Source organism: Myotis daubentonii, chromosome 5 (genome assembly GCF_963259705.1).
Source record: "Myotis daubentonii chromosome 5, mMyoDau2.1, whole genome shotgun sequence".
Taxonomy (NCBI): Eukaryota; Metazoa; Chordata; class Mammalia; order Chiroptera; family Vespertilionidae; genus Myotis; species Myotis daubentonii.
In genome coordinates, this window is record NC_081844.1 from 6177581 (window position 1) to 6229356 (window position 51776).

The following is a 51776-nucleotide window of genomic DNA, read 5'->3' on the forward strand; positions in this document are numbered from 1 at the left end:
TATTTGTGATTAATAAATGGTTTATTGCCGTGGTTCTCACATGTTATCAGACAACAGGGAGAACAAACCCACAGAGTTTCTGCTTCAGGAGGTGTGAGCTGAGGGCTGAGAATTCACATTTCTCACCGGCTGTCAGGTGCCTGGGGCCGTGCTTAGAGAATTCCTGGTCTAGCTCCGAGCTGGTTGGAAGGCAGAATGTTGACCTAGTTTGACAGAATCGGAACCGGCATTTAACAGGACCCTCCGATGATCCGTGTGGATGTGAGAGTCTGGGCAGCAGGGCTTTGGGACAAAGGTTCTAAAAGGTGAATTAGGTGAACCCAAAACCAGGAACAGTGTGTGTGAAACTCTATAATTTTTCTCAAGCTTCTGATGAAAACATAACATTTAAGTACTTGAGGCCTCTGAGCTCTGACGATGGGTAACAGTGACTTAAATTTCATCAACCTCGGAATCCTTATTTGACAAAGATATTTTAAAAAATTGGCACTGCTCTGGCTGCATGGCTCCGTTGGGTTGAGCTTTGTCCCACACACCAAAACGCTGTGGCTTTGATTCTCGGCCGGGATGCCTACAGGAGGCAACTCCCAGGTTTCTCTCTCCCATCAACGTTTCTCTTTCTTTCTCTTCCTTTCTCTCTAAAATCAATAAAAACATGTGCTCAGGTGAGGGTTAAAAAATACTGGAGTAGATGAACATCTAGCTTCTGAATTCAGCAAGTCAACTTTGTGTTGGATGAAAACTGAAGACTCTGCGCGCCACTGGGTGGAAGACATGGTGAGTGAGACACTTCACTCCCCACCAGCAACGGCTCAGTCAGCAGCCAGCTAGTGGCCTGCCTTATCTCTGCAGCCAGCTTGTGCTCTGTGGCTCTGCTGGGCGGGGCAGGGGAGGAAGTGGGGACCAGATGGGCAGATGGGTCTGTCAGGCCCTGTCCTTCCCCTTGTGACCTTAACTTTGGAAAAACAGGAAGAACAATTGTTCTGTGGCCTACCTTGAACCACATCAAGACCCTTCCATTGCCATGCTCATCTCTTTCTTTGTAGTCTTGTCTATTGATGTGTCAGAGCTCTGAGGAAAGACATTACATATGATTGGGTTTTTATGGCTGGGGGAACACAGATTTTCTTTTTCTTTTTCTTCTAAAAGGCTTTCTTCTTGAGTGCTTGGAAGAGAATAACATATTGGGAGTCTTGACATCAGATTTCTTAGGAATAGGAAAGTCCCTGCCAGACGTGATCCTGCAATCCTGGAATGGCCTTGAAAGCCAAGTGACTCTAGCATGTTGGACTTATTCTCCCATGCTGCAGCCTGATGTTCTCTCTCTCTCTCTCAGTGAAAAAAGCATGCCTTTCTTTTCCCCTCCCCTTCAGAACGGTTCCTTCCTTCTCTAACATGCTCATCCCCTGGCAGCCGGTGGTTGGTGGGAGCTCAAGTGGTCAGATGTCACATCCTGCCCCATGTTGCACCCTTGTTGCTTTGGTCAAGACTAACCAAAGTGGAGTGAAACTCAGAAGCTGAGAAACCGAGTCACTTGGAGAGGATGGGAAATTGTCTCCCGAGAGAACTGAGGTGAGTCCTGACTCTGGGCGCTGCGCCCTTTGGGAGAAAGAGAACAGCGGGGAGGAGGCTGGGCCCTCACCCTTCGAAGGGTGGGGCATTTGTGCTTAAGAAGGCTGGGCGGAACACAGCATCCTCTGAGAAGACAGCGACCCCCGCCCGCCACTCCTTCTCTTGCCTTACCTTGGAGCCATGGTAGGTTGCCAGATTTAGAAAATAAAAATACAAGGTACCAAAGCAAATTTGAATATCCAATAAATAAATATATTTTTGGATAAGCATGCCCCATGCAATATTTGGAGCATTATTGCATGGGTCATACTTATACTAAAAAAAAAACCTCATTGTTTATCTGAAGTTCAAATTTAACTGTGTATCCTATAATCTATTTAGCAACCTAGACAATGGTCACTTGAACCTTCCTACACCTGTTTTCTCACCTGGGTATAGAGATTATCTTCCCATACATCAGCGTTAAGGAGTCGGCATTAGAATAAGCAGTCTGGTTGTTGGAATTATGGATGCACAATACTGACTCAAATGCTTTTGATTTAAGTAGTGCCTTTTAAAGACTATATTTTTTTTTAATTGATTTCAGAGAGAAAGGGATAGGGAGAGAGAGATAGTAACATCAATGATGAGAGAGAATCATTGATTGGCTGCCTCCTGCCTGCCCCCAGGGGAGATGGAGCCACAACCCAGGTATGAGCCCTGAATGGGAATGGAACTATGACCTCCTGGTTCAAAGGTTGATGCCCAACCACTGAGCCACATTGGCCAGGCTTAAGTAATGCCCTTTATTGGTGACTTTTACCTCTATCATTTTCAAATGCTTTTGAAGTTGTAGAAAAGATATGGATAACAGGCATTATTCTTTTTACATCTTTCTTAACCTTAAAGAACAGCACCCCACTCCCCATCCACGTTCCTAATCCTTCTAGAGAGTCTAATTATATTATGTTATTTAACAAGACTATTTTTTTAAATGGACATATAATCCTATATAATAAAAGCCTACTATGCAAATCAACAGAATGGCGGAATGACCACCAGAACAACCATTTACACGGCGTGCACTGACCACCATGGGGCATATGCTCAGCCCCGGAGCTGTCCCCAGCCTGCAGGCCCCAAGCCAGTGGGGGACCCACTGATCACCCTTCCAGTCGCCCTGCAGAGGGAGATGGTGCAGGGCAGTGGGGGGCAGGGCCAGCGAGCAGATGGTGCCAGGCTGGCCAAGGCAGGTGCCACTGGGGGCCCCACAATCGCCCTGCCAGTTGCCCCACAGATTGGCATTGATCTCCGGCCAGGCCTAGGGACCTTACCCGTGCAAGAATTTCATGCACCGGGCCTCTAGTTGATATAGAACACTATGCAAGTTTAAGGTATACAGTATGTTAATTTGATACATTTGTATATTGTAATATGATTATCACCATGGCATTAGCAAACACCTCTATCACATCACATAATTATAATTTTTTCATGGTGCAAACAAGCTCTAGTCTCTTAGAAACTTTGAAGTTTATGATACAGCACTGTTGTCTGTAATCACTACACTGTACATGCGATCTCCCAGACTTATCTTTTAGTTGCAGCTTTGTACCTTTAACATCTCCCCATTTCCCCCTTGCCCAACCTCTCTCAACCACCATCCTCTCTCTGTTTCTACAGTCCACCTTCTCTAAATTTCAAATGTAGCTGAGATCACACAGTACTTGTCTCTGTGTCTGACTTATCTCACTTTGCATAATTTCCTCAAGGTCCATTCATGTTGTTACAAGTGGCAGGATTCCCTTTCCCGTGGCTGAATCGTACTCCATTGTCAGGGGTGCGGAATGTCAGCCAGGGGGCTGTATAAGGCCCGAGGAAACTTTTGGCCTGGTCCTGCCAAGGCACTAGGGGTGAGTTAATTAAATGTTTGACCAAATACAGCAGGCTAATTTTTAAAAAATATCTTTTTTAAATTGATTTCAGAGAGGAAGGGAGAGGGAAAGGGAAAGACAGAAACATCAATGAGAGAGAATCATTGACCAGCTGCCTCCTGCATGTCCCCCACTGGGGATTGAGCCCCCAACCTGGGTATGTGCCCTTGACCGGAATTGAACTCGGGACCCTTTGGTCCACAGGCTGATGCGCAATCCATTGAGCCAAACTGGCTAGGGCTAGCAGGCTAATGTTTAAGTTGATAATTTTGTAAGGCCCTCGAATGATGTTATAAATATCCGAATGGCCATTGGCAGAAAAAAAGCTCCCCACCCCTGGGTTGTATAGATATGGATGAGGTAGAGATAGAGATGTGTCATCTTAATCTATTCATCTGCTGACTCTATTCATCTGCTGACAGATACTTAGGTTGTGACTAAAGTGTGATGAACACGTGAGTGCAGATATCTCTTTGCGATCCTGTTTTCTTTTCTTTTTCTTTCTTTCTTTTTTGATAAACAGTGGGACCTTGGTTCTCAAACTTAATTCATTCTCGAAGGCTGTTCGAGAAGGGATTTTTAAAAACCAAATCATTTTTTTTTCCCATTAGGAAAAATGTAAATTGAATTAATTTATTCCAGACCCCAAAATGATTCCCCGTTTTAACCTTTCTTATATACAGTGCATGTCTAATGTATGGTGTTACCTGTAAACAAACACTTCTTTTCTTAAATTATCAAACCACCCCTCCTAGCCTTAATGGGATCACTTCCAGCGCTCGGTCCAGGGCTGTCTTTCAGGTCAGCAAGCAGCATCTTCCCTTTTTCACATGTCACTGCCCCCCAAATGCTGTCACCAGCGAACTGCTTTTCCTTTATCCAAATCAACAACAGTTCTTCTACCTCTTCAATGGCCTGTGATCATTGCTTCTTTCGGACCCTGGAAACATTAGCACTCTTGATGGCCTCCATTGCACCAGCAACAAAAGCAAAAAATAAAATAAAATAAAAAACACAAAATATATTTTTATTGATTTCAGAGAGGAAGGAAGAGGGAGAGATAGAAACATCAATGATGAGAGAGACTCGTCGATTGGCTGCCTCCTGCATGCCCCACGCTGGGGATGGAGCCTGTAACCCGGGCATGTGCCCTGACTGGGGATCGAACCATAACCTCCTAGTTCATAGGATGTTGCTGAGCCACTGAGCCATGATGGCCTGATAGAATTTCCTTCCTCTTTAAGACTGAAAAATAATTGATTGTATATATATATATATATACCACATTTTCTATATTTATTGTCAGTGAACATATGCATGGTTTCCATACCATGGCTATTGTGCATAATGCTGCAGTGGGGACACAAGCATCTCTTTGAGATCCTGATAATGATCTCTTTGGATAACTATGAAGAAGTGGGGTTGCTGGATCATACCGTAGTTTTAATTTCTTAAGGGTGCTCCATGTGTGTTTCACAGTGCCGGCGCCATGTGCATGCCTATGAACAAGCTTCCCAGTTTCCCCGCCCTCCCCACACTGGTCATTATTTGCCTTTTTCGTGATTGCCATCCTACACGGCGTGAGGGGCCGCCTGGTGGCTTTGACTTGCGTTTCTGAGGATTAGTGATGTTGAGCACCTTCTCGTATGGCTTTTGGGCACTTACCTGTATGTCTTCTTGGAAGATGGAGGACAGATGACACAACTGTGCTCAAGGAGTTGAGTTCAAACATGTGCTCTGATAAAAATGTTTCCCTCTCTTTAGGGTTAATATTTATGGAAAACCTATATGAAACAGCACTTTGAGCCTCCAGAAAAAAATGAAACATAGAGGAGAAACTCCAGTGGATGCTAATTTTATTTTATTTATTTTTTAAAATATATTTTTTATTGATTTTTTACAGAGAGGAAGGGAGAGAGATAGAGAGTTCGAAACATCGATGAGAGAGAAACATCGATCAGCTGCCTCCTGCACATCTCCTACTGGGGATATGCCCACAATCCAGGTACATGCCCTTGGCTGGAATTGAACCTGGGACCTTTCAGTCCGCAGGCCGACTGGATGCTAATTTTAAACACTGAGAAGCCCCTTTAGGAGACACTGTAATTAATAGCATTTTAAAAATTGGAGCTTGTGTAGCCGAGAGAGAACCAAAAGGTGACCAGTGAAGCCTCCGTGTGCGGCCCGGTGATTTAATACATGCACACCCGTGGCAGACCCCGCGGGTCTAATTCCCGATGCCAGGCCTGTGTGGCTCCCCCTCCACCACCGCAGCGTCTTTTGCAGGTGGGGCAGAGTATGTGTTCTGGGGAGAAGCACAAACCATGAGCTATAGAAACAAGAGGAAGAAATGAAGGGGGTTCTGGTTGGAGTGGCGGAAAGAAAGGACACGTCTGAGGAACTGCTGTTTGGACTGTGGTGAACATGTTAGGCAGGCTTCCACGAGGAGGAAAAGATTTGCCAAATTGGAGGAACAACGTGAAAATATATGAGTTTGAAGTATATGGTGGTTCAGGGATGACAGTTCAGTTGCCGATAACTGGAGCATATTGTTCAAGGATAAGTCCAATAGGAGAAGCTGAACATACAGTTTGGTGTTTGATGATGGAGATCTTCAAAGGCACATAGGAAGTATGTGGACATTTATGAGTTAGAGAAAGATGTAATGTGGCTAATATTGTAGGGAGAATGTCTGTCCTCACTGAGTACGGCAGAATGACAGGGAATTACGGACAAAGTTAAGAAACTTAACATGTAACAGGTAAGAGATGGTGAAGAGCTGATGGTGAAATTCTCAGGAACAATCAAAATGGAAAAAATAAAAAAAGAGATTCCATACAACACACTGCCAATGATTCATTTTGGTGCTTGTCAGTTTTTAGATCAGAGATATGGCGAGAGAAGCCTAAAACAACCCCCTCCCCTCCATGAAGTTGTGTACTCCCCGCCTTTCTCGGGGACCTCTTCATCACTGGAGAATTGTGGACTATGCTCTGATCTTGGAAGATGAAGGAGATGCTGACACTGGGAGGGGAGTGACAGATCTCAGAGAAGGTGGTACGGGAATTTCCAACTTCCTCCTGCAGCTATCAAACAAATCTCCATAAAAATTATCAGATGGAGGAAACAAAAATGATAAGAAACAGACTCAACCCAACTCACGAGTCACTTCTCTTTTTAAAAAAAATATTACATATGCCCCCTCCCTCCCTGCCCCCCACCCAATAACCCCTTCTAGCTTGCCCCTACCTCCTCGCCCCAGGTCTTCACCCATGTCTGTGTCCATGGCTTATGCAAAACTGCATTCAAGTTCATTGGTGGATCTCTTCCCACCTACCCCCACCTTCCCTCTGAGATTCGACAATCTGCTCCAGGTCTATGTCTCCAAATCTATTTTGCTCATCGGTTTATTTTGTTCATTAAATTCTACATATGAGTGAGATCATGTGATACTTGTCTTTCTCCGACTGGCTTATTTTGCTTAGCATGATACTCTCCAGGTCCCTCCATGCTGTCTCAAAGGGTAAGAGATCCTTCTTTTTTATAGCTGCATAGTATTCCATGGTGTAAATGTACCACAGCTTTTTATCCACTCATCTACTGATGGGCACTTGGGTTGTTTCCAGATCTTAGCTATTGTAAATTGTGCTGCTACGAACATAAGGGTGCATACATTCTTCCTGATTGCTGTTTTGGGTTTCTTAGGATATATTCCTAGAAGTTGAATAACTGGGTCAAATGGAGATTCCATATTTGATTTTTTAAGGAAACTCCATACTGCTTTCCACAGTGGCTGCACCAGCCTGCATTCCCACTAGCAGTGCACCAGGGTTCCCTTTCCTCCACATCCTCGCCAGCACTTGTCATTTGTTGATTTGTTGATGGTAGCCATTCTGACAGGTGTGAGGTGATACCTCATTGCCGTTTAATGTACATCTCTCAGATGATCAGTGACTTTGAGCATTTTTTCATATGTCTCTTGGCCATCTGTATGTCCCCTTTGGAGAAGTGTCTATTTAGGCCCTTTGCCCATTTCTTTTTTTTTTTTTTTTAATTTTTTTAAATTAAATCTTTATTGTTCAGATTATTACATTTGTTCCCTTTTTTCCCCCCCATAACTCCCCTCCTCCCAGTTCCCGCCCCACCCTCCGCCCTCACTCCCCACCCACTGTCCTCATCCATAGGTGCACGATTTTTGTCCAGTCTCTTCCCACATCTCCCACACCCCTTTCCCCCCCAAGAATAGTCAGTCCATTCCCTTTCTATGTCCCTGATTCTATTATAATCAACAGTTCATTCTTTTCATCAGATTATTTATTCACTTGATTCTTAGATTCACTTGTTGATAGATGCATATTTGTTGTTCATAATTTGTATCTTTACCTTTTTCTTCCTCTTCCTCTTCTTAAAGGATACCTTTCAGCATTTCATATAATCCTGTTTTGGTGGTGATGAACTCCTTTAGCTTTTCCTTATCTGTGAAGCTCTTTATCTGACCTTCAATTCTGAATGATAGCTTTGCTGGATAAAGTAATCTTGGTTGTAGGTTCTTGGTATTCATCACTTTGAATATTTCTCTCTCATCTTCTGGCACCCCTATAATTCTGATGTTGGTACGCTTGAAGCTGTCCCAGAGGCTCCTTACACTATCCTCGCATTTTTGGATTCTTTTTTCATTTTGCTTTTCCGGTTGGATGTTTTTTGCTTCCTCGCATTTCAAATCATTGACTTGATTCTTGCGCTCCTCTGGTCTGCTGTCGGGCGTCTGTATAATATTCGTTATTTCAGTCCGTGTGTGCTTAATTTCTAGTTGGTTCCCCAATATAAGATCGAGGGTCTTATTAGTTTTCGTGTAGATCTCATTAAGTTTATCGGCAGCTTCTAAACAGTTCTTGAGAGACCTTAAAAGTGTGGTTCTGAACTCTATTTCTTCCATTGACAATTTTGTCCTGTTTCTTTGTCTCCGCATTTTGTTATGCTTCCTTGGTGCACCCCCTAGTGGTCTTTGTTCGCAGTCTTATAGATAAATCTTGATTGTTGTAGCTAATTCCAGGGAGGGTTTGACCTCCAGGCCAAGTGGCTATGAGAATCAGCTGTGTCAGCAGTGAGAGAACTTCTGTCCTCTAGGGAGGTGCTAATCTAGCCTTTGCCTGAGGCTATCTGGCAAATGCCTCTGTGCAGGGCGTGGGCAGGGCGGGTCGCACAGGATCAACAGGGTGGGCCGGAGAGAGCAGTTATGGCGGCTCTCAGTCCTGTCCCCAGGGGCTCTGCCTCTCTGAGTCCCAGCACCCGCTGCAAAGCTCGGAGAGAAAGCTGCACTCGCTCTGACCGAAGCCAGACAGTCCCGCTTCTCCCGTTTGAGTCTGGGTCCCTAAAGACTCGCCCGGGTCTGGTGCTCAGAGTCTGCGACTCCCTCCCGATTGAAAACGCCAACCGCGCCCTCCGCCGCCAGCCCTCTCCGCGCACTCCGCACCTCAGAATTTGACTTCGGCACTGCGCCTCCTCTGAGTGTCCGTATGCGTTTCTCTTTCCTCCTAGTTGTAGGACTTCCACTCAGCCAGTGTTCCTGTGGTTCCTGTGGGTCCCTTTGCCCATTTCTTAATTAGATTGTTTGTCTTCCTTTTGTTAAGTTATATGAGTTCCTTAAATATTTTGGATATTAACCCTTTATCAGATGTATCATTGCCAAATATGTTCTCCCATACAGTGGGCTCCCTTTTCATTTTGTTGATGGTTTCTTTTGCTGTGCAGAAGCTTTTTATTTTGATGTAGTCCTATTTGTTTATTTCTCCGTAGTTTCCTTTGCCCTAGGAGATGTAGCTGTAAACATATTGCTATGAGAGATGTCTGAGATTTTTCTGCCTATGGTTTCTTCCAGGATTCATATGGTTTCATGACTTACATTTAAGTCTTTTATCCATTTTGAGCTTATTCTTCTGTATGGTGTAAGTTGGAGGTCATGTTTCATTTTTTTGCATGTATCTGTCCAATTTTCCAGCAACATTTATTGAAGAGACTGTCTTGACTCCATTGTAAGCTCTTGCCTCCTTTATCAAATATTAATTGAGCATAATGGCTTGGGTTGATTTCTGGGGTCTCTGTTCTGTTCCTTGATCTGTATGCCCATTATTGTGCCAGTACCAGACTGTTTTGATTGCAGTGGCTTTGTAGTAAAACTTGAAATCTTGTATTGTGATCCTTCCAACTTTGTTCTTCTTTCTCAAGATTCCTGTGGCTATTTGGAGTCTTTTTTGGTTCCATATAAATTTTTGGAGTATTTGTTCTAGAGCTATGAAATATGCCATTGGTATTTTAATAGGGATTGCATTGAATCTATAGTTTGCCTTGGGTAGTATGGACATTTTAATGATGTTGATTCTACCAATCAATGAACACAATATATTCTTCCACTTGTTTATATCTTTCTCTCTCTGATTTCACCATCCTGTAGTTTTCTGAGTACAAGTCTTTTACCTCCTTGGTTAAGTTTATTTCTAAGTACTTTAATATTCTTATTACAATGGTAAATGGGATTGTTTGTTAGTTTCTTTTCTGAGAATTTATTATTGGTGTATAAAAATGCCATCGATTTCTGGGTGTAATTTTGTATCCTGTTACATTGCCAAACTCATTTATTAAGTCTAGTAGTTTTTTGGTGGAGTCTTTAGGGTTTTCTACGTATGATATCATGACATCTGCAAATAATGAGAATTTTAATTCTCCTTTCCAATTTGGATGCCTTTTACGTTTTCTTCTTGTCTGATTGCTGTGGCTAGGACTTCCAGTACTATGTTGAATAAGATTGGTGAAAGCAAAAATGGTTTTAGTTTTTGCCCATTGACTATGATGTTGGCTGTAGATTTGTCATATATGGCCTTTGTTATGTTGAGATATGATCCCTCTATTCCCACTTTACTGAGATATTTTATCAAAAATGGGTGTTGGATTTTGTTGAATGCCTTTTCAGTGTCTATTGATTTGTCTTTCAATTTGTTTATTTGTATCACATTTACTGATTTGAAAATCAATTGTACCAGTCTTATATTCCTGGAATAAACCCCACTTGGTCATGGTGTATGATAGTTCTAATATATTGCTGGATTTGGTTTGCTAATACTTTGTTGAGAATTTTAGCATCTATGTTCATCAGGGATATTGGCCTGTACTTCTCTTTCTTTGTAGTGTCTTTATCTGGTTTTGGAGTTAGGATCATACTGCCCTCATAAAAAGAGCTTAGAAGTGTTCCTTCCTCTTGGATTTTTTGGAATAGTTTGAGGAGTAAAGGTGTAATTTGTTCTTTGAAGGTTTGGTAAAACTCCCTGTTGAAGCCATCTGGACCAGGGCTTTTGTTTGCTGGGAGTTTTTTCATTACTGCTTCCATTGCCTCAGTTGTTATTGGCCTATTCAGGTTTTCTGATTCTTCCTCATTCAGTTTTGGGAGATTGTATTTTTCTAGGAATTTGTCCATTTCATCCACATTGTCCAGCTTGTTGGTATATAGTTGTTCATAGTATTTTCTTACAATCCTTTGTATTTCTGTGGTGTCAGTTGTTACATCTCTGTGTTTGTTTCTGATTTTATTTATTTGGGTCCTTTCTCTTTGTTTCTTGATGAGTCTGGCTAACGGTTCATCAATCTTGTTTATCTTTTCCAAGAACCAGCTCTTGATTTCATTGATTTTTTTTGTATTGTTTTTTTTTAAATTTCTATGTCATTTATTTCTACTCTAATCTTTATTATTTCCTTTCTTCTACTTAGTTTGGGCTTTTCTTGTTGTTCTCTTTCTAATTATTCAAGTTGTAGGGTTAAATAGTTTATTATTAAATTTTCTTGTTTTTTGAGGTAGTCCTGTAGTGGTATAAATTTTCCTCTCAGGACTGCTTTTCTGTGTCCCAGAGATTTTGGATTGTTGTTTGTTCATTTGTTTCCAGGCATTGTTTGATTTCTTTTTTGAGTGCATTGGTAACCCATTCATCTTATATAATAAAAGCCTAATATGCAAATTGACAAAATGGCGGAATGATCAGTGGAACAACCAGTGGAATAACTGGTTGCTATGACACACACTGGCCACCAGGGGGCAGATGCTAAATGGAGGAGCTGCCCCCAGCAGGCAGGCCCCAGGCCAACCAAGGCAGGTGCCAGTGGGGGCCCCCAATCACCCCACTGGTTACCCCACAGAGGGAGGCGACCAGAGGGGGCAGCAAGGTGATTGGGGGCAAGGCCGGCCAGTGAGCAGGCAGCACTGCCCCCATGATTGACCTGCCAGTCACCTCCACAGTAGGTGCCAGCAGAGGTCCCCTGATAACCCTGCCGGTTGCCCCACAGAAGGAGGTGACCAGCGGAAGTGGCGAGGGGCAGGGCTGGCAAGTGGGTGGCACCAGGCTGGCCAAGGTGGGTGCTAGTGGGGTCCCCCAATCGCCCCATCGGTCGCTTCATAGATTGGCCCTGATTGCTGGCCAGGCTAGGGACCCTACCCATGCACAATTTCTCACACCGGGCCTCTAGTTGTTTAATAACATGCTATTTAGCCTCCATGTGTTTGAATGCTTTTGAGTGTTTTTACTGTAATTGACTTCTAATTTCATTCCACTATGATCTGAGAAGATGCTTGATATTATTTCAATCTTCTTCAACTTGTAGAGACATGTTTTGTGTTCTATAATGTGGTCTATCTTTAAGAAGGATCCATGAGCACTTGAGAAGAATGCATATTCTGCAGCTTTGGGGTAAAATGTTCTATAAATGTCAATTAAATCCATTTGATCCAGTGTGTCATTTAGAGTCACTGTTTCCTTATTAATTTTTTGTCTAGGAGATCTATCCAATGAAGTCAGCAGGGTGTTAAAGTCCCCTACTATGATTGTATTGCTTTGATCTCTCCCTCAAAGTCCTCTAGAAGTTTATATATATATATTTAGGTGCTCCTATATTAGGTGCATATATGTTTACCAGGGTTATATCCTCTTGTTGGATTGATCCCTTTAGTATTTTGTAGTGACCTTTGTTGTCTCTTGTGATGGCCTTCATTTTGAAGTCTATTTTGTCAGATATGAGTATTGCTACCCCAGCTTTTTTTTTCATTTCCATTTGCATGGAAAAAAAATTTCTATTTCTTCATTTTCATCCTGTGCCTTTTGTTCTGAGGTGGGTCTCTTGTAGACACCATATAGTTGGGTCATTTTTTTGTATCCATTCAGTTACCCTATGTCTTTTGATTGGAGCATTTAGTCCATTTACATTTAAGGTTGTTATTGACAGGTACTTATTTATTGCCATTTTAATTCTGCATGACTATCTCTCTCTCTCTCTCTCTCTCTCTCTCTCTCTCTCTCTCTCTCTTTCCTCATTACAGCAGTCTCTTTAGCATTTCTTGCAGTGCTGATTTGGTGGTGGTAAACTCCTTTAGCCTTTTTTTTTTTCTCTGGGAAGCTCTTTATTTCACCATGTATTTTGAATGATAGCCTTGCTGGATATAGTAATCTTGGTTTCAAATCCTTGAATACTTCATGCCATTCCCTTCTGGCCTGTAGAGCTTCTGATGAGAAATCAGCTGACAGCCTTATGGGAGGTCCTTTGTAGGTAACAGTTTGCTTTTCTCTTGCAGCCTTTAAAATTCTCTCTTTGTCTTTAATTTTTGGCGTTTTAATTATGATGTGTCTGTGCATGGACTTGTTTGGGTTCTTCTTGCTTGGAGTTCTCTGTGCCTCCTGGACTTGTGTGACTTTTTCCTTCACCAGGTTAGGGGAGTTTTCTGCTATTATTTCTTCAAACACCTTCTCTATCCCTTGCTCACTTTCTTCTCCTTCAGTCAAACCTATTGTGCGAATATTGTTATGTTTCATGTTGTCCTACAGCTCCCTTAAGCTGTCCTCCTGTTTTTTAGTTGTTGTTTTCTTTTTGGTTCTCTGATTGAATGATTTTTTTCTACTCTGACTTCTAATTCACTGATCCTTCTCAGCTTCCCCTAATCTGCTGTGTATTCCTTGAAATGTGTTCTTTATTAGTGCTATATCATTCTTTATTTCCAACTGGTCTTTTTTCATAGTTACTATATCTTTTCTCATGCTGTTGAGCATCCTTGCCATCATTATTCTGAACTCTATATCAGATAAATTTCTTATCTCCATTTAATTTAGCTCTTCTTCTGGAGAATTCTCTTGTTCTTTCATTTGGGACTTGTTTTTTTGTCTTCCCATTTTGGTTGCCTGTTTGGGTTTGTGTCTACGTATTAGGTAGATCTGCTCCGACTCCCAATCTCTAGTGCAGGACTATGTCAGACACTGTTTCTGACTTGTGCTGAGCACCCTGTTTGGAGCTATCAGCAATTTACACCTTGTGGCTCCCTCTGCTGGGGCTGGGTGCCTTTGGAAAGGACCAACATGTGCACCAAGGTCTGGTTTTCCTAGCCCAGGGCTCCAAATTAGATCAGAGAAAGATTTAAAGTCTCCAGAGATCTGCCTCTGCCTGAAGTCTGATTATTATTCAGTCTTGATTAGCCTTAGGCTATCGATTACCGGGTGCATTGAGAGGTTTTCCAACAGGGTGAGGCAATTGCTTCTCCCCCCAGGAAAAAGCTGCCTAGATGATAAAGGTTTGCTGTAGAAAGATGTTCTCCTCAGTATGTAGGAATGACTCAGTACAGGAAACAGGGGTATCTGCCCCTAAGCTCTTAACCCCTGAGCCCCCAACTCTGATTTCTGCCCACACAGCTCCAGTCCACTCAGTCTTCCCTCTGCTGGAGCACAAACTGAGAGGCTGCGCACAGACTTTTGTGCATTGGCCCTTTAAGAGGGTGCCTGCATTTCCAGCCTCTCTCCCTGGCAGATAGCCACTCTGCTGCTTTTCACAGCCCAATGTTATGTGGGCACCTTTCTCACGTCTGTGCTCTGGGCTGGGGAGCCCAGCTTTGGGTTTAGACCCCACAGTCTCAGTGGCAACCCCCATAGCTGAGATATCCCTCTGGAACTTCAGCTGCTGTCTATGGAAGCCTGGCCAGCCCTCTCACACCTCCATCTTCCTACCAGTCTTTATTCAGTCTCCACTTTCCGTTCTTGGTCACCAGGCTTCTCTCCAGCTAGTCTTCAGTTGATCATTCAGGATGGTTTTCTGTATTTAGTTGTAATTCCAGTTTGGTCCTGGGAGCATGTCAGTGTGGCTTCTACTTACTCCACCACCATTTTGGAATCTCAACATTAAAATTTTTAATTAAAAAAATATATGTGTGATACACACACACACACACACACACACACACATCCTATATAATAAAAGGCTAATATGCAAATAGGCTGAATGGTGGAACAACCGAACAACCAGTAGCTATGATGTGTGCTGACCACCAGGGGGCACATGCAGAACATAGCATGTGTCGGCAGCGGGTGGCAGAGCACAGAACATGGTGAGCACCAGCCACGGCAGGATGGTGGAGCAGGTGAGCGAGGGCACCAGACCAAGGTGGGATACTGGTCACTGTCACTGGCGCGAGCATTTGGTGGTTACTGAAAATTCTTTGCTCTCACACGCCATGGTCCTGCCTGGCGCTAACACCTGCTGCCGGCACCAGCCCTGCTCGCACCTGCTGTTGGCACCAGAGCTACTGCTCATACCGCTGCCAGTCCCTGCTGCCGGCCCCGATCACTTGGCACTGCCAGTGGGTGTGAGCGGTGGCTGCTAGCCCCGATCACCCCTGAGGGCTTCTCCACCTCTCCCTCTTTCTGAGGGGCAATCAGGGCCAGTTGCTCACACCCGCTGATGGCGCTGGCCCCGCTTGCACCTGTTGCTGGTGCCGGCCCCAATTGCTCTGCGCTATCAGTGCTGCCAGCAGACAGGGGACCAGGGGCTGCAGAGGGAGGGGCCATGAGGGATCGTGGAGGATGGGCCGAGACCTGCCCCTGTGCCCACTGCAGCCTCGTGGCCCACAGTTCCTTTCAAGGTGCATGAATTCGGGCACCGGGCTCCTAAAATACATACATACATATATATATTTATTGCACTGTGACAGACCAAATAACTAGAAAAGAACTATAAGCAGTTACCCCACCAAAATATAAAAATCTATTTAAAGTGTACATTGTGATTTGATATATGTATACATTATAAAAGATCCCCTCCATTGAGTTAATTAACACATTCACCACCTCACATATTTAGCTTTTTTTGTTTGTTTTGGTGAGAGCATTTAAATTCTACTGTCAGCTAATTTACATTATACAATACAGTGTTATCAGCTATATTTCATGGTTTTTCAGAAAGAAAACAAAACAAGGTAAGTATGCCCAGCCGGTGAGGCTCAGTTGGTTGAGTATCCTCCCATGCACCAAGAGGTCGCCGGTTCCATTCTAGATCAGGGCACATGCCTGGATTGTGGGCTCTACCCCAAGTAGGGGACATGCAGGAGGCAGCCAATCGATGTTGCTCTCTCATTGATGTTTCCATCTCTCTCTCCCTCTCCCTCTCTCTCTCTTTAAAACCTCAATAAAAACATATTTTTAAAAAACAGGATAAGCAGGATTTCAATTTTATTTAACTTTTAAATTGTCAATCTAGCAATGGCCTTAGGTTAAGAGCAATGAAACATTTCTTTCAAGCACAATTTCAGCTTCGGAAAAGTGGAGTGTCTCACGTTATCTCTTTCTCTTGTAGGCAGGAAATTACTGCACTGGAGAAAGGAAACCGATGTCAAGATAAGAAAAGTAAGTCATTGCTTCACAATATTTGTTTTACTAGGGAAGCTGTAAATGAAACATCCAAATTAGCTGAGATTCTGATACTCTCAGGATTGGAGGAGACGTGGCCTGGAGTCTTCACAGAAATGTCTCAGCCCTTCATTTTTTGCCTCACAAAACTGATTTTATTATTATTTGTATTATAGTTGTATCTATATATAATTTCTTTAAAGCAACACTTTGTACACTTCTATAGGAAGCAATTAATAGCAATTAATCAAAATCCTATGGATTTTAATTTCCATATTGTTATTTCAAAATAGGGCTATTTGGAATATTAGTTGGTGTTAAGTATATCTTCTTTGCTCGTGCATTTACTCTGTTTGATTTAGTATCTATGTGTAGTCATCATGTGATTACTTTAACAGGGACAACTATAAGTAACGATGCTTAGTCCCTTGGGGCAGGCATAGCTGAAGGAAACCAACTTTTCTCATTACTGTTGCTTCGACTGTCTTCTCCTCTTACAGTCAAACTTCTTCAAAGAATTGTCTAGCCATGTGACTTTCCAATCTCTCAGCTCCACTGAGTGTACTTGATGGTCTGTGAAATAAATATATTAATTTTTATTTATTTATTTATTTTTTTCTTCCCCATTTCTTTTTTTTTTAAATTAAATCTTTATTGTTCAGATTATTACATTTGTTCCTTTTTTTTTCCCCCCATAACTCCCCTCCTCCCAGTTCCCGCCCCACCCTCCGCCCTCACTCCCCACCCACTGTCCTCATCCATAGGTGCACAATTTTTGTCCAGTCTCTTCCCACATCTCCCACACCCCTTTCCCCCCCAAGAATAGTCAGTCCATTCCCTTTCTATGTCCCTGATTCTATTATAATCAACAGTTCATTCTGTTCATCAGATTATTTATTCACTTGATTCTTAGATTCACTTCTTGATAAATGCATATTTGTTGTTCATAATGTGTATCTTTACCTTTTTCTTCCTCTTCCTCTTCTTAAAGGATACCTTTCAGCATTTCATATAATCCTGGTTTGGTGGTGATGAACTCCTTTAGCTTTTCCTTATCTGTGAAGCTCTTTATCTGACCTTCAATTCTGAATGATAGCTTTGCTGGATAAAGTAATCTTGGTTGTAGGTTCTTGGTATTCATCACTTTGAATATTTCTTGCCACTCCCTTCTGGCCTGCAAAGTTTCTGTTGAGAAATCAGCTGACAGTCGTATGGGTATTCCCTTGTAGGTAACTGAGTTTCTTTCTCTTGCTGTTTTTAAGATTCTCTCTTTATCTTTTGCTCTTGGCATTTTAATGATGATGTGTCTTGGTGTGGTCCTCTTTGGATTCCTTTTGTTTGGGGTTCTCCGAGCTTCTTGGACCTGTAAGTCCATTTCTTTCACCAGGTGGGGGAAGTTTTCTTTCATTATTTCTTCAAATAGGTTTTCAATATCTTGCTCTCTCTCATCTTCTGGCACCCCTATAATTCTGATGTTGGTACGCTTGAAGCTGTCCCAGAGGCTCCTTACACTATCCTCGCATTTTTGGATTCTTTTTTCATTTTGCTTTTCCGGTTGGATGTTTTTTGCTTCCTCACATTTCAAATCATTGACTTGATTCTTGCGCTCCTCTGGTCTGCTGTCGGGCGTCTGTATAATATTCGTTATTTCAGTCCGTGTGTGCTTAATTTCTAGTTGGTTCCCCAATATAAGATCGAGGGTCTTATTAGTTTTCGTGTAGATCTCATTAAGTTTATCGGCAGCTTCTAAACAGTTCTTGAGAGACCTTAAAAGTGTGGTTCTGAACTCTATTTCTTCCATTGACAATTTTGTCCTGTTTCTTTGTCTCCGCATTTTGTTATGCTTCCTTGGTGCACCCCCTAGTGGTCTTTGTTCGCAGTCTTATAGATAAATCTTGATTGTTGTAGCTAATTCCAGGGAGGGTTTGACCTCCAGGCCAAGTGGCTATGAGAATCAGCTGTGTCAGCAGTGAGAGAACTTCTGTCCTCTAGGGAGGTGCTAATCTAGCCTTTGCCTGAGGCTATCTGGCAAATGCCTCTGTGCAGGGCTTGGGCGGGGCGGGTTGCACAGGATCAACAGGGTGGGCCGGAGAGAGCAGTTATGGCGGCTCTCAGTCCTGTCCCAAGGGGCTCTGCCTCTCTGAGTCCCAGCACCCGCTGCAAAGCTCGGAGAGAAAGCTGCACTCGCTCTGACCGAAGCCAGACAGTCCCGCTTCTCCCGTTTGAGTCTGGGTCCCTAAAGACTCGCCCGGATCTGGTGCTCAGAGTCTGCAACTCCCTCCCGATTGAAAACAACAACCGCGCCCTCCGCCGCCAGCCCTCTCCGCACACTCCGCACCTCAGAATTTGACTTCAGCACTGCGCCTCCTCTGAGTGTCCGTATGCGTTTCTCTTTCCTCCTAGTTGTAGGACTTCCACTCAGCCAGCGTTCCTGTGGTTCTGGGTGATGTCCCTTCCGTTTTTTGGTTTCACTTTTGAAGTAGTTGTTCAAAGCAGCAAACTCCCAAATATATTAATTTTTAAATGGTCTATGAAAAAAATGTATATATATATCCCTCACCAGAGGATATTTTTCCATTGATTTCTAGAGAGAGTAAAAGAGAGAGGGAAAGAAGGGAGAAATATCGACATGAGAAAAGCACATCAATTGGTTGCCTCCTGCACATGCCCCAATCAGGGCCTGGGCAGGGAGGAAACTGCAACTGAAGTACGTGCCCTTGACCGGATTCAAACCTGGGACCCTTTGGTCCACAGGCCAAAGCTCTATCCACTGAGCCAAACTGGCTAAGGCAATGAAATAAATATTTTTCTAATATCATCATTATCATAAATAGAATAACATACTTTAAAAAAAATCATAGTGTATTGCACATAAAATTGTCATATGAGACAATTTTTATAATTAAATTTATTGAGGTAACTTGGTTAATAACATTATATGTTCCAAGTTTAGAATTCATCTGTATTTTGCATTGTGTGCTCACCACCCAAAATCTAGTTTCCCTTCATCACCATATATTTGACCTTCTATACCTGCTTCATCCTCCTTCTCCTTTGGCAACCACCATTATGTTTGTCTTTGTCTGTGAGTTGTTTGTTCATTTGTTGCTTTCTGTTTTATATCCTACATATGAGTGAAATCATAAGGCTCTTGTCCTTCCTGATGAAATAATTATTTGATTGTATATAGTTGTACTAACATTGGTCATGTTTTAAAAAAGCCAAATGCCTCCCCTCAAAGGTAACTACTACAGACATTAAAATGCAATGTACAGTCTTAATCTCAATCGCTTTATCTCCAGCACTTACAAATGCTGCTCAACAACTCCCTCCTGAAATTGCTCCTTCCTCCACTTTATCTCTTTCCTGAAATCACTCCTTCCTCCGTTTGACACCACACTCTGCTGTTTGCATCCTCACTCACAGCCATTTCTCCACCACCTAACATTACCCTTTCCTGGGCACATCTAAAATGCTGGTGCTCGCCCTGACTGGTTTGGCTCAGTGGATAGAGCGTCGGCCTGCGGACCGAAGGGTCCCAGGTTCGATTCCAGTCAAGGGCATGTACCTTGGTTGAGGGCACATCCCCGGTAGGGGGTGTGCAAGAGGCAGCTGATCAATGCTTCTCTCTCGTCGATGTTTCTCTTTCCCTCTCCCTTCCTCTCTGTAAAAAATCAGTAAAATATATTTTTTAAAAAATAAATAAAATAAAATAAAATGCTGGTGCTTCTCAGTGGTCCAGCCTTGGAACTTGTTTTACTCTCTTGAAGAGTTTGTGTATGATTGACCTTATGTCTCCTAATATTTGATGGAAGTTACAGAGTATTCACATTTTTTGTTTAATTTTGTCAGCTTTGTAACATGCATTGTTCTCATCAAATTTGTCCTTTTTCACTAAAATATCAAAGTCCTAAGCTTAAAGTGGGTCATATATACTTATATGTAGCCTATCTAATAAAAGAGTAATATGCAAATTAACCATCACACCCTCACTCCCTCACTCCGTCACAAAGGTGGCGGCGACCACGGAGCTGGAGTGAGCAGGAGGCTTAGGTTGCCCCCGGCGATGGAGGAAGTCAAGCTTCCCGCCTGCCCTGGACATCCCTGAGCTCCGCTCAAGGCTACAAAGTTTCAATTATAGAAGATAAATAAATTCCAAATACCTGCTTCCAGCCGCCATGGCCTCCACTCAAGGAAGGGCTAGGAACTTGGGTTGCCAGGGGCAACCCAGGCTTCTAGTAGGACCAAGGCTACAAAGTTTCAATTATAGAAGTTAAATAAATCCCAGATACCTGCTTAGAGCCCGTGGGCGTGGCCAGCCTGAAAACGGCCCTCAGCCCCTCACCCAGGCTTGCCAGGTAACCCCAGTGGGGCCGCCTCACCCTGAATAGGGTGTGACCAGCCTGAAAACAGCCCTCAGCCCCTCACCCAGGCTGGCCAAACCTCCACAGGGTGAGGGTCCCCATTGGGGGGCTTGACCAGCCTGCAATCAGCCATTAGCCCCTCACCCAGGCTGGCCAGGCACCCCATTGGGGACCCCCACCCTGAAGGGGGTGTGGCCAACCTGAAAAGAGCCCTCAGCCCCTCACCCAGGCTGGCCAGGCACCCTAGCAGGACCCCCACCCTGATTGGGTCACCCTTCAGGGCAAACCACCTGGCCCCCACCCATGCACCAGGCCTCTGTCCTATATAATAAAAGGGTAATATGCAAATTGACCCTAACAACAGAACAACTGGGAATGACTGGTCACTATGACACACACTGACCACTGGGGGCAGACGCTCAATGCAGGAGCATCAGTGCACTCCCACAGAGGGAGCTCTGCTCAGCCACAAGCCAGGCTGATGGCTGCCAGCACAGCAGTGGTGGCGGGAGCCTCTCCCGCCTCCTCAGCAGCGCTAAGGATGTCCGACTGCAGCTTAGGCCTGCTCCCCACTGGCAAGTGGACATCCCCCGAGGGCTCCCAGGCTGCCAGAGGGATGTCTGATTGCCAGCTTAGGCCCGATCCCCTAGGGAGTGGGCCTAAGCAAGTAGAACATCCCCCGAGGGATCCCAGACTGCGAGAGGGCACAGACCGGGCTGAGGGACCCCCCAAGTGCACAAATTTTTGTGTACCAGGCCTCTAGTTTTATTATAATTTTTAAAATTGTAATTACAGTTGACATATGGTACTATATTAGTTTCAGGTGTACAATGTAATGATTAGACATTTATATACCTTACAAATGATCACCCCATAAGTATAGTATCCACCTGACACCATATATAGTTATTATAATACTAGAGGCCCAGTACACAAAATTCGTGCACTCAGTGTGTGTGTGTGGGGGGGGGGGGGCGGGGGGGGGAGTCCCTCAGCCTGGCCTGCGCCCTCTTGCAGTCTGGGAGCCTTTGGGGGATATCCGACTGACAGCTTGAATATAGTTGCCCTTAGCCCTGCTGCAGAGGCGGGAGAGGCTCCTACCACCGTGTTGTGCTCGCCAGTCATGAGCCTGCTTCTGACTGAGCAGTGCTCCCCCTGTGGGAGTGCACTGACCACCAGGGGAAACCTCCTGCATTGAGCGTCTGCCCCCTGGTGGTCTGTGCACGTCGTGGCCAACATTTGTCCTGCCATTCGGTTGATTTGCATACTAGCCTTTTATTATATGGGATTATTGACTATATTCCCCATGCTGTACTTTGCATTCCTTTGACTGTTTTTGTAACGGGCAATTTGTACTTCTTAATCCCTTCACCAACCCCCAGCCCCCTAGAACCGCTTCCAACTGGCAAACATCAAATTGTTCTCTGTATTTATGAGATTCTTTGTTTTATTTCATATATTTTGTTTTTTAGATTCCCCAAATATAAGTGAAACCGTATGGTATTTTTCTTTATCTGTCTGACTTATTTCACTTAGCATAATACCCTATGAGTCCATCCATAGTGTCACAAATGGTAAGATTTTATTCTTTTTTATGGTTGAATAATATTCTACTGCATAAATGTACAACTTTTTTTATTTAAAAAATTTTATTATTGATTTCAGAGAGGAAGGGAGAGCGATAGAGAGATAGAAACATCAATGATGACAGAGAATTATTGATTGGCTGCCTCCAGCACACCCCCTACTGGGGGGATCGAGCCTGCAACCCAGGCATATGCCCTTGGTTAGAGTTGAACCCGGGACCCTTTAGTCCTCAGGCCAACACTCCATCCACTGAGCCAAACTGGCTAGGGCTACAACTTCTTTATCCAATTGTCTATCCGTGGACACTTAAGATGGTTTTTCTAAAATTTATTTTTTATTGTTGACATTGTTATAAATGCCCCCTATTCCCCCCTCCCCCACTCACTTCCTTGCTCCACCCAACCCCCCGCCCTATCTCAGGCTTCACCACACTATTATCTGTGTCCTTGGTGATCCCTATATGCATATACATTCTTTGGTTAATCCCTTCCCATCGCCCCGAGCCTCCCCTCTGAGATCAGTCATGCTTTGGCTATTGTGAATAGTGCTGCAATAAACATGGGGGTGCATGTATCTTTTTGAATTAATGTTTTGGATTTCTTTGGATAAATACCCAGAAGTGAGATTGCCAGTCAATGATTCTCTCTCATCATGGATGTTTCTATCTCTCTCACCCCTCTCTTCCTCTCTGAAATCAATAAAAATATATTTTAAAAAAAGACAGTAGAGGATCCCTCAGAGCCACTGCTGGGTGCGGCCCGCAGACCCCTCTTCCAGACGGGATCGCGGCAGCGAAGCCCCTCCCCCAGCAGAGCCTGGAGCCACGTCCTCAGCTGGGCGGCTGGCAAGAGGGCTCCTCCCCTGGGAAGGCGCAGACCGAGGCTCCCTGTGCCCGGTGCTAGGCCGGCTCTTCTTCCCGTCTCTGCTGCTCTGGGTGTGGGAGCCCCGTGTGGGGCTGAGGCCTCACACCCCAGAGGGAAGGAGCTTTGCAGCCAGGATATCCCTCCTGCCCCTCAGCGGCCACACAGGCGGGGGCGGGGGCGGGCGGGGTCCTCCCTTTCCACAAGGGCAGTCCTCCTGTGGGTCCCAGGTGGCTCCGGCAGTGCTCCCTAGATGCAGCGGTTCTGGTCAGCTGCACTTCGCTTGGTGTTTCCGGTGGATCGTGCAGTAGCTTCGCTGTAAATCTGCCCCCTGGCTGGGAGCAAGGGGACACGGCGTCCAGCTAGTCTGCAGCCATCTTGCCTCTCACTTTTTTTCTTAGTCCCTTTACCTTTTTCGCCCAACCCTCTCCCCGCTGATAACTGGCAGTTTGTTCTCTGCACCTACGAGTCTGTTCCTTTGTAAAAAATATATATATATTTTTTAAAAATCCTCACCCAAGGATATGCTTAGAGTGAGGAAGGGAGAAAGATAGAGAAACGTTGACCCATTGCCTTCCATATGCTCCCCAGTTGGGACTGTGAGAAGTCTCACCTGTCCGGGTCCCAGTAATGGACTTGGAGACAGGAAGGACGGCGAAAACCAGAGCTTTAATACATTCTCGAGAGCGGGTACCTGTGGGCAGGCAGGCACACACAGAGCAGCGGTCACAGGCTACTTAACCTTATGGTGCCAGCGTCCCTCCTCTGGCTCCTCACTGGCTGAGGACTGTGGAGTTAACAGTCTCTCCCCTAAGTCACCTGGGTCTTATTGTCTCCTATTGGGTTATTTTTAAAAATGGGCTGAGGCCTTTTCTAGTTGTCTCCACCTCCCTTTGTCTAGGCCAGGGGTGGGCAACCTTTGTGTGAGTGCATGCCAAAACCAGCAAAATCTCTGACTCAAAATTTTTCTGCGTGCCAACCCTAATTTTTTGAGAACATGTTATGCCTACTTGATATCTCTTAAGGTGAACGTATGTGAAGAACCTTGAAGAAATAATAAAACTCATTCGAGCGACAAAAACACAGTATATGATGATGAAAAATACATTTTTTAAGATATATTTTATTGATTTTTTACAGAGAGGAAGGGAGAGAGATAGAGAGTTAGAAACATCGATGAGAGAGAAACATCGATCAGCTGCCTCCTGCACATCTCCTACTGGGGATGTGCCCACAACCAAGGTACATGCCCTTGACCGGAATCGAACCTGGGACCTTTCAGTCCACAGGCCAATGCTCTATCCACTGAGCCAAACCGGTTTCGGCCATTTATTTTTTAACATATACATGTACACTGATAGTCCGACAGAAAACGTTATGACTCCCTTTGATATTATCAGTGGGACTTTTGCTGCTGCATCACTGGTGACAGAGATTTTACATCAGGTTTATATTTCGTGACCTTCAGAGATATGCACGAGCTACTGCTTTCATCCGTCAGGCTACTCCTATTACGAGACTTAACAGAATTCATCACTGAGAACAAAGATTCACAAGCGTATGTGGATGAAACCAAAACTGGTCGGATCTAGGAAGGCAGGGAGAGTTAAGGCAGAGGCATAGAAATTGCTCTCCTTCTCTCTTGTCAATCCATGTCTATGATCTTTAAGATAACTTGTTATGTAAAATTATTTATTTATATCTAAGATGCGCCTACACTGAATTTATCTGAAAAATAAAAAAGTCGATATTAAGAAAAAAATTGTAAATGGAAGATTATAAGAGAGGGTTTTGCATGCCAGCAAAAGTTATTGGTGTGCCATGTTTGGCACGCGTGCCAGGGGTTGCCCACCCCTGGTCTAGGCAGATCTTCCTGGAAAATGTGCTACTGGTCACATGCACAGTTCTTTGTTCTTGTACCCTCTCCCCCTTTACCCTGGGGAAATTCGGTAACCGACTGGCCAGTGCTGTTTGTTTTCTAAAAGTTGACTATGCTGAAGATGGATCACAGGCCTGTCTCCTACCCAGGTATGTGCAGGGAATCGAACTGGCAACCCTTTGGTCCAGCAGGACAACACTTAACCAACTGAGCCTCTCCAGCAGGGCTCTATGAGTTTGTTTCTATTTTGTTTGTTTATTTTTTTCCTGAGGTTCCACATATAAGTGAAACCATATAGTATTTGTCTTTCTCTGATTGGCTTATTTCACTTAGTGTAATACACTCCAGTTTTATCCATGCTATTGCAAAATGTAAGATTTCCTTCTTTTTTACAGTATTCCATTATGTGATTGTACCACCATTTTTAAAATATATATGTACATATACTAGAGGCCCGGTGCACAACATTCATGCACACCTGAGGGGCAGGGGAGTCCCTCAGCCCAGCATGTGCCCTTTCGCAGTCCAGGAGCCCTCGGGGGACATCCGACTGACAGCTTAGGGAGCGGACCTAAGCTGCAGTTGGACATCCTTAGTGCTGCTGCAGAGGCGGGAGAGGCTCCCACCACCGCTGCTCCCACTTCGCTGTGCTCACCAGCTGTCAGGTGGCTTCTGGCTGAGCAGCTCCCCCTGTGGGAGTTTCTGCTTTGAGCGTCTGCCCCCTGGTGGTCAGTGTGCATCATAGCAACCGGTCATTCCTCCGTTTGGTCGATTTGCATATTACCCTTTTATTATATAGGATAGGATTTTATTTATTTCAGAGAGGTAGGGAGAGGGAGAGATAGAAACATCTATGATGAGAGAAAATCATTGATCTGTTGCCTCCTGCATGTCCCCTACTGGGGACTGAGCCTACAACGGGGACAATGTGCCATTGACCAAAATTGAACCTGGGACCTTTCAGTCCACAGGCCAATGCTCTATTCACTGAGCCAAATCAGCTAGAGCTGTGTCACAGATCTTTTATCCACTTATCTACTGATGGGCACCTGGGCTGCTTCCAAATTTTGGCCATTGAAAATAACATTTTAATGAACATATGGGTGCATACATTCTTTTGCATCAGTGAGATCACTGGGTCATGACAATTCCATTTTTAATTTTATAAGAAAACTCTATACTGCTTTCCATAGTGATTGCACCAGTCTAAGAGCAGAAATAGAATCTTGGGGACCAGCAGCAATTATAAGAAATATTAATCATGCTCTATAACCATGACGGTTCTGTTCTGATTAGAAAAAGCACATTCTAACCTTGTTGGGAGTTGTGCACCCTGGGACATGGGAGCTACCATCCTCCTTCTGAGAACTGCCTGTCATTAGGAAAGAGTTACAACCTCATGGCTGAAACAGTCTAGTTCAGGAGGCACCTGCTCCTTACAATCCCAGCCCCTTTTGCCTGTCACCTGGTCCTGCAACCCTCCTCTCCCAGCCCACATGATGATAATTCCATGCCCACTTTCCCATGCCTGTAATTCCTACTTTCCCACATAATCTTTGTCCTTCTACCCAATATAAGCAGCTGGCTTATGGGGAGGGCAGGGCAGAATTTTGTGGATGACCTGCTGCTCTCCCATGCTGCCGGCACTATTGGAATAAACGTTCATATATGATCCAACCCTGACTCTGCTTAATTGGCTGAATAAGTGACAGGCAGTCTGGACCCCTTGGTTGTCCAGTTACAAGCCCGCATTTCCATCAGTCTGCATTCTCTCTTCTCCTGTGGTACCCAGATGATTTGGATGTTGTTATGCTTGATGTTGTCCCAAGGGTCCCTTACACCATCTGTGTGAGCCACGTCCTGCGTGGTTCAGGGTTCGGGATCTGGAGAAGGGCCGCTAGCAAATGACAGAGATGAGACAAGAAATAATAATTTGGAAATAATGGGGGCCAGGAGGAAAGTCCAACACAAGGGGAAGGACTTCACTGGTGCCCAGGCCTTGCCAACCTTTTATTCAATTTTGGATACACATACAGCCCTTAGTCAGGCAGGCAATTCCGGTAACAGACAGACTATCTTAAAGGTCAGTAAATATTAGTAAAGATTTACTCTGACACTATTTGGTCAGGAAGTTGCTTGAGCTACCATTGTCTCGACTAAACAATCAGTGCCTAGCTCTGGCCCTTGCCAGGGCTCAAGGTTCACCAGTGTTCCGGGCTCCTTGTTTACATTTCTCTGATAGTGAAGACGATGGGTAGCTTCCAACAACCATCCTCATTTCTTTAAATTGAATTTTTGCTACTCTAATTGGGTGTTTTCTGCTGCCTTGTCTTCCAAATCGCTGATTCAATCTTTGGCTTCATCCACCCTACTGTTTATTCCTTTGTGTGTATTCTTTATTTCAGATAGTTTATTCTTCATGTCTGACTGGTTCTTTTTGGGGTCCTTTTATGTCCTCTTCATGCTGTTGAAGTTCTTACTACGTTCCTTGAGCACTGGTTCTGTCTGTTCTGGGGCCTTTTGGTCAATGCCTGGCACTCCCTGTGACAGGCCCTGAGCAACCTGTTTAAAACCTACCAGGGGAACCATTGCAGCTGAGATATCTCTCTGGGATCTCAGCCACCACCCATGGGAGCAAGGCCAACCCTTTTCACGCCTCCACCCTTTCTACCACTCACGATGTGGTTTCCTCTGTAGATCCTTGGTTATAAGACTTCTGTTCAAGTAGTCTTTGGTTGGTTATTCAGGTTGATTGTTCTACAGTGGAACCTCGGTTCTTGAACTTAATTCATTCCAGAAAGCTGTTTAAGAAGCGATTTGTTCGAAAACCGAATCATTTTCCCCCCATTAGAAATAATGTAAATTGAATTAATCCATTCCAGGCCCCCAAATGACTCCCTATTTTAACCTTTCTTGTATACAGTGCATGTCTAATGTACTGTTTAATCTATAAACATTTTAAAAAACACATAAAATGGAAATGAAAATTTTACAAAAAGGAAATAAAATATACAGTAAAAAAATGGAAATTTATGTACGCACTAGGACTTACCCTTAATGTTGAGAGCTACTGATGGTTGAACATGGAGAAGCGGGATGGAGGGATGTTATTGTTTAGAAGAGGAGTCCCCTTCCATAAAAACATCAGGTAGCTCTTTGTAGGGAGTGGCTCTAGGGTCAAGCCTCAGGCTGACCTGTGGCAGGGCCACAAACAAGTCCCGGCCTGGAGGGCAGAGCTCTCCTAGCATAATGAAGCCTGACCTTGTAGCCCTCCCTAATTCCTTCCCAAGTAGCTAATGGGCTGTGGGAGGTGCAGCAAGTGTTGCAAGAACAGGAACATTTATATACATGTTAATCTACCCTTGTTTTAATCAGACTACAAAATAAAGCATCAGCTTGCAGCCTGGGTCTTTTGTGTCCTCATCCAGGCAGGGAGATCCACGGAGCCCCAGCTGTATTCTCTTGTCTGTCTTTTCTTCAGTCCTTCACCGCCCCGCCTCAGGCTCACCTTTGGCCGTGCTGGCGTGGCACAGCTCTTCTTCTGGGGTTCTTTCTCTCTTTTGCCTCTGCTCCACTAGAACTTGCTCCAGGCTCACTGGGCCTGTCTCACTAAAAACCTATCCAATGATTTTTGGTTTTGTCTGCATTTTAACACTTGCCTGAAGTGAAACACTGCATTGTCATTGAACGAGTTTATTGCATGGTTTGCTATTTCTTTGTCATGGTGATATTTATCAATAAATATTCACAGCACAATTTCCTGAGACATTGACAACGTGAGGTTTAGTGGTAAACTGACTCATACTCATCTTTGTCGCCTGAGAAGTTTTGTTCCCATTTTTCTATGACTAATTTGGTCAGGAACCAAATTGTTTGAGATGGGAGACATTAGAAAATTGAAGTTTGACTGTATATTTTAGTTGTAATTCCAGTTTGCAAACGGAAAAGAAAGAGAAAAGCTGGGGTAGCAATACTCATATCTGACAAAATAGATTTCAAAATAAAGGTCATCACAAGAGATAACAAAAGTCACTACATAATACTAAAGGGATCAATCAAACAAGAGGATATAACCCTAGTAAACATATATGCACCCAATATAGGAGCACCTAAACATATCTTTTTTAAAAACTTCTAGAGGACTTTAATGGAGAGATCGACAACAATAGTCATAGTAGGGAACTTTAACACTCCTCTGACTTCACTGGATAGATCTTCCAGACAAAAAATTAACAAGGAAACAGTGACTCTAAAGGACACACTGAATCAGATGGATTTAATTAACATTCATAGAACATTTTACCCCAAAGCTGCAGAATATGCATTCTTCTCAAGTGCACAGGGACCATTCTCAAAGATAGACCATATGTTAGTATACAAAACAAGTCTCAGATCACAAAGGAAATAATAAAGATTAGAGCAGAAATAAATGACATAAAGAATAAAAAGTAAATAAATAAATAAAAGATCAATGAAACCAAGAGCTGGTTCTTTGAAAAGATAAACAAGATTGATGAACTATTAGCCAGACTTATCAAGAAACAAAGAGAAAGGACCCAAGTAAAAAAAAAAAAGTCATAAACAAAAGCAGAGACGTAACAACTGACACCCCAGAAATACAAAGGATTGTAAGAAAATACAAGCTAGACAATGTGGATGAAATGAACAAATTTCTAGAAAAATACAATCTCCCAAAGATGAATCAGGAAGAATCAGAAAACCAAAACTCCCAGCAAACAAAAGCCCTGGTCCAGACGGCTTCACAGGGGAGTTTTTCCAAACATTCAAAGAAGAACTAACACCTGTCCTCCTCAAACTATTCCAGAAAATCCAAGAGGAAGGAACACTTCCAAACTCTTTTTATGAGGCCAGCATTATCCTAATTCCAAAACCAGATAAAGACACTACAAAGAAAGAGAATTACAGGCCAATATTCCTGATGAACATAGATGCTAAAATCCTCAATATTAGCAAATCGGATCCAGCAATATATTAGGAATATCATAAATCATGACCAAGTGGGATTTATCCCAGGGATGCAAGGCTGGTACAGTATTCTCAAATCAATAAATATGATACGTCACATAAACAAACTGAAAGACAAATATCACATGAGCATATCAATAGACACTGAAAAAGCATTCAACAAAATCAACACCCATTTTTGATAAAATCTCTCAGCAAAGTGGAAATAGAGGGGTCATATTTCAACATAATAAAGGCCATATATGACAAACCTACAGCTAACATCATACCCAATGGGCGAAAACTAAAACCATTTCCCCTAAGAACAGGAACAAGCCAGGATGCCTGCTTTCACCAGTCCTTTTTTGTTTTGTTTTTAAATTGATTTCAAAGAGGAAGGGAGAGGGAAAGGGAGAGATTGAAGTATCAATGATGAGAATCACTGACCAGCTGCCTCCTGCATGCCCCCTATTAGGGAGTGAGCCCAAAACCCAGGCATGTGCCCTTGATTGGACTCAAACCTGGGATCCTTTAGTCCACAGGCTGATGCTCTATCCACGTAGCCAAAACGACTAGGGCTGTTTTCACCACTCTTATTCAACATATTACTGGATGTCCTAGCCACAGTGATCAGACAAGAAGAAGAAATGAAAGGCATCCAAATTGGAAAAGAGCAAGTAAAACTCTCATTATTCTCAGATGATATGATATGGTACTAGAAAACCCTAGATTTAATAAATTAATTCGGCAAAGAGAAACTTAACAAACAGTCCAACTTACCATTGCAACAAAAATATTAATATATGTAGGAATAAACTTAACCAAGGTGTAAACGACTTGTACCCAGAAAACTACAGGATGTTGAAAAAAGAGATAGAAGAAGATATAAACAACTGGAAGAATATACCGTGCTCATGGATTGGTAGAATCAACATCATTAAAATGTCCATACTCCCCAAAGCAATCTACAGATTCAAAGCAACTTAACAAAAGGAAGTCAAGCAATCCAGTTAGAAAATGGGCAAAGGACCTAATAGCTACTTCTCCAAAGGGGACATACAGACGGCCAAGAGGCGTCCTGCTCTGACGCTGTATGAAGCTGGCCACTCGCTGTGCTGGCTCTTTGGAGGGACTCTTTTGTAAGCCAAGGTCAGACTGCTGTCTGCGCCTGGCTCTCCGTCACCTGTGTGGAGCTACAAGGGATCCACAGTTTGTGGCTTCCTCTGCTGGGCTCGGCTGTGCACGGGAAGGACCAAGCTGCACTCTAAGGCCAGCTTTTGCTAGCACAGGGCTTAGAGGCCTAGCAGCAAGTGTTCCAAGGCACGAGGGCCTACCTCAGTGCCTGCGCCTGCTGGCTGGCTTTTAGGCTTAGTCACTGAAAGGTCCTCTGGTCGAATCAGGAGGCTGGGGCTGTTGGGTCTCCCACGAGGGGTGGGTGTTTTCAGCTTCAGGGAAGATGGTGGGTGTGAGCCCTTGCCCCAGAGTCACACCTCTGCTTCTGTCTCAGATTTTCCCCAACCTTGCGGGCAGGGCCCCTAGGAGTCAGTGGGTGGGGCCTCTGGGGCCCAGAAGGTGGGAGGGTGTTCCTCTCGGATCTCCCATGAGAGGGAAGCACCAGTCAGGCTCACGGGAAATTGGAGGGAATGACCTAATCCCACAGCTGGCCACTGACACCCCTGAGTCTGCCCAGACTGCTGTGCCCCAGCCGGTGCCACTGACTCCTCAGCAGGGTGACTATTGCTGTGGGTGAGCAGCATTCCAGAGGGTGGGTTAACTGCTTTTCCCCAGGCTGGTACTGCACAGAGGACCTCTCTGCCGCAGAGAGATGGCTGCTGCGGTCCTGGAGGATGTCTCAGTACAGGGGTCCTGGTGGCTGTTCGCCCCCTGTCTCCCAGAGCCCCAGCCCCAGCCCCAGTTCTCCTCAGGTGACAGACGTGAGTCACCTGAGCCCAGGTTGAGTGGCTGCGAACAAAATTTTGTGAGTTGGCCCTTGGAGAGGGTGCCCTTGTCTCAAAGGGGCTGCGCCTCTCCTTGGCATTCAGAAACCCTGCCCCTTTTACAGCTGGATGCTCTATGGGCACCTGTTCCCAGCTCTGGCGCTCTGGGCTGGGGAGCCTGGCTTGGTGTTTAGCCTTCATGCCTCTCTGGGGAACCTCTTGCTGCTGAGATATCCCTCCATAACCTCAGCACGGCCTGTGGGAGCAGGGCCAGCCCTGGCACATCGCCACCCTTCCTACCATCCTCGAGGTGGCTTCTTCTGTCCGCCCTTGTTTAAAAGTCTCCTCCTCAGCCCAGCCAGTGGTTGAGCGTCAACCTATGAACCAGGAGGTCACGGTTCATTCCCAGTCAGCGCCCATGCCCGGGCTACAGGCTCAATCCCCAGTGTGGCACGAACAGGAGGCAGCCAATCAATGACTCTCCCTCATCGTTGATGTTTCTATCTCTTCTCCCTTCCTCTCTGAAATCAATAAAAATATATTTTAAAAAATAAAAATAAATAAGCCCCCTTTTCAGATAGTCTTTAGTTAGTAATTCAGGGTGATTTTCCCCCAATTGAGTTGTATTTCCAGTTTGGTTCTGGGAGAAGCTGAGAGCCAGATCACCACATCTTTAAAGCGTCAGTGTCTGCTAGTTCTGCGCTGTGGATTTTACCAAAGTTCTTTGTCATATATATCAACTTTGAGGCAAGTTACTTATATTCTTTTTTTTTTTTGCTTTTTTTTTTTTTTTACTTATATTCTTTAAATTTTGGTTTCTTCATATGGAACATTGTCTTAAAATTAAAAAATATTACAACTTTAGATTCTGGTTGTGAAAATAACATTTAAAAATCAATGTCTACTTATTAGAACTATGCCTTATTTATTGAATCACAACTTTAAAGGCATGAATGCATCATATTCTCTGCTTATGTACTCCAGCAGCAATTGGATCACAGGTCAGTGTCTACATTCTGCATTCTTTTTGTAATGGCCTGTTTAAGCAGTCATTTAGGCTGGCCTCTTCCATCCTGGTGACCACAGGTAAACTTTAATAAACCTTTTGCCACGCGTATCATGGACCATTTGTGTCCGTATATTAACACTGATGGCACCCTTTCTGCCTCTAAACCAAACCAGGTGATACAACTAAGACCAGATTCTCACACTTTGGGGGGGGGGGGTGTTGCTTTTAACAATTCCTGATACCAACTGTTGAAGTCAATCACAATTATTGAATTGAATTGCAGAGTAGCCGCTGTAGTGTACTAAGGTCTTACAAATCACAACAGGGCTACCACGTTTACAAAAAAACAAACAGCAAGTGAAATTAGCATTTCAGAAAACAACATGGTGCTCACTAATGTATTATTTCATGGCCTTGAGGAAAGAAAGGCTTTCCTTGTCATTTTATGGGATATTGCCAGAAAGATAATAAGGTTACATTAACATATTCACTTTAATATTCTTATACTCTTAAATCTTTGGATATATTCATGTTTTTTAAATAAAATAGAATACATGTGCGGTAGGCAGAATAAAAGCCCCAAAAGATATGCATTTGAATCTATTTTTTTAAAAAAATATGACAAAGGGGACATTGAGGATGTGATGATATTAAGGGTATGAAGGTGGGTGGAGGACCCTGGATTATCCAGGGGAGCAGCGGGTAAACACAAAGGTCCGTACAAGGAGGAAGACAGATGCAGAGGAGACGGGCCAGGGCGGTGCGGTGGGAGAAGGATCTGAACTGCATTGCTGGTCTCAGGTCGCTAGCACAGGGAGGCAGGACCCGAGGAATGAGTGCAACCTCTAGGAGCTGGAAAAGACAAAGAAACAGAGTCTCCCCTTTTCAGCTGAGAAAGAAAGAACCTCATTATCCAAGACCAGAGGGGGCACTTCATCTGACCAGAGAGACTTGTTGGAGGCTGGCGTCCAGCTTCATTGCAGTCCTCAGACCTTCTCTCAGTTGTTCTCGTTCTGATTCTAAGGGCCATATTTTCCCCCAATCAATGCCCTAACTTCAAATAAGAAGTCTACTCAGAAGGTTAACTCAACTGACCTTTAGCTTCGTAATGGCAAATTCCATGTTTTTAATCAGAGACTAACTATGCTCGTTTCTAAACATTTTAACATCTTCAGCACCAACAGTGGGACCACTGGTCCTTGATTTTCTGATGCCGATCACACTGACACTTGGTCCTCCAAATTGCTGTTTCTAACGCTACAACTGAATTCTATTTCTAGGCTACATAATTTCCTCAGTTTATGATTATAAAACACTATTAAAGTCAAAACATAGTTGTTTAATTAAATTATTGCATTTATGAAGATATGTGGTTTTATGGATATATGTAGCATTTTATATTTGAAAGCACTGCATTGAACATGACTTTTTATTTGTGCAGAATGATTAGTTATTAGAAATTATTAACATACTAGAGGCCCGATTCATGAAATTCATGCAAGAGTGGACCTTCCTTTCCCCAGCTACTGGCACCGGCTTCCTTCTGGAACCCAAAACCCGGGCTTTCCTCGCAGCCCTGGCTTCGTCTGGAAGGTTGTCCAGAAGGTCGTCTTGAAGAATCCCAGGTTCAATTCCAGTCAAGGGCATATACTATGGTTGCAGGCTCTTCCCTGGCCCTGGTCGGGGCTCATGCAGGAGGCAACCAATCGATGTGCTTCTCTCACATTGATGTTTCTCTCTGTCTTTCCCTCTCTCTTCCACTCTCTCCAAAAATCAATGGAAAAATATCCTCAGGTGAGGATTAAAAAATATATATGTAGTGGTAGAAAAGAAAAAAAAGAGGAAAAAGAAAAAATATATTACAGTGGATATCATATTAACATATGTATAAATTGCTTCAGTATTCCTATATATAGTCAACCTTCGTATTTAATCTGAAGAACTTACTCTTATTTCAGTACCTATCTCTATAATGATTATTCATCTTAAAAATATGATTTTCCTGTGATGCTTTTATGGAAGTTCTATCTTAAATTTATAACTATAATCATTCTTCCTTCATACTTGCCACACTCTGTTTTCATAGCATGTTTGTGGGCAAAATTGTGTTACCCACTTCCAAATTCCACTGTCCTTCAGCAGCTTTGGTGAGTATCATTTACACAGAAACAGTATTGATGCTGCCTCAGGACATATGTTCTTCCATGGTCTTGTCCTAGAGCCTTGAAAAGCTCAGTGTCAGGTGGGCCTCTTTACAGTTTACCGCTGCGTTCTACCCTTTTAACCACTCCTCAACCCCAACTGTGATGTCCAAAATTCTGAGGTTGGTTTCTTTTTATGTTTTATCCTCTAGGTAATGAAGTTTTGTCCACCTCTAATCAGGTAATAAAAATATTACATTTGTCTGATAAATGTCAAAATCCAGATGCCTTTATATAAGCCTAGCTGTAGATCTTCCTTTACTTGAAATTTCTAAATGCATTGATCAATATCTTTCAAATTTTAAATAATATTCTTGAGAATTTTAATGCAGAAACAAAAATAAATTAAAAAATTTTTAAATGCTTTGATTTAGATGACTGGAAAGTTCTTGTTATAATTCTACTGAAGTCTTATTTTAATTTTCAAAACTAATATAACAAAAATAAGTTAATCAAGTAAATACACACATATAATCTGACACTATAAAACATCCATTCTTTCTAACTTTCCACATTTGTTTCCAATCTTTATGTCCATGAATTAACATTTATATTCACAAACATGGTGGATAACAACAGGCACATTAAAAAGCTTATTCTTTTTAATTCTACATCACAAGCCTTTTATTAACCTTATTATGTAGTATCTTCATTTTTAAATTTTTCTTTCATAGTCTATGCAATTGAAAGTTTATTTAAAAATCTAAATTTTATTACTTGTATTTTATCTTATACATATTTATCGCTATGGAACTTGATCAATTACTTGCTGAGTGTTGATTGCTGCATATATTCTATCTCAACACGTGTGGCCTAAAGGAGGGATGGCAGTGTGCTTCCTTCCTCGTTTATTGTGTGAGGTGAGAGGAAGGCAGAGTGAGTGGTAACTTAGATCACAGTCCGCCTTGCTCAGTGAGGTCTCTGAGACATCAGGGCCCGAAGCTTTGGACACCTGAAGTGTAGGGTCTTCATCAGAGAAGAAGAGAGGAGGGTGAGGGGCTGGGTTCGAATCTGGTGGATGGCCGGATCCTTGATTTCTTTCTCCTTTGTGCCTGGCAGGAAAATGAGGATGGCTGTGGTTCCGAAGAAGTGTGCTACACAGTCATTCGTCCCCGCGCTCAACCCAAGCCCTCCTTGAGCTCCAATGACAATGGCTATGAGAACATTGACTCCATCACAAAGAGGGTGAAGTCGTTTAAAGAAGAAACAGAATATGCCCTCCTCAGGACGTGCATCACCAGGCATTCGCCCTGCACCCCGGAGCATGATTACGAACTTGTGCTTCCCCACTAGGCACCTCATGCCTCTTGGTCTTTCAGTAACAAAGATGGCACAGAGTGATACCCGCTGGGGAAGCCTCTCTCTCAGCAGTTCATAAAACATTCATTTCCGTCCTGAGTTTAGAAATCATGTCCTTTTAATACAGTGCCTTGGGAAACTCTTAAACATGGTATCTCTGTGATTTGTATGAAGCCGGTTACATTGGCATAATGACCTAAAGTCTTCTACATCTTTTTGTTTGTAAGGTTTGAAGATATGGAGGTGGTGGGGAAACCTTCCTAGGACAATAAACATCCACAAATATATAACCTAAAACATTCAGTTCCAGCCATGCTCTCCAAGTTTCAAACGCCGATATTTTCATTTCTAATTATGCATTTTAGTTTTGATGTATAAACTACTCAATAAACTTTTAAAATATAAGACTAGTGATGAGACCCTTTAATAACCTGATATTTACTTCAATTTTGTCTTTTCTATGTTTTTCAAATTTTACTTGTGATAGTGTTTTAAGAATCAAGGTATTAATATTAGATTTTCTGAGAGGAGAAGCAGAGTACGCCATTAATTATAAAAGAAGAAACGCATCGGGCATAGTTGCCCATTGTCTTTCTTTCCAATAGTAAATAGGATGATTTTGTTCAAATATTAGCAAAAAAAACCCAAAAGTAAACCTGTGCCGATAGCTCTGTTCACAACATACTAGGTGATTACCTATGATTAGTAGCTTCTACTAATGAATAAAGAATGGGCTCTGATTTTAAATTTTAGGTACACCGATAAATAATCTATCCATTTTCATTTTCATTCCCAAGGAATTTTTAAATGATGACAACATCCTAATCACGACACGAAGGCTATAATTGACAAAGCCCTGACATCCTTGTGGATAACTATCCTCCGTTTTTTTTTTTTCAAGCTAATGAAATATTTTATGTGCATAATAAAAGTGATATATTTAAAATAACATTTCCAGGCCCACACATCTGCAGGAGTGTGTGAGGAAAAATTCCACTGGAGTATAATAAGTGGAATTCGATTGATAAAGCCATAATACAATCCACTCCCTATAGTAAATACTAACATTCATCATAGGCTTGAAAAGCCTTGTAGCATTAGTAATTGTATTTTTAAAAATATTATAAACATGCATATGATGCACAGGAAGATGGAAAAAATTTAGATCATAACTGCACACCTTATGTACTCCCAGCTTTTCTAATTTACAACCAGTTAAGAACCACAATTTTGAGAAAATATTTTAAAATAATATATGACTCACTAGTAAGTGATTTTCTACTCAAATAAATAAAAAAAATTTCATCTTAATGTCACATTGAATTTCAGTACTTTTCAATCCAAGAAAATAAAAACAAATGAGACATGGTCATGAGTTCAGGATTATATATATACTAGAGGCCTGGTGCACGAAATTTGTGCACGGGGGATGGGGGGTGGAAATCCCCTCAGCCCAGCCTGCACCCTCTCCAATCCGGGACCCCTCAGGGGATGTCTGACTGCTGGTTTAGGCTTGATCCTGAGGATTGGACCTAAACCGGCAGTCGGACATCCTTCACACAAGCTGGGACTGCTGGCTCTTAACTGCTCACCTGCCTGCCTGCCTGAATGCCCCTACTGGCCCCCCGCCAGCCTGATCACCCCTGGTTGACCACAACTGCCCCTCCCACTGGCCTGGTCATCCCCAGTGGCCCCCTCTGCCAGCCTGGTCTCCCCTCACTGCCCCCACTTCTGGCCTGGTCACCCCCAACTATCCCCACTGCTGCCTGGTCCCCCCCAACTGCCCCCCCCTCCTGGCTTGGTCGCCCCTCACTGCCCCCCTTTGCCAGCCTGGTTGCCCCACACAACCTGCTCTTCAGTCATTTGGTCGTCCCTCACTAACCCCTCTGCTGGCCTGGTCGCCCCACTCAGCCTGTTTGGTCGTCCGTTCAGTCATTCGTTGGGTTGCAATGGCCCCTGGCTCTTTATATATATACTAGAGGCCCAGTGCACAAAAATTTGTGCACTCAGGGGGAAGGGGGGTCCCTCAGCCCGGCCTGTGCCCTCTCGTAGTCTGGGACCCGTCGGGAAATAATGACCTGCTGGCTTAGGCCTGCTCCCGGATGGCAGAGGGCAGGCCCAATCCCTAAGTGCAGCCCCTGGTCGGGCTCAGAGCAGGGCCAATTGGGGAGTTGGGGCACCACCCCCTGTCATGCACAGAGCAGGGCAGATTGGGAGGTTGCGATGCCACCCTCAGTCACGCTCAGGGTAGGGCCGATTGGGGGGTTGGGGCACCGCCCCCTGTCACACTCAAGGCAGGGTCGATGGGGAGGTTGCGGCGCCAACCCCTGTCACGCACAGAGCAGGGCCTATCAGGGGGGTTGGGGCACTGCCCCCTGTCATGCACAGAGCAGGGCCCATCGGGGGTTTGGGGCTCCGTACCCTGTCACGCACAGAGCAGAGTCAATCAGGGGGTTGGGGAGCTGCCCCCTGTCATGCACAGAGCAGGGCCGATCAGGGGGTTGAGGAGCTCCTTCCTGTCACTCACAGAGTAGGGCTGATAGGGGAGTTGGGGCACCGCCCCCTGTCACACTCAGGGCAGGGCAGATCAGGGGGTTGGGGCGCCGCCCTCTATCACCCACAGACCAGGGCCGATCAGGTGGTTGGGGCGCCGCCACTCTCACACTCAGGGCAGGGCCGATGGGCAGGTTATGGCTCTACCCCATCACACACCAGAGCAGGGCCCGTGGGGGGGCGGGGGTTGGGGCGCTGCACCTTGTCACACACAGAGCAGGGCCGACCAAGGGGTTGGGGTGCCGCACCCTGTCACACACAGATCCTCAAGGCGATCAGGGGGTTGGGGAGCTCCCCCCTATCAGGCACAGAGCAGGGCTGACCAGGGGGTTGGGGTGCCTTCCCCTGTCACGAACAGAGCAGGGCGGATAGGGAGGTTGTGGCCCCGCCCCCTGTCACACACAGAGCCGCAGGGCGATCAGGGGGTTTGGGCGCTGCACCCTCTCATGCTGATCCCAGTGCCGGGAGGCCTTGCGGCTCCGCTGATCCTGGTGCTGGGAGGCCTCGCGGCTCTGCTGATCTCAGTGCTGGGAGACATATTACCCTTTTACTATATAGGATAGAGGCCTGGTGCATGGGTGGGGGCTGGCTGGTTTGCCCTGAAGGGTGTCCTGGATCAGGGTGGGGATCCCCACTGGGGTGCCTGGCCAGTCTGGGTGAGGGGCTGAGGGCTATTTTCAGGCTGACTGAAGCTCCCAACTGCTCCTTTTTTTCTTTTTTCTTTTTTATTCTGGGCCAGCTTTAGCTCTGGCTCCAGCTCTGAGGCCTCCACTGCTGAAAGAAGGTATCTGGTTTGTTTCGGTTCTATAATCAAAACTCTGTATCAACTCCAGCTCTGAGATCCCGGGCTCGCTGAAAGCAGGTTTCTGGAGTTTTGTTTAGCTTCTATATTTGTTACAATGTTTAAACTGCAGGCTCAGAGGCTGGCAGCGCAGGCGGGGAATGTTGGAGTCCTCTGTAACTGAAGCAAGCAAGCCTCATGTTAGTTTCAAGCTGCCTGGCTGCCGGCCACCATCTTGGCTGGCAGTTAATTTGCATATCTCGCTGATTAGCCAATGGGAAGGGTAGCGGTCATATGCCAATTACCATGTTTCTCTTTTATTAGATAGGATATAGATTACAGTTTGCCTTGTTATAATATAGAGACCTGGTGCATGGATTTGTGCACCAGTGAGGTCCCTTAGCCTGGCCTGCACCCTCTCGCAATCCAGGACCGGGCTGAAACAGGCAGTCCAGCATCCCCTGAGGGATGTAGTAGTGCGGGGAAGCTGCAGGCAGCTGGGGAGGAGCCAGTGCCACTCCGCTCATCCCAGCCCCACTTTGGCTGCGGCCGCTGTTGCTTGGTGAGCTTGCTGAGCGGCGCTCCTTCTGCGGAAGCACACTGACCACCAGGGGGCAGCTCCTGCATTGAGCATCTGCCCCCTGGTGGTCCATGGGCAACATCGCGACCAGTAGACTGTTCGGTGTTCGGTCGTTCAGTCGCTTGGTTGCTCGGTCGCTCTGGCTTTTATATATATAGATCTGTGGCTTCATGACAAAATTAACTCAAGCTAATTTGCATAACACAAGAAAAAAAGCATTAAATGCATTTCTGAAATAAGTTTTTCATTTAATTTTAGAATCTCAAAATAGCATTAGCCCTTGGCATTGCTTTAAAAAAAAAAAAGGTTTGTTAAACACTAAACTAGCTAAATAACTTGCTTGAAAGCTTTAAACACAATTGGTATAGAAAATGCTTTCCCTCTCATCTCAATCTTACATATATGGAGGAGGTGAGGGGGGAAAGGCAGACAATTTCTTTAGCAGCATATACAGCTAAATCCATTGAACACCTTAAACTGGAAAGCCCATGATTGGCCCCATTAAAAAGAACTGGGCAAATATCAGAAGTTACACAGTTCATAAACCAAAAGACAATAATTTTAGGTTTATGGTAAGTAAAATATTTTTTATAAACTTTTAACATTAAACTAGAGGAATCATCTCTTCATTGTAAGAAAGGCATAACAGAAAGTGAAAGACATTTAAACTAAACTGATTTTCAATCCTCTTAGAACAAAAGAAATGAAAAGTAATGGCTGATTAGCTAAGCTTCATGCTCTAACCAAACTAATTACAGTGATCTTTAAATGTCAATAGCCCACCTGACTGGGTAGCTTGATAGTTCAATAATTTTGCAATAATATTTTTAAGAACACAAAGAGCCCTAGCTGGTTTGGCTCAGTGGATAGAGCATCGGCCTGCGGACTGAAAGGTTCTGGGTTCGATTCCAGTCAAGGGGCACATGCCCAGGTTGCTGGATGCTCAGTAGGGGGCATGCAGGAGGCAGCTTATCAATGATTCTCTCTCATCATTGATGTTTCTCTCTCACTGTCCCACTCCCTTCCTATTTGAAATCAATAAAATGTATTTTAATAAATAAATAAAAACACAAAGCCACTAAAATGCTCCGATCACGCAATGTTCATCTTAATGCATTCTGCATCTGTTTGCCAATCTGCAGCTGAGGACCTTGTTCCAATCAATCTTAGTGCGTGTAACTGGCAACTGTTGACAGAAGGCTTTGAAAGTAGTGTCCGACATGGTCTGAAAGTTCTCCCTGATGGCAGTCTGGTATTCATTTTCTGAAGCTTCTACAACCTTTATAAATTCTTTTGCTGTTTGCACCTCATTAGACACTGTTAGGGAATCGTGTATATCTTTATGACTCACTAGCTGAACATTACCATCTTCATAATAATGAACCTGAAATTTCAAGATGCCAACCACTCTAGTGGTTGAAGGAGTGATTGTAAACTTCCACTCTGACCTCCAATGACCATTCCAAAAGTTTTTTGCTTGGAACTGATGGCTCTCTGTGCATGCAATAATGGTTTGCTGCCCGTATGTTTTTTACCACATACAGTACAGACCCCATCCAGATAATGTTCTTTTACATAAGCTCGTAGAGCCGTTTCTACTCACGTTCTCCATGATTCAATTGCATTCTCTGCTTCATACGGTCTTGGATCAGTCACTTCCTTTCTTAAGTGATCAAATTTGAAACAGATTCTGTTTTCTTGGATCCTAAAACTTTCCATTTCTCATGTATCCATGTTTTGTTATCGATACCTGATCTTCATCACCTTCAATTTTTACTGGAGTAACTGGTCCAAGTTATATTGTGCAAATGCTTGGGCTGCTCCTTCCCTGAGAAGATTATCATTATTAAGCAGCAACCGGACATCATTAAACACCTCATTAAATTCTCTAGGAGAGGCATGTATGATGAATTTTGCTGCTATTGAACCATAGGCACCCCATCTTGTTAGAATTGCCGTTTAAAAATTTTCACTAAACATAGATGGTCCTTTGTTCTGTTAATTAACTCTGCTATTCCTGGCTTCTGTAAACATGCTTGCTCGAATAATAGGGATGATAAGCTCAGTTATCTGGTCCTGCAAGCCACTCTGCTGACGTAAGGGTCTGGTCCATCCCTGGTTACTCCCATGCCAGGTGTCTTTTAGTTATCTGAATTATGCTGTGCTCAAGGCTACAAGCTTCCTGCAAGATATCTACTAAGCACTCTGCCCCCATCCCAGTACATAGGGCTCTTTGAAAAGCCTGCAAAAGGTCCAGAAGACCCATATTTAGGACACAAAGAAACCGGGAGGGTATAAAGCAGTGGTTCTCAACCTTCCTAATGCCACGGCCCTTTAATACAGTTCCTCATGTTGTGGTGACCCCCAACCATAAAATTATTTTCGTTGCTACTTCATAACTGTAATGTTGCTACTGTTATGAATCGTAATGTAAATATCTGATATGCAGGATGTATTTTCATTGTTACAAATTGAACATAATTAAAGCATAGTGATTAATCACAAAAACAATATGTAATTATATATGTGTTTTCCAATGGTCTTAGGTGACCCCTGTGAAAGGGTCGTTTGACCCCCAAAGGGCTCGCGACCCACAGGTTGAGAACCACTGCTCTAAACAGAGACAGTGGAATGGATTTTTCATGTCATTCCCTTCTGGCCTGTAGTGTTTCTGTTAGAAATCAGCTGACAGCCTTGCTGCCTTAAGATTCTCTCTTTGTCTTTAACTATTGCTGTTTTAATTATGATTACTTTTCAATGTGATTACACAGATGTCACTTCTACACCTAATGCATCAGAGATCATTTTGCTCCATATTATCATCCAAACCCCCTATGTTTGTTCACTTAAATAGTTGTCACTAGCCCTAGCTGGTATGGCTCAGTGGCTAGAGTGTCTGCCGGCAGACTGAAGGGTCCTGGGTTTGATTCCAATCAAGGGCATGTATCTCGGTTGCAGGCTTGATCCCCAACCCCAGGTTTGGCTTGTGTGGGAGCCAACCAATCAATATGTCTCTCTCACATCAATGTTTCTCTCTCTGTCTCTCCCTCTCCCTTCCACTCTCTCTGAAAAAAAATCAATGGAAAAATATTCTCGGGTGGGGATAAATAAATAAATAGTTGCCCCTAATCATCAGAGAAATGCAAATCAAAACCACAATGAGGCCCTAGCTGGTTTTGCTCAGTGGATAGAGCGTCGGCTTGTGGACTGAAGGGTCCTGGGTTCGATATTAGTCAAGGACACATGCCCAGGTTGTGGGTCTGATTCCCAGTAGGGGACATGTAGGAGGCAGTCGATCTATGATTCTCTGTCACCATTGATGTTTCTATCTCTCTCTACTGTGTGAACCACATCCGGTGGGGCTTAGGGTTTAGGAAATGGAGGAACAATCAAAATGGAAAAATAAAAAAAGAGATTCCATACAACACACTGCCAATGATTCATTTTGGTGCTTGTCAGTTTTTAGATCACAGATATGGCGAGAGAAGCCTAAAACGACCCCCCACCCCGCCCCTCCATGAAGTTGTGTACTCCCCGCCTTTCTCGGGGACCTCTTCATCACTGGAGAATTGTGGACTATGCTCTGATCTTGGAAGATGAAGGAGATGCTGACACTGGGAGGGGAGTGACAGATCTCAGAGAAGGTGGTACGGGAATTTCCAACTTCCTCCTGCAGCTATCAAACAAATCTCCATAAAAAGTATCAGATGGAGGAAACAAAAATGATAAGAAACAGACTCAACCCAACCCATGAGTCACTTCTCTTTTTAAAAAAATATTACATATGCCCCCTCCCTCCCTGCCCCCCACCCAATAACCCCTTCTAGCTTGCCCCTACCCCCTTGCCCCAGGTCTTCACCCATGTCTGTGTCCATGGCTTATGCAAAACTGCATTCAAGTTCACTGGTGGATCTCTTCCCACCCACCCCCACCTTCCCTCTGACATTCAACAATCTGTTCCATGTCTATGTCTCCGAATCTATTTTGCTCATTGGTTTATTTTGTTCTTTAAATTCTACATATGAGTGAGATCATATGATACTTGTCTTTCTCCGAGTGGCTTATTTTGCTTAGTGTGATGCTCTCCAGGTCCCTCTATGCTGTCTCAAAGGGTAAGAGATCCTTTTTTTTTTCTTTTTTTTTTTAATTAAATCTTTATTGTTCAGATTATTACATTTGTTCCTCTTTCCCCCCCCCATAACTCCCCTCCTCCCAGTTCCCGCCCCACCCTCCGCCCTCACTCCCCACCCACTGTCCTCATCCATAGGTGCACGATTTTTGTCCAGTCTCTTCCCACATCTCCCACACCCCTTTCCCCCCCAAGAATAGTCAGTCCATTCCCTTTCTATGTCCCTGATTCTATTATAATCAACAGTTCATTCTGTTCATCAGATTATTTATTCACTTGATTCTTAGATTCACTTGTTGATAGATGCATATTTGTTGTTCATAATTTGTATCTTTACCTTTTTCTTCCTCTTCCTCTTCTTAAAGGATACCTTTCAGCATTTCATATAATCCTGGTTTGGTGGTGATGAACTCCTTTAGCTTTTCCTTATCTGTGAAGCTCTTTATCTGACCTTCAATTCTGAATGATAGCTTTGCTGGATAAAGTAATCTTGGTTGTAGGTTCTTGGTATTCATCACTTTGAATATTTCTTGCCACTCCCTTCTGGCCTGCAAAGTTTCTGTTGAGAAATCAGCTGACAGTCGTATGGGTATTCCCTTGTAGGTAACTGAGTTTCTTTCTCTTGCTGTTTTTAAGATTCTCTCTTTATCTTTTGCTCTTGGCATTTTAATTATGATGTGTCTTGGTGTGGTCCTCTTTGGATTCCTTTTGTTTGGGGTTCTCCATGCTTCTTGGACCTGTAAGTCCATTTCTTTCACCAGGTGGGGGAAGTTTTCTGTCATTATTTCTTCAAATAGGTTTTCAATATCTTGCTCTCTCTCATCTTCTGGCACCCCTATAATTCTGATGTTGGTACGCTTGAAGCTGTCCCAGAGGCTCCTTACACTATCCTCGCATTTTTGGATTCTTTTTTCATTTTGCTTTTCCGGTTGGATGTTTTTTGCTTCTTCGCATTTCAAATCATTGACTTGATTCTTGCGCTCCTCTGGTCTGCTGTCAGGCGTCTGTATAATATTCATTATTTCAGTCCGTGTATGCTTAATTTCTAGTTGGTTCCCCAATATAAGATCGAGGGTCTTATTAGTTTTCGTGTAGATCTCATTAAGTTTATCGGCAGCTTCTAAACAGTTCTTGAGAGACCTTAAAAGTGTGGTTCTGAACTCTATATCTTCCATTGACAATTTTGTCCTGTTTCTTTGTCTCCGCATTTTGTTATGCTTCCTTGGTGCACCCCCGAGTGGTCTTTGTTCGCAGTCTTATAGTTAAATCTTGATTGTTGTAGCTAATTCCAGGGAGGGTTTGACCTCCAGGCCAAGTGGCTATGAGAATGAGATCCTTCTTTTTTTCAGCTGCATAGTATTCCAGGGTGTAAATGTACCACAGCTTTTTATCCACTCATCTACTGATGGGCACTTGGGTTGTTTCCAGATCTTAGCTATTGTAAATTGTGCTGCTACGAACGTAAGGGTGCATACATTCTTCCTGATTGCTGTTTTGGGCTTCTTAGGATATATTCCTAGAAGTTGAATCTCTTTTTCTAGAGATTTCTCTTATTCTTTCACTTGGGACACGTTTCTTTGTCTCCGCATTTCTTCTGCCTTTCGGTGTCTGTCCCTGTGTATTAGTTAAATCTATGTCTCCCAGTCTTGGTAGGGTGGCCTCATGTAGCAGACACCCTGTGGGATTTCTTCTGAGTAGGGGGCTCCAGGAATGTCCCTTCTGTGGGCCATGGGAGCCTCCTGTTGTCATTGAGTGTTGATGCTATTGGCCCACTTGTGTGTGGGGTCGACCAGCAGGCTGGCTGACTGTGAGGATCCACCCCAACCACAGGTGCGAGCCGCTGCGCAGGTGCTGACCACCTGGAGCAGGGCCTGGTGCCTGCGGGGTGTCCTTTGGGGTGTGCCGCTGTGGAGCTGGGCTTTGCTCTGATGTGGTCTGAAGCCGCCACCAGGTTTATCGTTCTGGGGCCTCTTGGGAAGGACCCTGGTGCAGGTCAGTGTCAGACGCTGCCTGTGACTGGGGCTGAGATGCCTGTTAGGAGCCGCAAAGCAATCCATCGTCTGTGGCTGCTTCTGCTGGGCCTGGGTGTGCATGGGAATGGCCGAGGTACACGCCAATCCAGCTCCCAGCAGTGCTGAGCCCAGGGCAGGTCAGCAAAAGACCCACCTGCCTTCATGAGCCGTCGTCGGCCCCTGCCTGCCCGAGGCCTGCGGGCTCCGTCACTGGGGCCTCTGGTGGAATGCAAGTTGCACGAGGCAGGTTCTCGGTGAGTTGCCAGATAGAGGTAAGTGGTGTTCACCAGATGGACACAGACTCACACGCGCGCCAGTGCATTCTGAGGCCACCCAGGGCACACCAAGACTAGCTGCCACCCCTGGGTGCTCACCCACCTCTGTGGTGGGCGGGTCTCAGGGAGTCATCGGGGGGAAGCCAGCAGAGTTTGTCAGGCCCCAACAGACTCTCACTGGCCTTGTGAAGGGCGGGCTCTGTGCGGTCAGGCGGGCGTGTGAGGAAGAAATGACCCCTGGGGGAGCCACACACTTATTCTCTCCCAGATTCCGCCCAGACCTCCTGGAGAGCCCGAGCTGCCCGGAGGCAGGAGGGTGGGGCTAGGGGGTCACCTGTGAGGGGGGGTGGCTGGCCAAGCTCTTGAAAAGGGAGGGGGAAGGGCTACCACCCAAGAGCCACACAGCTCAGTCTCTGACACACTCTGTGTCCACCTGGACCTCTAGACCCCGGGCCCAGAGAGCTGCCTCCCCTGCAGCATGTGAGGGCGACATGGGTTGGGGCAGTGGGGCTACGGCATCTTCTGAGGCCATGTCATAAGAAGGGGGGTGCTTCACACAAGAAGCATGGCAGCTGTGCTGGGGGAGAGGGACTCAGCACAGGACCCTGGTGGCCGGCCCTCAGCTCCCTCCCAGAGCCACGCTACCCAGTCTCCCCTCATAGGACTCTATTCAGCTCCAAGCTGGCCTCCCTCCCCTGGGGCCCAGAGCGTGTGGCTGCGAACACGATTGTGTGTGCTGGCCCTTGTTCACGCAAAAACATTCAAACCTGTGAAGGATTTTTGTGAGTTTATTTGAGCCAAACTGTCACCAATTGCTGGGAAGCAGAATCTCAACGGACTGGGATAGTGCCCCGGAGAATGGCGGGTTTTCACTTATTGTCGTACATTACAATCAAAGGAGGAGACTCAGGTGGGTCCGTGAAATCCATTGGTGATAGATTAGAGGCGGGAGGAAGCGTAGGAGGGGGCCCAGGTCTTTTGGGGAAAAGCTCTGTCCTCCAACTCTCACCTCTGGTCCACTGAACCCATAGGCCCAGCATCTGCTGTCTGCCTACCCTCACCCCCAGAACCTCAGCCACACTCCAACCCCAGCCAAGCCCCCAGGACCCACAGTCAGACTCGGCGATGCCATGAGCGCCCAGCGCCTGGCCACGCGTCACCTGAGCTCACCCTTGCCTGCCATCCTCGCTTTCCTCGTTCCTTTCTGCTCCAGTTCCACCCCCACTCAGAATCAAAAAAGGGCAGATGAATCAGAAAGGATATATGCACCCCTATGTTCATAGCAGCACAATTCACCATAGCTAAGATCTGGAAACAGCCTAAGTGCCCATCAGTAGATGAATGGATTAGAAAACTGTGGTACATCTACACGATGGAGTACTATGCTGCTGTAAAAAGGAAGGAACTCTTACCATTTACAACGGCATGGATGGAACTGGAGAGCATTATGCTAAGTGAAATAAGCCAGTCAATAAAGGAAAAATACCACATGATCTCACTCATTCATGGACAATAGAGACCATTATAAACTTTTGAACAATAATAGATACAGAGGCAGAGCTGCCTCAAACAGATTGTCAAACTGCAGCGGGAAGGCCGGGGAGGGTTGGGGGGCAGGAGGTAGGGGGGTAAGAGATCAACTAAAGGACTTGTATGCATGCATATAAGCATAACCAATGGACATAAGACACTGGGGGATAGGGGAGGCTAGGGGACTGTCTAGGGCGGGGGGATAAAATGGATACATATGTAATACCCTTTGTAATACTTTAAGCAATAAAAAAAAAAAAAAGGGCAGATGAGGTGAGTCTGCGGAAAGAGGTGGCTGAGCAGAGGGGGAGCGGGAGGGGCAGTGGTGGCATTAGAGACACTGTTTCCATTTCACAATCGGATGCCCCAGGGCGGCCTTCGATTGGGCTCCAGAAGCGCCTTGTGTTTCCTCTTACCCATTCCCCTCCTGCCTCCAGGATCTGATCCAGGGTCAGGAATATTTGGAGACGGGGGAGTGTGCTGGGAGGCAGCCAGAGCAAAGGGCTGACCTAAACCCTGATCTCCCGGCCAGCTAGACTGAGGGGCTGCCGTCCTGGAGGTGCGAGCGGGGTGAGGGCCAAGCCCTTGCTTTAGGACAGTGGTTCTCAACCTTCCTAATGCTGTGGCCCTTTCATACAGTTCCTCACGTTGTGGTGACCCCCAACCATAACATTATTTTTGTTGCTACTTCATAACTGTAATGTTGCTGCTGTTATGAATTGTCATGTAAATATCTGATATGCAGGATGTATTTTCATTGTTACAAATTGAACATAATGAAAGCATAGTGATTAATCACAAAAACAATACGTCATTATATATGTGTTTTCCGATGGTCTAAGGTGACCCCTGTGCAAGGGTCGTTGGACCCCCAAAGGGGTCGCGACCCACAGGTTGAGAACCGCTGCTTTAGGCGATGCGGCTTCACCCAGCCATGAAGCCTAAGATCTGGCCTGACCTCCTGGGTTCAAATCTCGGCTCTGCCACCAGAGAGCTGTGTGGCCTTGAGCCTGCTCCTCAGCCTCTCTAAGCCTCATTTGTGCATTTGTCTGTACCTGAGGGCGATCACAGCGACCACCTGGGAGGGCCATTGTAAGGGTTAAATTAGATAATGCCTGCCCTACAAAGTTCTTGGAACAAGAGCAAATATGTATTTATTTTTTTTAGTTTTAAGGAAATTATTCAAATCAGGGAGCTCTTTCATGTCTGAATGAAAATTTGGCTCTTCCTACGCAAAGTCTCAGTGCTATGAAGTAAGGGTCCCCTCCCTCCCAGTGTGCCCTGGAATGCCCGGCACAGGACTGAACTCCTGTGCAATGGTGAGAGGCAGGTGGGAGCAGCCCACTCCAGGGGCACGCCATGGTCCTCTGTAGAGAATTTTAAAATGACAGTAAAACAGACTAAAAGCCAATCCATTTCTTATTATTCACACATGCAGGAAATTCTAAACATCAGTAATAGAACACTCCTCTCGCTGGTCTGTGTGGTTCAGTTGGTTGAGCTCGGTCCCGGGCACCAAAAGTTCCCACGGTCTGATTCCTGGTCAGGGCACACGCCCAGGTTGCAGGCACAGTCCCTGGTAGGGGGTGTGTGGGGAAGCAGCTGATTGACGTTTCTCACATCTATCTTTCTCTCCCTCTCTCTATCTCTCTCTAAAATCAATAAAAACATATTTTTTTAAAGACACTCTTTTCGTCCCAAATATTACGGAGTCTAAATTCTAAACAATTGCTGTGTATTTTTAAAAACTGAAATGTAGCCCAGCAGGTGTGGCTCAGTGGTTGAGCACGAGCACATGAGTTTTAATATAATTATCTGTAAACTTCAAACTAGCACCTTATTACTTCCTCCCACATGGAAGTTAATTCTCAGAACTCCCAGATGTTTGATCAACCGCTGATGTCTGGACTCTCAGCGGCACAGTTGGATTTTTTTTTAAATGTATTTTTATTGATTTCAGAGAGGAAAGGCGAGAGAGAGAGAAAAATCTACAATGAGAGAGAATCATTGATCGGCTGCCTCCTGCATGCCCCACACTGGGGATCGAGCCCGCAACCTGGGCATGTGCCCTTGACCGGAATAAAACCTGGGACCCTTCAGTCTGCAGGCTGACTCTCTATCCACTGACCATTTACAATGTTGTGCAGCCATCACCACCTTCCACCTCCAGAACTTTCTCACCTTCCCAAACTGAAACTCTGTCCCCATTAAACACTTACACCCATCCTCCTCCCCGGCCCCTGGCTCCCACCATCTGTTGTCTGTCTCTATGGATCTGACTCCTCTAGGGTCTTCCTGTGAGGGAATCACTCAGTATTTGCCCTTTTGGTTTGGCTTTCACTGAGCTTCATGTCCTCAAGGTTCATCCATGTGGTAGAAGCTGTCAGCCTTTTTAAGGCTGAATAATCTTCCACCATGTGAATGGACCACGGTGTGTTTATCCATCATCCATTGATGGACACAGGTTGTTTACCCCTTTTGGTGACTGTAAATCATGCTGCTGTGAACATGGGGTACAGGTGCCTGTTGAGTCTCTCTTTTCCCGTCTTGAGGTATACACCTAGGGATGGATTTGCTGGGTCATATGGAAATTCTATGTTGAATTTTTTGTGGAACGGACAGATCCTTTTCCTTGGTGGCTGCCCCAGGAATGCACAAGGGTTCCGAAGTCTCCACATCCCCGTTAACATTGCCCATCGTCTGCATTTTTTATAGCAGTCATGCTAACGGGCATAGGCGATAGCTCATGGTGGTTTTGATTGGCATTTCCTTAATGACTACGATGTTGAGCTACACACAGCTTTAGAGTGAGTTTGCCCAGAGTTAGAATCACTCACCGGGTTTCCTTGGGATACAGCTCAGGTTCCCAACCCCTGTTGTTCTACAGATTCTTTTTTTTTTTTTTAAAGTAGGTTTGTGCCCGGCTGGCGTGGCTCGGTGGTTGAACGTCAACCTATGAACCTGAGGTCACGGTTCGATTCCCGGTCAGGGCACATGCCTGGGTTGCAGGCTTGATCTCCAGTGGGGAATGTGCAGGAGGCAGCCGATCAATGATTCTCTCTCATCGTTGAGGTTTCTATCTCTCTCTCCCTCTCCCTTCCTCTCCGAAATCAATAATAAAAATATATTTTTTAAAAAAGTAGGTTTGAAATATATAACAAGATCTCCCTGATTGTAATGGTGAAAAAAGAAAAAACAAAGCAGACTTAGAGCTATTCTAATTCTATCATTCTATGTGACCACTTAAAGTTTTAAATTCATGTTTAAAACTTAAAACAGTGGCATTTCAAAAAGAAAGAAAAATTCACAGTGTAATATTTTTGTTGGCTAAACACAACATTTGATCATACATGAAATATTTCACTGAGTTTACTAGCCTTAGAGTTTGTTTTAAGTATTCTTCTTCAATTGTTAACTGCTTTTCTTACTTGTTTTTTATTTCAAAAGAACATCAGAGTCCCGTGGACACTTCAACCCCTCCCGCCCCCAGCTTTCCCCAGTGGTGACATCTTACACACCTACAGTACATGGTCAAACGGAGGCACTGGCATTGGCACAGTATGTGTGTATAGGTCAATGTCATTTTAGCTTATTTTACAGCTCAAGGAGTTTTACATAGGAATACACCCACA

At 44.6% G+C, this 51776-nt stretch overlaps 1 protein-coding gene and 1 pseudogene across 1 annotated transcript; one reads left to right on the top strand and one right to left on the bottom strand.

Annotated features, from left to right (window-relative positions):
• The first annotated feature begins 1368 nt into the window (after window positions 1–1368).
• Window positions 1369–36689, top strand: GCSAML (germinal center associated signaling and motility like). Its single transcript, XM_059695125.1, has 4 exons — window positions 1369–1572; window positions 16131–16180; window positions 35138–35166; window positions 36045–36689. Exons 1-4 carry the CDS (start codon window positions 1544–1546, stop codon window positions 36276–36278), a joined length of 342 nt encoding a protein of 113 aa, XP_059551108.1. The 5' UTR covers window positions 1369–1543; the 3' UTR covers window positions 36279–36689.
• Window positions 36690–41301: 4612 nt separating this feature from the next.
• Window positions 41302–44073, bottom strand: LOC132234458 (F-actin-capping protein subunit alpha-2-like; annotated as a pseudogene).
• Between the last annotated feature and the right edge of the window lie 7703 nt (window positions 44074–51776).

What these genes read in the sequence shown, in the direction of transcription:
- GCSAML (XM_059695125.1), top strand. Translation starts at nt 1,544, where the DNA reads ATGGGAAATTGTCTCCCGAGAGAACTGAG. An exon ending in CCGATGTCAAGATAAGAAAA is followed by an intron (nt 16,181 to 35,137) that starts GTAAGTCATTGC and finishes TTTATCCTCTAG; the next exon opens with GTAATGAAGTTTTGTCCACC. An exon ending in TTTTGTCCACCTCTAATCAG is followed by an intron (nt 35,167 to 36,044) that starts GTAATAAAAATA and finishes TGTGCCTGGCAG; the next exon opens with GAAAATGAGGATGGCTGTGG.